Genomic DNA, 72,089 nt, shown 5'->3' with positions numbered 1-72,089 from the left:
AGGTTCGGCATGGTGCATCAAACAACATAAAGTATTTAGGGTTTTTCTTACACGGGAAATCCAAACCGAATCCCGCTAGAACTTTGGAAAAGGTCAAGGTTTAGCGAGGGAAAAAAGAAAAAGAAAAGGTAACGCCCGAATTTTGGCGAGTAAAGAAAAGAAAAAAATTCAACTGCAAAATTCGGGGCGTTACAAACCTATCCCCCTTAAAAGAATCTCGCCCTCGAGATTCAGGGCTGGCTAGCAAAGAGCTCTGGGTACTTAGCCACTAGATCATCTTCACGCTCCCAGGTTGCTTCTTCCTCAGAGTGGTGATTCCATCTGACTTTGCACATTCTGATGGTCTTCCTTCGGGTGACTCTGTCTGCAATCTCAAGGATTTGCACTGGCTTCTCAACATAGGTCAAGTCCTCCTGGACCTCAAGACCTTCCACTGGCAACTGCTCTTCTGGCACACGCAAGCACTTCTTCAACTGAGACACATGAAAAACATCATGCACAGCAGACAAATTCTCTGGCAGGCTGAGCTGATAAGCCACTTCTCCACGCTTGAGAGGATCTGGTACGGACCAATGTAGCGGGGTGCTAGCTTGCCTTTCACTCCGAATCTTCTGACTCCTCTGATCGGTGACACTTTCAGATAGACAAAGTCTCCGACTTCAAAACTCAGCTCTCTTCTTCTTGTGTCTGCATAGCTTCACTGCCTCGATTGCGCTATCTTCAGATTCTCTCGGACCATCTTGATGTTCTCTTCGGCTTCAAGCAGAATGTCTGGCCCAAACACTTGCTTCTCTCCAGGCTGATCCCATTGCAACGGAGTTCTACAACTCCTTCCATAAAGCGCCTGAAACGGTGACATCTTCAAACTGGCCTGGTAACTGTTGTTATAGGAAAACTCTGCATAAGGCAATCGCTTGTCCCATCCGGACTGATCTTGCAACGCACAGGCTCTCAACATATCTTCGAGAATTTGATTGGTCCTTTCAGTCTGGCCATCTGTCTGCGGGTGATAAGCTGAACTGAAATTCAGATGTGTGCCCAAGGCTTCATGCAACTGCTGCCAGAAATGAGAGGTGAACTGCGTTCCTCTGTCTGACACTATCTTCTTTGGCACACCATGAAGACAAACGATCCGAGACATATACAACTCTGCCAATACTGCACTGTTGTAGCTGGTCTTGACAGGTATGAAGTGGGCTGACTTGGTCAAACGGTCCACCACTACCCAAATAGAATCGTAGCCGGCTCGAGTGCGAGGCAATCCGACTATGAAATCCATACCAATTTCATCCCATTTCCACTGAGGGATCTGCAACGGTTGCAACAATCCAGCTGGTCTCTGGTGCTCTGCCTTAACTCTTCGACAACTATCGCACTTAGCCACATGCTCTGCGATTTTCCTCTTCATTCCGTACCACCAGAATTTCTTCTTCAGATCCTGATACATCTTCTCACTACCAGGGTGAATCGAATAGGCTGTCTCATGAGCTTCCTTGAGGATCAACTCTCGAATAGACTGGACATTGGGAACACACAAGCGGTCTTTGAACCATATCACGCCTTCAGCATCTTCTCGAAAATCTTTGCCTCTGCCATCTAGAATCAATCGCCGAATCTCACTGATCTTTTCATCATTCTTCTGTGCTTCTTTGATTTCTCGCTCCAAGGTAGGTTCCAATTCAACTGTGACTCCTCGCGAATTGTTCAGAAACCCGAGACTCAACCTGTCGAACTCCTTGGCCAACTCATAAGGCATCGGGCGAGCGACCATCAGATTGACTTGACTCTTTCTGCTCAAAGCATCTGCCACTACGTTTGCTTTGCCTGGATGGTAATGAATCTCCAACTCATAGTCTTTGATCAGCTCTAACCATCTTCGTTGCCTCATGTTCAGCTCTGTCTGAGTGAATATGTACTTCAGACTCTTGTGATCTGTGTAAACATCGCATTTCTGTCCATACAGATAGTGCCTCCATGTCTTCAGTGCGTGAACCACTGCTGCCAACTCTAGATCATGGATTGGGTAGTTCTTCTCATGAACCTTCAGCTGTCGGGACGAGTAAGCCACAACTCTTCCCTCTTGCATCAACACGCATCCCAAACCTGTGTAACAAGCATCACAATACACCGAGAAGGGCTTGTGCACATCAGGCAAGATTAGGACAGGCGATGTAGTCAACTTCTCTTTCAGCGCTTCAAAGGCCTCTTGACATTTCTGGGTCCATTTGAACTCAACCTTGTTGCCTAGCAACGCTGTCATTGGCTTCGCAATCTTCGAAAACCCTTCAATGAATCGCCGATAGTATCCGGCCATTCCAATGAAGCTCTTGATTCCTCTAGCATCTGTTGGCGCTTCCCAGTTCAGAATGTCTGCCACTTTCTTCGGATCCACAGCCAATCCTTCCTTGTTGATTATGTGACCCAAGAACAGGACTTCGCTGATCCAGAACTCACACTTGCTCAACTTTGCGTACAACTGGTGCTCTCGCAATCTCTGCAATACCATCCTCAAATGATCTGCGTGCTCTTCTTCGCTTTGGGAATAAATCAGAATGTCATCAATGAATACCACCACAAACTTATCAAGGTAATCCATGAATACACTGTTCATCAGATTCATGAAGAACGCTGGTGCATTGGTCAAACCAAAAGACATCACTGTGAACTCATACAAACCATACTTGGTAATGAATGCCGTCTTCGGAATGTCCGAAGGTCGGATCCTGAGCTGATGATAACCTGATCTCAGATCAATCTTGGAGAACACACTGGCTCCTCTCAACTGGTCGAACAGATCTTCTATTCTGGGCAAGGGATACTTGTTCTTGATCGTGACTTCATTCAAAGCTCGGTAATCGATACACATCCTTTTGGTGCCATCTTTCTTTTCTACGAACAAGACAGGAGCGGCCCAAGGCGAGGTGCTTGGCCGGGTGTAACCTTTCTCTGACAGCTCATCAATCTGCTTCTTAAGCTCAACCAACTCTGGTCCGGATATTCTGTAAGCTCTCTTAAAGATGGGGGCGGTTCCAGGAAGAAGCTCTATGGCAAACTCAACTTTCCGCTCTGGTGGCATACCCGGTAAATCCTTTGGAAACACATCTGGGAATTCAGACACAACCTTGATACTCTCAATTGGATCTGCTTCACTGCTATCGACAGCCATCTGATAACAACTTCCTTTCTTCGGCTCAGGTGGGACTAACTCGGTCACCACTTCCTTTCCTAGTGGGGACACCAACTTGATTGTCCTTTTATCACAACTGATAACTGCCTGATACTTATCTAACCAATTCATCCCTAGGATGACATCTATTCCCTGAGTACCCATTACTATAAGGTTGGCGGGAAACGCTATCCCCCTTATTTTCACACTTATATTCAAACAAATGCTATCGGCTCGAATTCTACCACCGGCTGAGTCAATTTGAATGGGGGTTGACATGGTAGTTATTGGAAGATTATGTGCTTCTACCCATGATGCAGTAATGAAAGAATGCGTTGCTCCAGTATCAAATAACACTTCTGCAATATGGGAGTCGACTGGGAACATACCTACTATCATGCCGAGGGTCTCCTGAACTGCTTCAGCCTCCAAGTGGTTCAGTCTCCCATGATTATAGCGCTGCTGAGAGCGATTGCCTACTCCGGGCAGAGGCACATTCTGCTTTGCTGGGGCATTGGGGCCTGACTGCTGTTGGGCTGCCTTCTTCGGACATTGCATCACCCAATGGCCCTGCTCTCCACAGTGGAAACATGCCCTGTTTCCAACCTGAGCTGGTGCTGCCTGACTATTCTGCTGGTTTGCTGGGGCAGGAAGACGGGGTGCTTGCTGATTCTGCCTTTGAAACTGACCTCCTGACTGATTGCTCTGATGGTTCTGGTACTGATGCTGAGGATACTGCCTTTGGAACTGCTGATGCTGCTGACGCTGCTGAGGTGGACGCTGGTTCTGCCTGAACTGCTGAGGTTGATTGCCTGAAAAACGAGGGCGGCTGCTGCTTCTAGGCTGGGGTCCACTGATCTTGCGCTTACGATCTTCCATCTCCTTACGCTTCCTTTCTGTCATGATCGCTCTATCAATCAGGCGCTGGAATGTCGGGAAGGTGTGATTCATCAGTTGATACTGCAGGGGGTCGACCAAGCCTCTCAGAAAACGGTATTGTCGCTTGGCGTCAGTGTTGACATCCTCAGGAGCATAGCGAGACAATTGCAGAAACCTGTCTCGATACTCACTGACAGATGATGACCCTTGCTTAAGGGCCAGGAACTCCTCCTTCTTCACTGTCATCAGACCTGCAGGCACGTGGTACTGACGAAAGCTACCTCTGAATTCTTCCCAGGGGATGGTGTCGGGGTTGGCATGGGTGGCGAGGTAAGACTCCCACCATGATTGGGCTGCTCCTCTCAACAGACGGGGACCATACAAGACTTTCTCCCTGTCATCACACTGAGCGGTATGCAACTCCCGCTCCACAGTGCGCAGCCAATCTTCAGCATCCATGGGGTCAGAAGAGTGAGCGAACGTTGGGGGATGACCTCTCATGAATTCAGCACGCTTGTCTCTGGGCATCTGAGGCATCTGAGGCCGGGGTGGTGCTTGCTGCTGTTGCTGCTGCTGCTGCTGAATGGCGGCCAGAGTCTGACCGATGGCCTGAACTGCCTGAGTCTGCATCAGAAACATCTGCTCGATCGACATCGGGGGCGGGGGTGGCAGCTGCTGCTGCTGGGGCGCCTCATCTTGTTGACCAGCTTGCTCCTGCTGAGCACGCCTTCCTCCTCTGCGCCTGTTCTCTGACATCTGCAGAATGCAACCACACATCAGAACTGATCTGGCAAATCTTGCAGCATAAGGAAAGAGAATAGAATTCTTCAACAGCACTGAACAGATGAGCATCTTCACTGATCTCCAACACAGACCACACAGCTTCTCAGATAAAGAGGAAAGGAGAATAATGGGTTTCCCAACTATATAACTAACTTTATTACCATAATATGTAAACCAAAATGCAGGGGATACCCACACTCTGGTAACAGTCATTACAAAGATCCAAACCAAACATAGTTCATCATGACAAACATAAATGCACAGGATATAACAAACTACCCTGTCTAACTAAGACTAACTAAGACCGAGATTAACGCTAAGACTGAAGCTTCTATGCATATATTTCGTATTAATTACAAGATCCAACTCTAGCGATCTATGGTTCTAGATTTATCTTGGTCTTGCAGTCGGGATTGCCATAAGACTGGTGTCCACGCTGAGGTGAGCGGTACGGGTGCTGAATCCCGACGGGAGCGGGGGAACCACCATCCAAGTGACGACGTTCCGCGCGCTCAGCCCGCAACAGGGCGATCTCAGCACGAGCCCTACTCAGCTCGTCTAATGCATGGTCCAGCTCCGTGTTTAGCACGGCGGCTAGGTTGACTGTGCTGCTCAACCTAGGATTGCCCTCACCGACAGGTGAGACAATCACGCCTCCTGTGCTGCCAGATGGACGGCGGGGGTAATACTTCAGGTCAAGACCGTCAGCTGCCCCACCGAAAACCGAGCAGTAGTGCGAAAGCGCACGCCGTGCAGCATCTTGCATGGCTGCCTCAGCTGAGTCCCGTTCAGAGATAGAATAGTGCTCTGAGCAGGCCTCTGCACCCTGGAGACTGTCCTCCGGGCAGCGCACCAAGCAAGTCGCCTCCCAGCGGTCCGGGTAGACCCCGCGACTATGCTGGTAGACCACACAGCGATACTCGACGGACCAAGTATGCCAGTCAAATGCCCGACGTAGCAGGGTGTCGAGCGCATCGTGGAAGTGACACCCGCGAGCAGCGTCGCGAGTGATGGGTCGAGCAACCCATCCTTCCAGCTCAGGGTTAGCAGAGAAGTCGGTGTCGTGGCTCGAGCTGTCGTCGCCATCTCCGTCGTCTGGGTCTCCTCCAGCAGCTACTCCAGAAGCTGGGGCGCCCAGTGGTGGTGCAGGGGGCGCCTCCAGAGGAAGCACAGGAGAGCAGCTCCTCACAGACTCTATCTCCTGGTGGAGCGAGAAGGAAGAGCCCTGCTGCTCCTGTCGTCGACGCTCCTGCTCCTCGCGCAGGCGGTGGTGTAGTCTCTCCAAGTGGCTGGACTGTCCGGCCACGGGACGGCGAAGCGGACGCTCAGCAAGGCGGGAGGGTAAGAAGGGGATGACTGACTTTCGTGCAGTGTGTCTAAGTCGAGCCATCTACAAAAGACATCGCAAGCAAAAGGGTAAGAACAGAATTAATATGACCAGCAAATAATGAATCATAAGTAAATGAAGGATTAGAATAAAACATGATTTTCAGCAAGGTATAATATATAGTAGAACATAGGTTTGGTCGGTATGACCAACTTTTGAAGGGATATCAAAGTCAAGGCAGAGACAGAGGTCTATAGTCCTTAGAACGACCATTCTACTCTAGGTTAGCGGTCCTACAGTCAGCACGGCTTTGATACCACTTATGTCACACCCGGTTTTAGAAGGCAAACCAAATGCGAACCATGTACGTGCCAGGATCAGTTATTCACGTACACAGCAGTTACATAATATGGACATCATCACACAGTGCTCAAAATAGTATTAATAAGGGAAATAGTCGATTACATCATACGTCTGAGACGTCCATATAGTTCTTACAATAAATCAAAGTGCGGAAAAGAAACGTAGATAACCGCGGCCTTCACAGGCAGCCGACTGGGGGTTGCCGCTAACCCACACCTAGAACTCGTCGTAATCTTGGAACTCCTGGAAGTCTCCTTCCACAGCTTCATCTTCGCCTGAGCAGTGGTTGCAATGCTGACAACCTGGGGGGGGGGGTTTGGTGTGTAGAGCAAGGGTGAGTACACATCAACATACTCAGCAAGTATCCTGTTTGGCTGTAGTGGACTAGCTTTATGTGAGGATAAGTCAAGCAGTTGCTTTTAGTTGGTCAGGTTATTACTTACTAGTAGAAAGCCAGGTTTTAACATTAACCCAAGTTATTAGCCCAATGTATCCTTTCCAAACGGAAAGAATACCACTTACCAATACCATAATCGTAATCAGAGCCATCAATCTCATTGTCACCTGTACCAAAGTATCTCTGATCAAGTATCACTAATCTCTGGAGCTCCCTTGGCCGCTCATAACCGCGAGCACGGCTGATATATCAGTTTCATAACACTCTGCAAAGGTTGTGCACTTTACCCACAAGCCGTGATTCCCTCTCTGGCCCGGGCTTGCAAGACCCTTATTCACTCCCGAGGTGAATGGCCAAGGATTCACTACGAAGCCTTTACAAAGATTCCCCGGGGCTGTAGCCACCCGTTAGGTTTCCTAAATGTACCGCACTCCTCCCCAAGGGACAAATCAACCTTGGCAGAGCGAGCCGCATACACCGAGCCCCATTGACGGCACGACGGCGAAGCGAACTACACCCCGGATCCTCTAATTATTCAGCTAAGGGCACCCCATTCCACCCTCATGGTTGCACTGTTTTCCCGGGCGGTCATCCATTGAACAGGTCCTTACGGAGAGGCACTCGAGAAACCGCTCGAGTCCCCTTAAATGCCACAAGTATAATCATAAATAAGAACGGGAAAACAGCGTATCATAGATAACCACATCATGTTCATTGATTAAAGTTGAGCAATAGCATCAAACTAAGCAGTAATAATCCGACCCAAATAGGTAAACAAGGACATGGATAACAAAAAGCTAGTCAATCCTTAGGTATAAATGTGTGATGCGGGAGGTGAATTAAAGAATGATTAGGACAGAGATAGGTCAAAGGACACTTGCCTCCACCAACCGACTGCTGCTCAGGGGCTTCTCCTGCGAATTCCTCGGGCTCTTCGACCGGATCGTTCTCTATGCGATTGCAAACATACATACATCCATCTACATATTTAATACAAAAGAACAGTACACCATACAAGGGAACAAATAAAGCGAATATGCATCAAGTATGACATTTGACATTGCATTTGTTATGGTTAGAAAGAAACGGGAAAGGGTCTCGCAGGGGGTTAAATCTTATGCACTAACGATCAATTACAATTGGTTCTTAACAAAAGAATTCTGTTACATATACACTAATGGAAACCTAATCATTTTAAGTTGATCAACATTGCACGAGATAAACAATTAACTACATGAATCAACTAGCATAACGGAATTTTAAATTAAACTTCCTATTTCAATAACATGAACAATGATTAACCTATCTAAAATAAAGTAACTAGGATCACAGAAAGTAAATAAAATAAAATAAAAATAAAAAAATAAATAATAAAAAAAAACAGAGGGGGGGGGGGGCGGTTGAACCGGCCCTAGGGCGGTTGAACCGGCCCTAGGCTGGGGCGGCCGAGCTGGGGGCCGGGGCGGCCGAGTCGGCCAGGCGCGCGGCCAGGCGCGCGGCCGGGGCGCGGGCCGGGGGGCGGCCGGGGTTGGCCAAGGGGCGGGCTGGGGTCGGCTGGGGCTGGCCGGGGGCCAGGGCGGCGCGGCAGCGGCCGGCTGGGGGCGCGGCCAGGGCGGCCAGCGGCCACGGCGCGGCCGGGCGCGGGCTGCCGAGGAGAGAGGAGGGGAGAGGGGAGAGGGAGGGAGGAGGGAGAGAGGGAGGAGGGGGGGCTCACCGGCGGGGGCGGCCGACGGCGGGGAGCGGCGGCCGAGCGCTAGGGCAGGGCGGCGGTTGGGCAGGGGGTAGGGGCGGCGCTAGGGAGAGAGAGAGGGAAAATGAGAGGGAGAGGGAGAGGGTTTGGGGAAAAAAGGGGGGATGGGGGGGCGGCTGGGCCTGCCAAGGCCCAAGAGGGGGCGCCAGGGGCGGCTGGGCCGGCCGGGGTCGGCCCACGGCGCGGGAGAGAGAGAAAAAGAGGAGAGAGAAAGAGAGAGAAAAATAAAGAAAAGATCTTCTCCTCATTTTCGAAATCCGATCTTTCTACATGAATGCATTTGCACTTTCAAAACAATCAAAAGAAATGCAAGGTTCGGCATGGTGCATCAAACAACATAAAGTATTTAGGGTTTTTCTTACACGGGAAATCCAAACCGAATCCCGCTAGAACTTTGGAAAAGGTCAAGGTTTAGCGAGGGAAAAAAGAAAAAGAAAAGGTAATGCCCGAATTTTGGCGAGTAAAGAAAAGAAAAAAATTCAACTGCAAAATTCGGGGCGTTACAAAGCAGTGCTCGTCGACTTTCTCCGTGCAAACGCTAAAGTTTTCGCGTGGAGTCCCTCGAACATGCCTGGCATACCGAGGGATGTCGCCAAGCACTCGCTGGATATCCGAGCTAGAGCCCGACCCGTGAAGCAACCTCTGTGCCGATTCGACGAAGAAAAGCGCAGAGCCATAGGCGAGGAGATCCACAAGCTGATGGCCGCAGGGTTCATCAAAGAGGTATTCCATCCCGAATGGCTTGCCAACCCTGTGCTTGTGAGAAAGAAAGGAGGGAAATGGCGGATGTGTGTAGACTACACTGGTCTAAACAAAGCATGTCCAAAAGTTCCCTATCCTTTGCCTCGCATCGATCAAATCGTGGATTCCACTGCTGGGTGCGAAACCCTGTCTTTCCTCGATGCCTACTCAGGGTATCACCAAATCAGGATGAAAGAGTCCGACCAGCTCGCGACTTCTTTCATCACACCTTTTGGCATGTACTGTTATGTTACTATGCCATTTGGTTTGAGGAATGCGGGTGCGACGTACCAAAGGTGCATGAACCACGTGTTCGGCGAACACATTGGTCGAACAGTTGAGGCTTACGTCGATGACATCGTAGTCAAGACGAGGAAAGCCTCCGACCTCCTTTCCGACCTTGAAACGACATTCCGGTGTCTCAAGGCGAAAGGCGTAAAACTCAATCCCGAGAAGTGTGTCTTCGGAGTCCCCCGAGGCATGCTCTTGGGGTTCATCGTCTCTGAGCGGGGCATCGAGGTCAACCCGGAGAAAATCGCGGCCATCACCAACATGGGGCCCATCAAGGACTTGAAAGGCGTACAGAGGGTCATGGGATGCCTTGCGGCTCTGAGCCGTTTCATCTCGCGCCTCGGCGAAAGAGGCCTACCTCTGTACCGCCTCTTAAGAAAGACTGAGTGCTTCACTTGGACCTCCGAGGCCGAGGAAGCCCTCGGGAACCTGAAGGCGCTCCTTACGAACGCGCCCATCTTGGTGCCCCCCGCCGCCGGAGAAGCCCTCTTGATCTACGTCGCCGCTACCACTCAGGTGGTCAGCGCCGCGATCGTGGTTGAGAGACAAGAAGAAGGGCATGCATTGCCCGTCCAAAGGTCGGTTTACTTCATCAGTGAGGTACTGTCCGAGACCAAGATCCGCTACCCGCAAATTCAAAAGCTGCTGTACGCGGTGATCCTGACGCGGCGGAAGTTGTGACACTACTTCGAGTCTCATCCGGTGACTATGGTGTCATCCTTCCCCCTGGGGGAGATCATCCAGTGCCGAGAGGCCTCGGGTAGGATTGCAAAGTGGGCGGTGGAAATCATGGGCGAGACAATCTCGTTCGCCCCTCGGAAGGCCATCAAGTCCCAAGTCTTGGTGGACTTTGTGGCTGAATGGGTCGACACCCAACTCCCAACGGCTCCGATCCAACCGGAACTCTAGACCATGTTTTTCGATGGGTCGCTGATGAAAACAGGGGCAGGCGCAGGCCTGCTCTTCATCTCGCCCCTCGGGAAGCACCTCCGCTATGTGTTGCGCCTCCATTTCCCGGCGTCCAACAATGTGGCCGAGTACGAGGCTCTGGTCAACGGGTTGCGCATCGCCATAGAGCTAGGGGTCCGGCGCCTCGACGCTCGCGGCGACTCGCAGCTCGTCATCGACCAAGTCATGAAGAACTCCCACTGCCGCGACCCGAAGATGGAAGCCTACTGCGACGAGGTTCGGCGCCTGGAAGACAAGTTCTACGGGCTCGAGCTCAACCACGTCGCCCGATGATACAACGAGACTGCGGACGAGCTGGCTAAGATAGCCTCGGGGCGAACAACGGTTCCCCCGGACGTCTTCTCCTGAGACCTACATCAACCCTCAGTCAAGACCGACGACACGCCCGAGCCCGGAAAGGCCTCGACCTTGCCCGAGGCGCCCTCGGCTCGGCCCGAGGCGCCCTCGGTTCGGCCCGAGGCATCCTCGGCCCCCGAGGGCGAGGCACTGCGCGGCGAGGAGGAGCGGAACGGGGTCCCACCTAATCGAGACTGGCAAGCCCCGTACCTGCAATATCTCCACCGAGGAGAGCTGCCCCTCGACTAAGCCGAGGCTCGGTGACTAGCGCGGTGCGCCAAGTCGTTCGTCTTACTGGGTGACGGGAAGGAGCTCTACCACTGCAGCCCCTCTGGCATCCTCCAGCGATGCATATCCATCGCCGAAGGCCAGGAGCTCTTACAAGAAATACACTCGGGGCTTGCGGTCATCATGCAGCGCCCTAAGCCCTTGTTGGAAACGCCTTCCGACAAGGTTTCTACTGGCCGACCGCGGTGGCCGACGCCACTAGAATTGTCCGCACCTGCCAAGGGTGTCAATTCTACGCAAGGCAGACCCACCTACCCGCTCAGGCTCTACAGACAATACCAATCACCTGGTCGTTTGCTGTGTGGGGTCTGGACCTCGTCAGTCCCTTATAGAAGGCACTCGGGGGCTACACGCACCTGCTGGTCGCCATCGACAAATTCTCCAAGTGGATTGAGGTCCGACCCCTGAACATCATCAGGTCCGAACAGGCGGTGGCATTCTTCACCAACATCATCCATCGCTTTGGGGTCCCAAACTCCATCATCACCGACAACGGCACCCAGTTCACCGGTAGAAAGTTCCTGGACTTCTGCGAGGATCACCACATCCGGGTGGACTGGGCCGCCGTGGCTCACTCCATGACGAATGGGCAGGTAGAACGTGCCAACGGCATGATTCTGCAAGGACTCAAGCCGAGGATCTACAACGACCTCCACAAGTTTAGCAAGCGATGGATGAAGGAAGTCCCCTCGGTGGTCTGGAGTCTGAGGACAACGCCGAGCCGAGCCACGGGCTTCACACCGTTCTTTCTAGTCTACGGGGCCGAGGCCATCTTGCCTACGGACTTAGAATACGGTTCCCCGAGGACGAGGGCGTACGACGACCGAAGCAACCAGACCGACCGAGAAGACTCACTGGACCAGCTGGAAGAGTCTCAGGACTTGGCCTTACTACACTCGGCGCGGTATCAGCAGTCCCTGCGACGCTACCACGCCCGAGGGGTTCGGTCCCGAGACCTCCAGGTGGGCGACTTGGTGCTTCGGCTGTGACAAGACGCCCGAGGGTGGCATAAGCTCACGCCTCTCAGGGAAGGGCCGTTCGTCATCGCCAAGGTTCTGAAGCCCGGGACATACAAGCTGGCCAACAGTCTAGGCGAGGTCTACAACAACGCTTGGAACATCGGACAGCTACGTCGCTTCTACCCTTTAGATGTTTTCAAGTTGTTCGTACATCTCGTCCACATACAAAGTCTAACCATCAAGGAAGGGTCAGCCTTGCCTCGGCAAAGCCCGACCCTCCCTCGGGGGCTAGAAGGGGGGAACCCCCTCTGCGTTAAAATTTTCCTCGGAAAAAGTCTTTCTGCCAAAACGTCTTTCGTGCTTTTTGACTACTTCAAAAGTGGGATCCTGAAAACGACGGAGTACACGTAAGCAGCCAAGGCCGATCGAGCCGAGGGACTCCTACGCCTCCGGGATACGGATACCTCACTCATCACCTTCTGCGATAAGTAACTCACGCTCGGATAAGCGATTCCGCTGACCGAACAAGTCTTAATGCTCGGAAACCTTTCTACCGAAACGATTTTTCGGGCCTTCTCGACTACATCGTTAGCAGAATCCTACGGACGAGTAAGAGTACACGTAAGTGGCAAGGCCGATCGAGCCGAGGGACTCCTATGCCTCCGGGATACGGATACCTCACTCGTCACCTTTCGTGAAAAGTAGCTCTCGCTCGGACAAACAATTCTGTTACCGACAAATAAGTCCTGATACTCGAAACAAGGGGAAAAAGAAACATAGCTTTACAACACAACGATAGTATGTTTGGGCCTCGGCGGCCGCAGAAAACATACGCACACTACAAGATAAACCGACCCTGTAGGCTCAGACCTCGATGGAGGGGGAGCAACAGCACCCTCGGCGTCAACTACACCTTCGGCGAAGTCCGACTGAGCCTCGAACGGCAACGCGGTCGGAGGATCTCCGCTCCGAAGGACGACATCAGCACCGCGCCCGGGCCATCGCCGCCAGGGTCTCCTCCAGGAATCCGGCCCGAGCAGACGGCTCGGCCGGCCGCCCCGAAGCCTCAGCCAGTTGTCCCCCGAGGACATCAGCCCGGCTCATGGCCTCAGCAACTCGACTCTGGTGCTGGTCCCGCCAGTGGACGACCCGGTCAGGTTCCGGCCGACGAAGTCTTCTTTTCGAGCCAACTCTGCCTCTGTCCACGCTGATACCGCTGCCTCCGGCTCTGGCTCATCGAAGAGCGGCCGAGGGTTCCTTTAACTAATCAAGAGAAGCCTCGGGCGGCAAGGCCGACCGAGCCAAGGGACTCCTACGCCTCCGGGATACGGATACCTCACTCGTCACCTTTGCACGAGGCAACTCACGCTTGGTGAAGCAGTTCAGTTAGTCGACAGGCGAGTCCTAGTGCTCGAAATGAGGAAAAACACGGCTCCGTGCCAAAAATACATACATGTTCAGGCCCCGACAACCACAATGAACAAACACCAGCACTCAAGGTGCCATTACAAACAGAACTCCTGTTCCGCCCCCGCGGGTACAAACAACCCCCCACATTGGAGGGCCCGCGGGGCGGCAAGGCTCTAGGTGGCTCACCGCCGCCCGCTCCGGCAGCAGCAACAATGACCTCCGCTCTAGGTGGCCAAACTGCAGCGGCGATGGCCTCAGGGCGGACGCCGCTACAACAATGCCCTCGCCCACGTCCCCCACTCGAGGGGCGAGGACAAGCTATCAAAGCCAAAGAGCCGGAGGCCCGGAGCGCGGATGGTGGCGGTAACCCCGTCGGCGACGAGGACTTCTTCAGCCGCCGCCACCTCAGTGCCGACGACGGGAGCCATCTGCCCACCGGCAGATCCCCACTCGGATCCTCTCGGACGAGCGAAGCACCGACCTCCGCGCAGAGGCGCCGTACCGGGGCAAAGGCAGGACAACCCCAGAACACGAACGCCGCCCTAGCAGCGCACGACGTCTTGGGTGGTCCCCCGGTGCACGCGGCGCAACAACCGCTCTCGCGGCGGGAGGGGGCACCGGGAGCCAAGCCAAGCCAGCTGAGCCAGCGAGCCCAACACGCTGAAGCTGACGACACTCGCCGCCGACCAGCCCCGCGTTGTCGAAGTCCGACCCTCCCGCTAGGCTGGTGAGCGCCCTCTCCCTTGAATGCTGATGGAGAAGGTGACCCACGAACCTGCGCGGGAGGTAGAGCTCCAGCTCAGCCCGGCCTCCGCCCCAGCCAGGATGATGAAGATCCTTAAAGCTGAGGGCGGGACCAAGATCGCAGCCCGGCTCGCTTCTCCCCATCTCGAGTGACCACCGGCGAGGGGATGCAGCCGGGCTGCCTGATGAAAATCCTTGAAGCCGAGCGATGGCTGAAAGGTACCAACTTCCGCGAAGTTGCGTTCCTCCAACGACAGCAAGACAAAAGTGATGCGAGTGTTCCCCATCCGGGGGCTCGGAAGGTGGAAGGACGCGATGCATGAGGGGAGTGCGAAGACATGGTTGCCTTCCAAGGGGGTCACCCTCCTTTTAAAGGCAACTCTCCCCACTTGCGTCCTCAGCCGGCGCAAACCAAGCCTTCTCCAACACGCTCCAAGGTCCTCCCCCTACGACACAGGGGCTGGGTCCCACGCGTCATGCAAGCTGGCCCAGGGCAGAAGAAGCCAAACTGCCGCGCGCGGTGCACGTAACTGCCCAGTGGTTACAAGCGCTCCTCCGCTTTCGCCCAGACCAGCGGGCGAAAAGGCGAACCGCCATGCAGGCGGCATGCAACCGCACCTAGGGGGGCGCACCCTTTTGACTTCGACGCGTCCAGCATGGAGGCCCAGGCCCACACGTCATGTAACCGGTGCGCCGGTTACTACGTGCAAGCAACTGCACCGCCACTCGCGCCAGTACCACACCTTCTCGACTGCGAAACCAGTGCTGCGACTCGAGGCGACCCTGCGCATGACCCGACAGTGCCAACCGAGCACATCGGTCATGGGTCAGTCAGCCGCGGGAGAGGGCGCGACGGTCGATGCGGCCAGAAATGGGTCGGCAGTAATGGCGGTGGCAGGCGGGCGGAAGCGGCAGTCAAGTCGTCAGCAAGCTCACGTCCCCTCCTGGGACAGCAAGAGGACCCTCTCCCTCGGCGTGAAGACGACGCGTCCGTGTTTCGTTCCTCGAACGGCTCGCGCACGCACAACGGCTGCCCCGCAAACCACTCGTCCCGTCGCATTAACTCTGCGGCTGGACAGGCGACACCTTTGGCAGGCGAAGCAGGCGACGCTTCACCTCTGCCATAATGACCGTGTCAGAAAAAGGTGCGCCACGTCATTCGATTTCGTATCCTTTTCCACTTTCTCTTTCTCTCTCTTGCCACATGGACCGGGAAAGGGGATACTCCGAAAGGGATCCTTCTCTACGAAGGAAGCGGGCCCCGAGCCCCCCTACTGATCAGAGGTTCGAAGGCTGGCCCCTCGGAAGGGTTCAACAACCTCCTCAGAGCACTCGGGCTCCACGCCCCCTACTGATCAGAGGTTCAAAGGTCAGCCCCTCGGAAGGGTTCAACGGCCGCCTCAGGCCACTTGGGCTTCGCGCCCACTACTGATCAGACGTTCGTAGGCTGGCCCCCGAAGGGTTCGACAGCCGCCTCAGACACAGAGCAAGGGATGACCCTGGGTACGTTTGATACATAACCGAGGCTCGGGCTACGCTCCCGAGGTACCCTAGGACATTTCTGAGACCAACGGGAACAATTTTGTAACGGAATCCCACCAGAGGGAGGCATCGAGCCCTCGGACCCCGTCAAAAGGGGACCGGGTCCGGCAAATCACCCGCAGGTACTTTTGGAGCGCGCCTCCGGGCCACTAGCCGACCCCTAACAAATTGGGCACGGGCGTCCACTCGGATTACCCATTAGCAACTCACTGGAGACGCCATGTTCGGCGCCCTCCGAGGGCAACATGGCGCTTTCCCCCCCTCCTCCTTGCGGAAAGGCGACGCTGGGGCGTATGCGAAAAGCCGAGTCTGTCCTTGACCGTCCTCTCACTCTGTGTGGAGGCTCGGGGGCTGCTCTCGCAAACCCGGCTCCGGCCAAACCGTTGACAGCGTCAACATACCAGCCGGAGAACTTGGGACTCGACTGTGCACCCAGGCTACGACCAGTTCGCATGAGGGAACAACCAGACCGGCCGAAGCATCACAAAACACACTAAGACCTCAAAGGAGTCAAACCACTCATCCGAGGCCTCGGGGGCTACACCCGGCGGGTGCGCTCGCGCGCACCCACCGGAACAAAACGCAACCGAGAAAGGTCGGCCCCCTTGCAAAAAAGTGCGACAAAAGCCTCCAAGCGAGTATCAACACTCCCTTCGAGGCTCGGGGGCTACTGTCAGGGACCATAATTAGGGGTACCCCCAAGACTCCTAATCTCAGCTGGTAACCCCCATCAGCACAAAGCTGAAAAGGCCCGATGGGTGCGATTAAGTCAAGGCTCGGTCCACTCAAGGGACACGATCTCGCCTCGCCCGAGCCCAGCCTCGGGCAAGGGCAGTCGACCCCGGAGGATTCACGTCTCGCCCGAGGGCCCCCTCAAGCAACGGACACACCTTCGGCTCGCCCAAGGCCCAGTCTTCGCCGAGAAGCAACCTTGGCCAGATCACCACACCGACCGACCGTATCGCAGGAGCATTTAATGCGAGGATCGCCTAACACCTTATCCTGACACGCGCCCTTCTGTCGACAGAGCCGAAGTGACCGCAGTCACTTCGTCGCTCCACTGACCGGCCTAACAAGATGACAACGCCGCCTGCGTCGCTCCGACTGCTGTGCCACTCGGCAGAGTGAGGCTGACAGCAGCCAAGTCCGGCCTCAGGCGCCATAGGAAACTCCGCCTCGCCCGACCCCAGGGCTCGGACTCGGGCTCGGCCCCGAAAGACGACGAACTCCGCCTCGCCCGACCCCAGGGCTCGGACTCGGGCTCGGCCCCGGAAGACGACGAACTCCGCCTCGCCCGACCCTAGGGCTCGGACTCGGGCTCAGCCCCGGAAGACGACGAACTCCACCTCGCCCGACCCCAGGGCTCGGACTCGGGCTCAGCCCCGGAAGACGACGAACTCCGCCTCGCCTGACCCCAGGGCTTGGACTCGGCCTCGGCCCTGGAAGACGACGAACTTCGCCTCGCCCGACCCCAGAGCTCGGACCCAGCCTTGGCCTCGGACGACGGTCTCTGCCTCGCCCGACCCAGGGCTCGGACTCGACCTCGACCTCGGAAGACAGACTCGACCTCGACCTCGAAGGAGCCTCCACCTCGCCCGACCTAGGGCTCGGACCGACCAAGTCACAAGAGGGGCCATCATTACCCTACCCCTAGCTAGCTCAGGCTACGGGGAACCAGACCAGCGTCCCATCTGGCTCGCCCCGGTAAACAAATAATGATGGCGCCCCGCGTGCTCCGTGACGACGGCGACTCTCAGCCCCTTACGGAAGCAAGGAGATGTCAGCAAGGACTCGACAGCCCTGACAACTGTCCTTCCTCAAGGCTCCAGCGCTCCTCCGACGGCCACGACATCACATGAACAGGGTGCCAAGACCTCTCCGGCTGCCACGACGGCATGTACTTAGGGCGCTAGCTCCTCTCTGCTAGACACGTTAGCACACTGCTACACCCCCATTGTACACCTGGACCCTCTCCTTACGCCTATAAAAGGAAGGTCCAGGGCTCTCTTAGGGGGGGGGGGTTGGCCGTGCGGGAGGACGGGACGACGCGCAAAGTCCCTCGCTCTCTCCCACGCGGACGCTTGTAACCCCCTACTGCAAGCGCACCCGACCTGGGCGCAGGACAACACGAAGGCCGCGGGTTTCCCCTTTTGCCTGTCTCCCTCCTTTTTCTCCCCTTCGTGCTCCATCTCGCGCTGACCCATCTGGGCTGGGACACGCGGCGATAATTTACTCGTCGGTCCAGAGACCCCCCGGGGTCGAAACGCCAATAGGCTCCAACTTTCCTCGGCCGCGGCGAAGTCACGCGTAGTTCTCCTGGTAGTTGCGGCGTCAGCGGCGGCAAGAAGTGGGTGGTGACCCGGCCATGGCACGATTCAAAATCTGGGCGCGAGGCGGCCAAATTTGGTTAGGTTTTGTAGGGCGCAGAGGCTGCAGAATGAGACCGTTATGGGTATGGCCCGGGTGGCGCGATTGTTACGCCCAATTAGAGGAATCGCAGGTGGTCATCCGAGCAATTCGCGGCGCCCTCTGTTGAGTCCTGGCAGAGATGACGGTGCTGACAACTCTGGCCCACATGGCAGCGTCCGCGGTCGAGGGCGCGCGCGGCATAAAGAACCGGTCCACTAGTGAGACTGCCAGTCGGGGCCCACGACGTCAGCAAGAGGAATATTACCTAGGTGCGGGAGAGGGTGGATGACGTTCGCGGCCCACGTGTAAGTGAAAATAGTGGGGGCGCGCGGGAGGGATGAAGTGGGCTGGCGTGGACAAAGGCGAGTTGGGTCGGATTGGGAAATCGGCCCATCAACGCTGGTGGGTCTCTTTTTTATTTCCTTTATGAATTTTTCTGATTTGTTTTCAATTTCAAGTACCCAAAACAAATTCAAATTCTCATTTTGAATTTTAGATTTGCGAGTGCCAAAATTAGTAATAATGTGATTATAATACCCATTGTTTACCATATTATTATTTATTTTCCTTGTCATTTATTTATAGAAGAAATAAATGGTTGCATTGGAATCCCTTTTCTCAAACCCTAGAATTTCCTTTTCTATTTCAAAATTCTCACTCCAATTTTAATTCAGATTCAAACACATGTTTTGAACTTTAACTTTTCAGGTGTCAAAATAATTTCCTAATATAAAGTCTACTGTTTAGAATGTTGTTTTTTTTCTATACTCTTGTTTTTAGGAAAACTAGTATTTTGAATATGGGATGAAAATTAAAAGTTACTTCCAAATTGAACATTCCTGTAAATAAATGCTTATGGTGCATCATTTAATGAAATGCATAACCATTTAGTGGGACAAGAAACTTTTCTATTATTTCTTTTGGTTTAAAAATTCAGTCTTCAAAATCGCAAGCTCCGGTGTAATTTTGAGATATCTGAATTTACTATTTTAGTTCTTCATATATTTATTTTATTATTTCTATTTTTTTCTTATACGCATTTTGGGCCTTACATAATTTCATCTTATTTTTTACATAAAGCGCAATATAAGGCTTCCCAAAAGGAGGTCTTGCACACTTGTATCATTTGCCCTTTTAGCAAGAGATAATAAATGTCACACCTGGTTTCAGAAGGCAAACCGAATGCGAACTATGTACGTGTCAGGATCAGAACTCACGTACACAGCGATTACATAAATGAATATCATCGTACAGTGCTCGAATAATAACATAAGAGTATTAACTTATTACATCACAGAGTCAGAGACATCCATATAGTCATCAACTTAACTGATAAATCAAAGTGCTAAGCGAAACGCAGTAAAGATAAGGCCTTAACAGGCAGCTGACTGGGGGTTGCCGCCAACCCACACCTAAAACTCGTCGTAGTCTTGGAACTCCTGGAAGTCTCCTTCCACGGCTTCATCTTCTCCTGAGCAGTGGTTACAATGTGGACAACCTGGTGTTTTGTGGTAAAGCAAGGATGAGTACACATCAACGTACTCAGCAAATGCCCCGTTTGGCTGAAGTGGACTAGCTTTTATGTGGGGTTAGGCTCAAGCAGTTGCTTTTAGTTGGTCAGGTATTTATTGTTAGTGGAAGCCAGATTTTATCCTAAAATCCAAGTTATAATCCCAAAAAGTACCTCCTCAGAGAGGAAATACTAGAATACATAATTAAAGTCACCATCATCATTAAAGTCATCATCTGAAGTGTATCCGGAGTATCTCTAATCAAAGAGGATCCCAAGGCTGCTCTTAACCGTGAGCACGGCTGATATATCAGTTTCACTACCCTCTGCAGAGGTCACACACTTTACCCATGAGCCGTGATTCCCGTTTTGCCCGAGGATCATGACTCCCCATTGACCACTACCTAGGTGGTCCGGCAGGGTATCACTACGTAGCTTTTACAAAGATTCCCTAGAGGTCATAGCCGCCCGTTAGGTTTCTCCAGTTTGATAAACACAGTACCCCTCCCCGCAGGAGAGTGACTAACAAAAAGCAAAACAAAAGAACCTCGGCACTCAGCCTCGGCAGAGCAAGCACTGTGCCTGAACCCTATTGACGGCACGACGGCGAAGCAACTACACCTCTAGTTCCTCTAATTAATTAGCTAAGGGCATCCCATTTCACCCTCATGGTTGCACTGTTATCCCGGGTGGTCTCTCAATGAACAGGTCCTTACGGAGAGGTACTCGGGAAACAGCCCGAGTCCCCTAAATGCCACAAGTATCTCATCATATCCAGAATAAAATCATAGTATCATCATTGTATCTCATCATGTTCATTGATTAAAGTAAAGCGCTAGCATGTAGCTAACCATAGTAACCCAAAAGGTAAATCAAGGACAAGGTGAATAGAAAGCTAGTAAATCCTTAGGTTGTTCATAGTATGCGGGACAATGTGTTATAAAGTAAATGGGACATAATGGGTCAGAGGACACTTGTCTTCACCAAGCTGCTGCTGCTCAGGGTCTTCTCCTGCAATTCCCTCAGACTCCACGAACGGACCGATATCTACGCGAGTGCAAACATACATCCAACATTCTTGAAATGGTAGAAAACAGTACACCATACAACAATATAGATCAAATGAATATGCACGCGACATAGAATTCGCACCTATGACTACGCGAGAACGGAACTGAGACGACTGACGCCACGGTCGAGGGATATCACGTTTACACTAAGCGAATATGAATTATAATATTTAATTCGGCTTAATCATATTGACAGACATTAATCGTATGCTAAGTAAAATCACTACTTAGTCCCGATTTAATTTGCTACTCGAGTAACCGTTGTTTTAAATATCTATTTAATTAGCGCGAGCTATTCTAGGTGAGGCGAATTATTAATGTGCGAAGAACGCACGACGACACGTGCGAACAGCACGCGCAACGCGCGCGAACAGCACGCGACGATATAATGCGCGATGCGCGGGCGGTGGCGAACGACACGAACGCACACGGGATTAGACAAGGGGTAAATAGGGGGGTAGACGGGAGTCGTCTAGGGGTAGACGGGGTCCCGTCGACGCACTGCGCACAAGCGAATGCAAGCGCGCGCACCAGTTGCGCGATGACGGCTGCGAGAGCACGGCGAGGCACTGCGCACGTGTGACTTAACGTGCGCGACACGGCCGACGGTGAGTCCGAGGCACGGCGATGGTAGACGAACGGCCGGGGCGGGCTGCAGGGACGTCGGCGGGGTCGGACTCGGCGATTCGGTCACCCTAGCTAGCCACGGCGGGGGTGCTGGGCGTGCAGCGAGCGCGGCGAGCGCAGCGACTCGGCTGCGACGCGCAGGGGCGAGGTTCGCCGGCGAAGCGGGACGCGGGTGCTACGTCGGCGCTAGGCGAAGGCGGCTGGGCGTGCGGCGACTCGCTGTTTTGGACTGGGTTCGGCCGTACTCGCAGCGCACCGGCGACCGGAGGCACGAGGGCGAGCTGGGCATGCAGCGAGCGCGCAGCAACTCGGCCGCTGCGCGCAGGGACAAGGCGAGGACGCGCGGGGCTTGCACGCCGGGCACCGGGCTCGTTGCGCGCTGCGAGCCGCGATGGCAGGGAAGCAGCCGCGCGTAGGGCCTGCTGGCCGCGAAGCTGGGCAGCGGCAGGGCGAGGTCTCGTCGGGGAAGAAGAACGGCGCGACGAGGGACTGCAGGGACGCAGCGAACGCATACGGTGGGAGAGGGAGAATGGGGAAAGGGAGAGAGGACGGGGCGAGCTCACCTCGTCGATGGCGCTGAGGGCAGGGTGCAGCGAGGTCGGCGAGCGGAGGTTGACGACGGCGGTTGCACGGCGAGTGGGGATCGACCACGGTGCTGCTCGGCGCGAGGAGGTGCTGCGCAATGGCGTCGATGGCCGGGAGCACGACGAGGTCGTGGGCGAGAAAACTGGGCACTCGGGCGAAAAATCTATGCGTCTGGCGAGGAAAATCTGCGCAGCGGGCGGTTCTGGGAAGACGAACAGCGGCATCCTGCGTCCTGGCGCGTGGGCCCCATTGGGTAGTGGCGGCGGCAGGCGCTCCACGCGCTGCGTGCGCGCAACGCACGCCTGGACGTGCGGCTGGCCACGGTCGTGCGGCCTGGGCTGGGGCGTGGCGCTGGCTGAGCTGCCTCGCGCGGCTGGGCTGGCGCGCGTGGGCTTGGCCATGGCGCGGAGCTGGGCCGCACGGCGCGTGCGGGCCCACGAGGGAGGAGCTGGCGCGGTGGGCCGAGCGGGGGGGGGGGGGGGGGGAGGGATGCTGGGCCAAGCGGGGGGGGGGGGGGGGGAAGGGAGAGAGGGGGGAAGGGGGCGGCTGGGCCGGCCGAGATGGGCCAGGGAGGAGAGGTGGGCTGAATTCTATTTTTTCCTTTTCTTTCTCTTTTCTATTTATTTTAGTTTGACATTATGTGCAAATAAATGATTAGATGAAAGATCAAGCAAACCATTCATCAAACAAAAAAAAGAAATGCTTTCTAACATGATGCAACAACCATTGTTCCCTTAGGGTTTAACCTACTAGATTATAATTACATTTACAATTAAAAATAACCACTCTTCTTCTATAGAAAAGAGAAGGAGGAGATTGGGGAAGATGTGAAGAGAGGAGTAACACCTGAATTTGTGAATATGAGCAAAGAAATTTTTATACCCCAAATTCAGGGTGTTACAAACCTATCCCCCTTAAAAGAATCTCGCCCCGAGATTCAAGGTTGGTCAGCAAAGAGTTCAGGGTATTTGGCTTTCAGATCATCTTCTCGTTCCCAGGTTGCTTCTTCCTCAGAGTGGTGGCCCCATCTGACTTTGCACATTCTGATGGTGTTCCTCCGGGTGACTCTGTCTGCAAACTCCAGAATCTGTGTTGGCTTCTCTATGTATGTCAGATCCTCTTGGACTTCCAAGTCCTCCACTGGCAACTGTTCTTCTGGTACTCGCAGACACTTCTTCAATTGCGACACGTGGAACACATTGTGCACTGCCGACAAACTTTCTGGTAGGTTGAGCTGGTAGGCCACTTCTCCACGCTTTGCTTGAATCTAATATGGTCCAACGTACCGGGGTGCTAGCTTGCCCTTGACTCCGAACCTTCTGACTCCTCTGATAGGCGACACCTTCAGATAGACGTAATCTCCCACTTCAAAACTCAGTTCTCTTCTCCTTCTGTCAGCATAGCTTCGCTGCCTTGATTGTGCTATCTTCAGATTCTCCCGAACCATTTTGATATTCTCTTCGGCTTCAAGCAAAATGTCGGGGCCAAACACCTATCTCTCTCCAGGCTGGTCCCAATGCAGCGGAGTCCTACAACTCCGTCCATAGAGCGCCTAAAACGGTGACATCTTCAAGTTGGCCTGGTAACTATTGTTGTAGGAGAATTCTGCATAAGGTAACCTTTTGTCCCATCCTGACTTGTCTTGCAACGCACAGACTCTCAACATATCTTCTAGGATCTGATTGGTTCTTTCAGTCTGACCGTCTGTCTGCGGGTGATAAGCCGAGCTGAAGTTCAAATGCGTGCCCAAAGCTTCTTGTAGCTGCTGCCAAAAATGAGAGGTGAACTGTGTTCCTCGATCTGACACTATCTTCTTTGGCACACCATGTAGGCAGACTATCCAGGACATGTATAATTCAGCTAATGTTGCTCCGATGTACGTTGTCTTCACGGGTATGAAATGGGCCACCTTTGTTAAGCGGTCCACAACCACCCAGATGGAATCATAGTCGGCCCGGGTACGAGGTAGGCCAACTATAAAATCCATCCCGATCTCATCCCACTTCCACTGAGGAATTTGCAATGGCTGCAACAGTCCGACGAGCTTCTGATGCTCTGCTTTGGTTCTTTGACAGCTATCACAGATGGCGACATATTCTGCGATTTCTCTTTTCATGCCATACCACCAAAACCTCCTTTTTAAATCCTGATACATCTTTTCACTTCCAGGGTGTATGGAGTAGGCTGTCTCATGAGCTTCCTTTAGGATCAGCTCCCGAATAGGTTTGATGTCGGGAACGCACAATCGGTCCTTGAACCATATTACTCCCTCTTCATCCTCTCGAAAGTCTTTGCCTCTTCCTTCTAAGATCTGCTGCCAGATCTTGTTGATGTTTTCATCATCCTTCTGCCCTTCTTTGATCTCCCGCTCTAGGGTGGGCTCTAATTCCACTGTTACTCCTTGCGTACTGTTCAGAAAACCGAGACTCAGTCTGTCGAACTCCTTGGCTAACTCATATGGCATTATGTACGTGGCCATCATATTGACTTGACTCTTCCTGCTTAGAGCATCTGCAACAACATTGGCTTTGCCTGGATGGTAATGTATCTCCAACTCGTAGTCTTTGATCAATTCCAACCATCTTCGCTGCCTCATGTTTAACTCTGACTGGGTGAATATGTATTTCAGACTCTTGTGATCTTTGTAGATGTCGCACTTCTGCCCATACAGGTAATGTCTCCATGTCTTTAAAGCATGAACCACTGCTGCCAACTCCAGGTCGTGTGTGGGATAATTTTTCTCATGGATCTTCAGCTGTCGAGATGAGTATGCTACAACTCTTCCTTCTTGCATTAGCACACATCCCAAACCGGTGTAGGAAGCATCGCAGTATACCGAGAATGGTTTGTGAACATCAGGCAGAACCAACACAGGTGCTGTAGTCAATCTATTCTTCAGTTCTTCAAATGCCTCTTGGCACTTCTGGGTCCACTTAAACTCAACTTTCTTCGCTAGCAACGCTGTCATTGGTCTAGCAATCTTTGAAAAGCCTTCAATGAAACGCCTATAGTATCCGGCCATTCCAATGAAGCTCTTGATTCCACGAACATCCTTTGGTGCTTTCCAGTTCAGGATATCTGCTACTTTCTTTAGATCCACAGCTAACCCATCTTGGTTTATGATGTGACCCAGAAACAAGACTTCATGAATCCAGAACTCACATTTGCTCAGCTTGGCATACAACTGATGCTCTCGTAGCCTTTGCAATACCATCTTCAAATGCTCCACATGTTCTTCCTCACTTTTGGAATATATGAGAATATCATCGATGAACACTACCACAAACTTGTCTAGGTAGTCCATGAACACACTGTTTGTAACACCCCAGGTGTTTATATTCCGCTCGACAGCGAGTATGGGTGTAAGCACGTAATCAGTGGATAAAACGGATGCCAAAATTTTAGACATCTTCGCCTATCGCGATTTTAATATCGCATCTGTTCCGTTTGTCGCGAGTTCAACGTCGTTTTTATTTATTCGGGCTCTTCCAAAATTTTCGTGATATTCGGAACATCGTTGTTCCGAAAATCGGTGCGTTCGATGATTATTTAAAAATTCGTCGCTCGCGCGAATACAAATTCGGAAGCCCGACTCACTCGGACGATTTTATACCGAACAGATTGAGAAGAACTCGACGATTAAAATGTTTGAGGCAAAATAATCTGTGTCACGGGTTTTCTGAGAAAAATCGTGTGCGAGGTTATAATCCAATTTATTCTTCAGCACGCTGTTTCGAAGACAAAATCGCATATACGTTCGCAGATATTGTTTTGGCTAATTTCGGTCGAATTACGTCGAACAAATTATCAGTGTCGAAATCAGTTTATTTCGGTCTGTCGTTTCTTGCCCGATCCAAAATTTTGGATATAAATGACGGGTGTAAATTCATCTGATTCCAAGTAATCGCTAAATCAAAACCGTGATTGCGCGTCCGAGAATCATAATTGAGCTTCGATTCTCGGGTAAATTACCGTGACCATGAAATCATGTGTTCAGACCGCAGGTAAATTTATTGGATTTCGAATCGAATCAAACTGTGTCGCAATACGGTCGACCTTTTTGTTATCACTAGAAATCGTGATCAAAATATCTTTGATTGTCGATAAAAAAGAGAGAAAAGAAAATCTAGAAAAAAGAAGAAAATATCCTACGTACCATCTCTATCCTCACCGCCCTCTCTCTGCTTCCTATCGTCAAAGCCAGACACGCATCAATATCTCTCCTCCTCTCCCGTATTGGTGCTCGCTCTGGAGCTTATCTCCCACCGCCGATCGCTGATCTTCCTGGCCGTGCCGCTCAACGTGTGGAGAAAAAAAAATCCCACCGCCCCAGCCAGGTCTTCTTCCCCCTGCGCGCTTATCTTCAGCCGCCGTTCAGTGTTCGTGGGACAGAAAAATCTGGCCGTCGTTCTTCACGCGCAGCTCCATCGTGCTCCATTTTCTCTGGCCGCTACTCTGGCCAGCGTTCTCTGCTTGCTTCAGCTCCAGCGCCCAGCCTCAGCTCGCGCCCAAGCTCCTGCGCGTCTCTCAGCCCTGCGCGCGAGCTCAGCATCTCCCTGCGCACCACGACATCGCCTCTCCATGACCGCGGTCTCCTCCAGCTCACCGGAGCTCTCTGTCGCGCCTGCTGCTTTCCCGGCCATGGTAGTCGCTGCTCCAGCCCATGGCCGAGCTCGCCCTAGCGCCGTCCCTCTGTTTCTTTCTGCCGCGAGCAGCTCCCTGGTGCTCGGACCCAGCTCCGCGCGCTTCCTGCTCCCATGGCCAGCGGTGCTCTAGCCCCTGTGTCGCGCGTCTGAGTCGCCCTCCAGCGCCGCGCCAGACTCCAGCCAACCCTGCTCCTCTTTCTCCCTGCCGTGCGTTTGCCAGCTCGGATTTTGCCAGCCGCCATTCTCTAACCCATGTGTCGGTCGGTGTCGTGGAGTTTTTGTTTGATCAACTCGTCGTCGCGTCGTTTGCCGTCGAGTCGTCAAACACGTCATCCTTTGCTCAAACCCCACCTCACCAGCTCGCTCCCGACGTCAGCTGAAAGCCGTTGTCGTTCCGCGCGTCAGCAAGAAATCTCAAGAATCGGGTGAAGACGGAATTAGCAGCGCGATATTCCCAAGCGCTCGACAAATTGCCTGGATCGGAAAATCGCTACCGATCTCGCGGATTCGTGTCAGCTGTTGAAACGGTAAGCTGATGAAGTGTTTAGAATAGTTCGAACGTTAAATAAATTAATGTGTTAGTGCGATGCTCATTAGGTGCTCGATAAATTGCGTGAGTCACGAAACTCTCGTCGACTTCGCAGTTCTTGCGATTATCGAGCCAGGTTCAGTTATAGCGAATTATTTCGCTATTTCGGTCAATTAGCTGGATTAGTGTACCGAGTAGAATATTAATAGGCCTATGTGATGATGAAATATTTTAATCACTTATAAACATGAAGTATAATTTATAAAGCAAGGGATTAGTTCAGAATTTAATTAATTAACTGATAAGTTGTGATTAGGCTAATTGTATTTTATGTGTATAGTTTGTTGTTAGTGATGTTTGCGTTCGATTCGATTAATCTAGAGAAGCGTAATTATTACGCTCAGTCGTACGTTAATAACTAGTGTTTCCGGATAAAATAGTGCAACACATCGTCGCTAGGTGTTTAATTCGCTATCGCGTAGCACTATTTAGATTTGTGCTATTCCTGCCTATATGCATTCATGTGCATTATGCAAATCATTTAGGTTCGTTGGTTGACTGCGTGATGCGGAAGATGAGCCAAGTCGACCCCAAGCGCGAGCTAATCCGCAGGATGATGCTGATGGACAAACCTGAAGATGGTTAAATCAAGCGAATGTTCGGTCGAGGGATACTCGTCAAGCGGACGTCATCTAACAAACACTAACCTAGTGTTTATTTTAGGCAAGCCCCGGTGCATGCAACCCCTTCCTTGTGTTTTTAAATAATTTTTGCACACTTTAAGTCTAGTGAAATGTGCATTAGGTTTATAGGAGTTGCTTGGAAACCCTTTGATGCATTGCCTTCCTTGATATCCATACCTTTATAGATACTTCTAGTGAAGTATCAAAATATGATTTACAAAAATGCTTAGCCCTGCTCAGATCTTGTGGATAGAGGTTGTCTTTTGCATTAAGGCCTAGCTCAGGGGTTATCCTGAGGAAAGATGGCTTCTACCTGCAAGAATATTTTTCATTGGGAGCGTGGTGGGATCTTACTGCAAAGTTCCCTATAATGCTCTTTTCATCCTAAGGAATACAAACAATCCTAAGGATGGAAGTACTTAAATCGGGACTTGGGTTAGGAACAGGTGATGCTCCACCCAGGTTAATTAAGGATTGGATGCGTATGTAGGCCTGTATGATCAAGGACTATCTTAACTGGCCACATGCCCTGGAAATGGGACAGGGTAAGCTTGAACCCGGCTATTCCATACATGAAAAGACAATCGCGCACTGGGAGTGGAGAGATGGCGAGAGTGGCACGTACCCTCCTGGCAAAGGACCGCCTAAAAAGGGTGGTGTGCTCTCGGGTGGCGCGGACCTGTTCATGCAGTGGAGGATCCGTGGGAATGGTTGACATATGCAAGGGTTAAGTGCTACATATGTCGTGTGGTTAGAGATCCTCAGCTGAGTAAATCGATTCGGATCGCCGTTATATCCCCGGAGAGTGGAGACTTGATCGCTGCCCTGCAACCTAAGTCAGGATGTAAACATTATGAATAAAAATGATGTTGTATTGATGAGATGGTGAAATTAGACTAGATGCTACCAGAGTATATTAATATTTAATCTGGCGTTAAAATATTGAAAGTAAGGACTCACTTTAGTAAGCTATTTCTGCAAAAGTATCTAAGTTGATTCTTGCTAAAGCATTTTCCTTGATTCCTACTTAACCAGCATATCCTTGAGAGTCTTTTCTTTAGTCGGGTAAGTCTTGCTGAGTAATTCCATACTCAGGGTTTTATCCCCTGTTGTTTTTCAGGTCATAGTTTTCTGCTGCTGATGATGGTGTTACGTGCCGGTGGGCTCGACCTTCTTATTAGTCTAAGTAGCCCTTCTATACTTCTTACTGAGGATGGTCACTTGAGCTAGCATATATTTCAAACTTATACTTTTGTAATCACTCCGATAAAATAATGTAAAATTTTTGTAACCTGTAAAATTTGGTAATAAGATTTCCGCTGCAAAAATGTTGTGTGTGTGATTGGTGTTACTTAATCTTGTGATCCTGGTTGTAAGTGGTTTATCCGATGTCCTTGGGGCAATCGGACGGATCCTGTTAAGTTATTTAGTGCACATGCATGGCTGTCTGAGGTCTTTGAGACAAGGACAGGTGCATGTGGGCCCAATAACTTGGGAGGTTCTGCCACAGCTGGTATCGGAGCAGTATTAAGTTTATACGATCACATACGTATTTTCAAAACAAAAGTTTTGGTTTTAGAAAGCCTATTTTCAACTAAACACATTGTTTGGTTTTGAAAAAAAAACAGTTTTGAATAACTATAATGCTAGCGACATCCTCTATTAAGCCCTAAGTTAAGAACTATCAGGTGGCTTAGTTCAAAACCACTAACCCACAACCGGGTGGGTATTGCATACATGTGTATTGTTATTTTTGAGGCCATTCAGTTTTGAATGGATCGACGCTCAAGGTAAGGTGAGATATGAGAGCATGACCGAACAAATGTCGGTCTAGGGAAGTGCTTACTTATGGCGCTTGATTATATACATGTTTTACATATGTATATATGAAGGCTGCGATATGGAGTAATTACTTTTCTGGGAATTCGGTACCCCATGGATGTGTATGGGTATACAAACATGGGAATACTGAGAAGTGTAATGTACTTATAACGATGCACCTACGCTCAGGTAAGAAGGTGAGTTACCATAATGAGTTGCCCTATGGTTAAAGTGTGGCAACGGCGCCTATGCGTGGCTCGGCGCTTAATGATGAGCTGACCTCCATATAGCAATATATGGAGTATAAACTGTCATGTGTGACTTGCATCATTGAGAAAATGGGTTGTGATGGATTTTTTTTGCAGGTACACTAACCTCGAAAACGCATGTGTAGTTGACGACTAGCAAAATACCGTGAGAGTCGTAAGTATGCCACCGATATAGAACGCTATTGCCACATTGTGTTGGCAAAATCAGTGAGGACGAATAGGACGAGCATGCATCCTGATTGTTGCATCATGTTTGTCACCTATACACCCAAAATGCTTCTCTCATCTTTATTCCAGTAACCAGTGATTGTAGAAAATATGGTGTAATGTTGTATTATGAACTTCGATGAAATAGTTGTCCTCCATTCTTTAGGTAACCTGTTAAGGTCTTATATGGTGTTTGCTCTTGTGCTTGAAGTGCAGATAGAATGTTTGTGACCTATTTGTCTAAACCCAAAAATAGGTCGTGTTCTTATTTAGTGAACCATGACCCAAAGTTGAATTGTCCATCACCACTACATGACCAAACACATACAAATAAATGCCTAGATAATTTCTTTGTTGGACCTAAAGTGTACCTGGACGTGAAACAAGAATCTCGAGTCATGTCTCCATCCTAAACCATATCCTTGTTTGGTTGGTGCAAGCTGATGTCCCTTATCTAGTTTGCATGTTCTTAAGAATCGCCATGTTGTTTTATCAACCTAACCTAGGAAAGACATGTCCAATCATTTTCTTGAATTTGATGCCTTTGATTTCCTCATTTCTATCGAAGGCATACCAACTTATTCTCATGATTATTTTTACTCTGCATCTAGTCAGATACTAATCCTTGACCTTGTAATCCCTATGATGGGCATAGAAATATGTTTGGGGCTGAATTAACAGTCTCCCTTCATACTCCTTTCAACAAGTTTAGGTTATGGCCATGCCTTGTTCATTTCATCGGGCCATGATCTATTGGCTCTCTACTTGTAACCATTCTTACAGGTGGAGTATCTCTTTGTATATTGTCACCCTTACTCAGTCTATTTGTGTCGCGTGAGATTTCTTATTGGTTACGTCTGGTAATGGCGTTATAACTAAAACCGATGGTGCTACGACGAAACCGAGGGCCTCATGTGGACGATCGACACATGGATGCGCTGCTTGGCACGCGCTGGTATCACGGATAATAGTTGTAATCCATTATGAGACTATATCAATGCGTTATCTTGGCACAATCTATTTTTGCTACGTAAGATTCGTTATTGGTGCCAGTTTGGTAATGGTGTCACGATTAATGACTTATGGTGCCGCAGCGAAACTGAGAGCTCCTGTGAATGCGCACACAGGACTGTGCTACTCGTCGGATGCTGGTATCAAGGTCTCTGGTCATGATCCATTATGGAACTTGTCGGGGACCATAATTAGGGGTACCCTCAAGACGCCTAATTCTCAGCTGGTAACCCCCATCAGCATAAAGCTGCAAAGGCCTGATGGGTACGATTAAGTCAGGGATCAGTCCACACGAGTGACTCGATCACGCTTCACCCGAGCCTAGCCTCGGCCAAGGGCAGCCGACCTCGAGAGACTTCCGTCTCGCCCGAGGCCCCCCTTTTTACGGTGGACACATCACCGGCTCGCCCGAGGCCTTGGCTTCGCTCAGAAGCAACCCTGACTAAATCGCCACACCGACTGACCGAGTTGCAGGAGCATTTAACGCAAAGGTGGCCTGACACCTTTATCCTGACACGCGCCCCCCCGGCAGAGCCGACGTGACCGCCGTCACTCCACCGCTCCACTGACCAGTCTGACAGAAGGACAGCGCCGCCTGCGCCACTCCGACTGCGGTGCCACTCGACAGAGTGAGTCTGACAGACAGTCAGGCCTTGCCAAAGGCGCCACGGCGAACTCCGCTCCGCCCGACCCCAGGGCTCGGACTCGGGCTAAGACCCGGAAGACGGCGAGCTCCGCTCCGCCCGACCCCAGGGCTCGGACTCGGGCCAAGACCCGGAAGACGGCGAACTCCGCTCCGCCCGACCCCAGGGCTCGGACTCGGGCTAAGACCCGGAAGACGGCGAACTCCGCTCCGCCCGACCCCAGGGCTCGGACTCGGGCTAAGACCCGGAAGACGGCGAACTCCGCTCCGCCCGACCCCAGGGCTCGGACTCGGGCTAAGACCCGGAAGACGGCGAACTCCGCTCCGCCCGACCCCAGGGCTCGGACTCGGGCTAAGACCCGGGAGACGACGAAACTCCGCTCCGCCCGACCCCAGGGCTCGGACTCGGGCTAAGACCCGGAAGACGACGAAACTCCGCCTCGCCCGACCCCAGGGCTCGGACTCCGCCCTGGCCTCGGCCGAACGACCTCCGCCTCGCCCGACCCCAGGGCTCGGACTCGGGTTAAGACCCGGGAGACGATGAAACTCCGCCTCGCCCGACCCCAGGGCTCGGACTCCGCCCTGGCCTCGGCCGAACGACCTCCGCCTCGCCCGACCCCATGGCTCGAACTCGGCCTCGGCAACAGAAGACAGACTCAACCTCGGCTTCGGAGGAGCCCCCACGTCACCCTGCCTAGGGCACAGACCCGCCACGTCAACAGGAAGCGCCATCATCGTCCTACCCCGAATCGACTCGGGTCACGGAGAACAAGACCGGCGTCCCATCCGGCCAGCTCCGCCGGATGGGCAATGATGGCGCTCCACAAGCTCTGTGACGACGGCGGCCCCCAGCTCTCTTACGGAAGCAGGGCGACGTCAGCAAGGACTCGACCGCTCCAACAGCTGTCCCTCCGCCAGGCTCCGACGCACCTCCGACAGCCACGACATCACGCCAGCAAGGTGCCAAGACCTCTCCGGCTGCCACATTGGCATGTACCTAGGGCGCTAGCTCTCTCTCCGCTAGACACGTAGCACTCTGCTACACCCCCCATTGTACACCTGGATCCTCTCCTTACGACTATAAAAGGGAGGACCAGGGCCTTCTTAGAGAAGGTTGGCCGCGCGGGACCGAGGACGGGACAAGCGCTCTCTTGGGGCCGCTCGCTTCCCTCACCCGCGTGGACGCTTGTAACCCCCCTACTGCAAGCGCACCCGACCTGGGCGCGGGACGAACACGAAGGCCGCGGGACTTCCACCTCTCTCATGCTCGGCTCCGGCCACCTCGCCTCTCCCCCCTTCGCGCTCGCCCACGCGCTCGACCCATCTGGGCTGGGGCACGCAGCACACTCACTCGTCGGCTTTGGGACCCCCCTGTCTCGAAACGCCGACAGTTGGCGCGCCAGGTAGGGGCCTGCTGCGTGCTGACGAACAGCTCCCCGTCAAGCTCTAGATGGGCAGTCTCCAGCAACCTCTCCGGCCCGGGACGGTGCTTCGTTTCGGGACTCTTGAGTTCATGTCCTTCGACGGCAGCTACGACATGATGCTTCTTCCACCGCCGCGCGACAACGACAATGGCGGCCAACAACCCGCCCGCCGGCGGCGGAATCGACGACATCTTCCCCGCGTGGTGGAAGAGCAACATTCGAGCTCGCTCCGTTCTCTCCCTCGCCAACGGAGGAGGAGGCGGGGCCATCAAGGCCAAGCGAGAGGCCGCGCTTCGTTGGCCGTCGAGCGAATCGACGCCCCCGACGCCCCGACAGAAGGCACGCCGGACGTCGACCTCGCATTCAAGACGAAGGCAAGCGCCGTCCCCCCGCGACACGCTGACCCCGAGCAAGAAGACGACGCCGGCGCGCTCGCGGAAAGCCTGCAGGACGTCGCCCTCGTACCTGAGATGACGGTGCAACCAGTCCCCGATGTGACTACGTCGCTCCTCGTCGACCAAAAGGTACCGACTAACTCCCATCTTACGTCATTTCGACTCGGCCTCAACCCGCCAAACGACCTCGTTTTGGTGAGCGCTCTCATTGAGGCGAGTGCAACCCCACTGGGGTTTCGTATGCGGTCGCCTTGGGACCGGCTGACAGACGTCTCGACCTACGGGCCCTCTGGGTCCGAGGAAGATGACGATCCCAGCATCTGTTGGGATTTCTCCGGACTTGGCAACCCCAGTGCCATGCGGGACTTCATGACCGCATGTGACTACTGCCTATCCGACTGTTCCGACGGAAGCCGCAGCCTTGGCGACGAGAGCTGCGGCCCAAGCCGCGAATGTTTCCACATCGAGCTAGGGGATCCCTCCGAAGGCAACCATCTCGGCATGCCGGAGGACGGTGATCTTCCTAGGCCGGTGCCTCGTGCCGACATCCCACGGGAGCTAGCTGTGGTCCCCGCTCCGGCGGGGGGTTACGACCCACAACTCGAGCAAGTCCGCGAGGCGCAGGCCAGGCTCAACGAGGGAACAGGAGCGCTTGAGCCGATCCGTCGGGACGTCGGGCAGGTATGGGCGGGCCAACCCCTGGCCGGAGAAATACGTCACCTGCCCCAAGGTCTCCAGCACCGCGTCGCCAACGATGTCAGGCTCAGGCCGCCGCCCGCATCCAGCGGGGTTGGTCAGAACCTGGCAGCCGCAGCGATGCTCCTCCGCGCGATGCCGGAGCCATCAACCACCGAGGGTCGGCGAATCCAGGGAGAGCTCAAGAATCTCCTGGAAGGCGCTGCGGCCCGACGGGCCGAGAGCACTGCCTCCCGAAGGCAAGGATATCCCTCGGAACCTCATGCCGCGACTTCCTGATTCATGCGGGAAGCCTCGGTCTACACCGGGCGCACGCGCAACACCGCGCCTGCGGCCCCGGGCCACCTCGGCAACGAGCACCATCGACGCGACCGTCGGGCCCACCTCGACGAAAGGGTGCGCCGAGGCTACCACCCCAGGCGTGGGGGGCGCTACGACAGCGGGGAGGATCGGAGTCCCTCGCGCGAACCACCCGGTCCGCAGACCTTCAGTCGGGCCATCCGACGGGCGCCATTCCCGACCCGGTTCCGACCCCCGACTACTATCACGAAGTACTCGGGGGAAACGAGACTGGAACTGTGGCTCGCGGACTACCGCCTTGCCTGCCAACTGGGTGGGACGGACGACGACAACCTCATCATCCGTAACCTCCCCCTGTTCCTCTCCGACACTGCTCGCGCCTGGTTGGAGCACCTGCCTCCGGGGCAGATCTCCAACTGGGACGACTTGGTCCAAGCCTTCGCTGGCAATTTCCAGGGCACATACGTGCGCCCCGGGAATTCCTGGGACCTTCGAAGCTGCCGGCAACAGCCGGGGGAGTCGCTCCGGGACTACATCCGGCAATTCTCGAAGCAGCGCACCGAGCTGCCCAACATCACCGACTCGGATGTCATCGGCGCGTTCCTCGCCGGCACCACTTGCCGCGACCTGGTGAGCAAGCTGGGTCGCAAGACCCCCACCAGGGCGAGCGAGCTGATGGACATCGCCACCAAGTTCGCCTCTGGCCAGGAGGCGGTCGAGGCTATCTTCCGAAAGGACAAGCAGCCCCAGGGCCGCCCATCGGAAGAGGCTCCTGAGGCGTCTGCTCCGCGCGGCGCCAAGAAGAAAGGCAAGAAGAAGTCGCAATCAAAACGCGACGCTGCTGACGCGGACCTTGTCGCCGCCGCCGAGCACAAGAACCCTCGGAAGCCCCCCGGAGGTGCAAACCTCTTCGACAAGATGCTCAAGGAGCCGTGCCCCTACCATCAGGGGCCCGTCAAGCACACCCTCGAGGAGTGCGTTATGCTTCGGCGTCACTTCCACAGGGCCGGGCCACCCGCCGAGGGTGGCAGGGCCCGCGACGACGACAAGAACGAAGATCACCAAGCAGGAGAGTTCCCCGAGGTCCGCGACTGCTTCATGATCTATGGAGGGCATGCGGCGAATGCCTCGGCTCGGCATCGCAAGCAAGAGCGCCGGGAGGTCTTGAAAGGGAAATGTGCCCTTGGGCCATTTCTAAGTATTTTGGTGATTGAGTGTCAACACAAGTGCTTAAAGGTGAATCAATACCCATGGATGAACAAAGTGAAAATCTAGAGCAAAGGTATGTTTCTAAGTCTTAGTACATTGGTTTTGTGTACTAATATACTTGTCTAAGTATTAGAAACAGGAAGAAGAAGAAGAGAAGAAAGTTGGCTGTGTATAGCCAAGAGGCTGTCTCGGTCTGGGGCACCGGACTGTCCGGTGGTGCACCGGACAGTGTCCGGTGCGCCAGGCTATCTCGGCCGAAGAGGCCGCTCTCGGGAATTTGCTGACGGCGTACGGCTAAAATTCACCGGACTGTCTGGTGTGCACCGGACTGTCCGGTGAGCCAACGGTCGGCCAGGGCCAACGGTCGGCCGCGCGATCCGCGCGGGACACGTGGCCGAGCCAACGGTCGGGAGGGGGCACCGGACTGTCCGGTGTGCACCGGACTGTCCGGTGTGCACCGGACATGTCCGGTGCGCCAACGGCTCCCGCATCTGCAACGGTCGGCTTCGCCATTTAAGGAAAGGAATCGGGCACCGGACAGTGTCCGGTGTGTACCGGACTGTCCGGTGCGCCCGACGACAGAAGGCAAAGATGGCCTTCCAGATTTGTTCTCAACGGCTCCTAGCTGCCTTGGGGCTATAAAAGGGACCCCTAGGCGCATGGAGGAGAATACCAAGCAACTCTTGAGCATTCTTGATCATCCACACTCAGTCTTTGCGCATCCGTTTGTGATTCTAAGTGATTCGAGCTCTGTTCTTGTGAGAAACTGTGAGATAGTCTTTAAGCTCGAATCTTGGCCGTGTGTGTGCGCGTTTTGCTGTGGATTTGTGTGTGTTGCTTCCCTCCCTTACTCCGTGCTTCTTTGTGAATCTTAAGTGTAAGGGCGAGAGACTCCAATTTGTGGAGATTCCTCGCAAGTGGGATAAAGATAAGCAAGGCAAAATACTGTGGTATTCAAGTGGGTCCTTGGACCGCTTGAGAGGGGTTGATTGCAACCCTCGTCCGTTGGGACGCCACAACGTGGAGTAGGCAAGTTTTGTACTTGGCCGAACCACGGGATAAATCACCGTGTCTCCTCTGTGTTGAATTCTCTGTGATTGTCTTATTGTGCAAGATCTTCTCTTTAGCCACTTGGCAATTATTGTGCTAACCTCTAACAAGTTTTTGTGGCTATAAGTTAAGTTTCTACAGGATCACCTATTCACCCCCCCCTCTAGGTGCTCTCAATTGGTATCAGAGCCGTTCTCTTCACAAAGGGACTTACCGCCCGAAGAGATGGATCCTAAGGGGAAGGGAATCGTGATCAACGACAAAGAGAAGGAATCCTTCGTCAACGAGCCGAAGGACGACAAGCCTACCGACTCCGGCTCGGGGCATAGACGGAAGGAAGGGAAGAAGAAGAAGACAAGGCGTATCAAGGAGATCATCTACTACGACGATAGTGATGAGTCTACTTCTTCCCAAAAGGATGATGACAACGACTACAAAAAGACGGTCAATTCGAACTTTTCATTTGATTATTCTCGTATTCAACATAGTTCGAATTCGCATTTGCTTTCCATTCCTCTTGGCAAACCTCCACACTTCGATGGGGAGGACTACGGATTTTGGAGTCACAAAATGCGTAGTCACTTATTCTCTCTCCATCCAAGCATATGGGAGATTGTGGAGAATGGAATGAAATTTGATAGCTCGGATAGCCCTATGCTTATAAATGAACAAATTCATAGAAATGCACAAGCTACTACTGTTCTCTTAGCGTCTTTGTGCAGGGAAGAGTACAATAAGGTGAGTGGCTTGGACAATGCCAAGCAGATATGGGACACCCTCAAGATCTCTCACGAGGGGAACGACATCACCATGCTCACCAAGATGGAGTTGGTGGAGGGCGAGCTTGGACGATTCGCCATGATAAGGGGAGAGGAGCCAACTCAAACTTACAACCGGCTCAAGACTCTTATCAACAAAATAAGGAGCTACGGAAGCACACGTTGGACGGATCACGACGTCGTCCGCCTAATGCTCAGGTCCTTTACCATTCTTGATCCTCATCTCGTGAACAATATTCGTGAGAATCCCAGGTACACGATGATGACGCCCGAGGAAGTACTTGGAAAATTCGTGAGCGGGCGGATGATGATCAAGGAGGCAAGATACGTCGACGACGCATTGAACGGTCCACTCCATGAGCCTCAACCCATTGCTCTAAAGGCAACGAGGAGCAAGGAGTCGCTTCCTAGCAAGGTGGCGCAAGTTGAGGCGGCCGGGCTCAATGATGAAGAGATGGCTCTCATCATCAAGAGATTCAAGACGACGCTAAAAGGTCGAAAGGGACAGCCAAGCAAGGCCAAGACCAAGGGAAAGCGATCATGCTTCAAATGCGGTAAGCTTGGTCATTTTATTGCTAACTGTCCCGAAAATGATAGTGACCAGGAGCAAGGGAAAAATGGGAAGAGAGAGAACAAGAAGGCTTACAAGAAGGCCAAAGGCGAAGCACACCTTGGAAAGGAGTGGGATTCGGATTGCTCTTCGTCCGACTCCGACGACGAAGGACTCGCCGCCACTGCCTTCAACAAATCGGCTCTCTTCCCCAACGAGCATCACACTTGCCTCATGGCAAGGGAAAAGAAGGTAATCACTCGTAATGCTAATACTTATGATTCTTCTAGTGATGATGAATCTAGTGAGGATGAAATTGATTACTCTAGTTTATTCAAGGGATTGGATAGAACTAAGATAGCTAAGATTAATGAGTTGATCGATGCCTTAAATGAAAAGGATAGAACCTTAGAGAAACAAGAAGACCTCTTATATGAAGAACATGATAAATTTGTTAGTGCACAAAATTCACTTGCTCTAGAAGTTAAAAGAAATGGAATACTTTCTTGTGAACTTTCTACTTGTAATGAAACCATTTCTTCTTTAAAAGGTGAAATTAACGATTTAACTGCTAAACTAGAAGTAGCAAGTAACTCGTATGTTGAAAATATTACAATTTGCACTAGGTGTAAGGATTTTGATGTTAATGCTTGTAGTGAACACTTAGTTTCAATTTCAAAACTAAATGATGAAGTGGCTAGTCTTAATGCTCAACTTAAGACTAGCAAGAGTGAAGTTGATAAAATAAAATTTGCAAGGGATGCCTACACAGTGGGTAGACACCCCTCAATTAAGGATGGTCTTGGCTTCAAGAGAGAAGCCAAGAACTTAACAAGCCATAAGACTCCTATCTCCACCAAGGAGAAAGGGAAGGCTCCTATGGCTAATAGTGTTAAGAAGAATCATGCTTTCATGTACTATGATAGGAGATACTCTAGAAATGCTTTTAGAAGTAATGATGTTTTTGATTCACATGCTTATGACTCTTATGCTATGACTGCTTCTAGTTCTCATGTTATGCATGGTAGAAATGTGTTTAGAAGAAATGTTGTTCACCAAATGCCTAGGAGAAATGTAGTTCATAATGCTCCTAGGAAAGTAGTGAATGAACCTTCCGAAATTTATTGTGCTCTAAATGCTTCCTTTGCTATTTGTAGAAAGGATAAGAAAATTGTTGCTAGGAAGTTAGGGGCAAGATGCAAGGGAGATAAAACTTGCATTTGGGTTCCTAAAAATATTTGTGCTAACCTTGTAGGACCCAACATGAGTTGGGTACCTAAGTCCCAAGCCTAAATTTGCCTTGCAGGTTTATGCATCCGGGGGTTCAAGCTGGATTATTGATAGCGGATGCACAAACCATATGACGGGGGAGAAGAAGATGTTCACCTCCTACGTCAAGAATAAGGATTCCCAAGATTCAATTATATTCGGTGATGGGAATCAAGGCAAGGTAAAAGGGTTAGGTAAAATTGCGATTTCTAATGAGCATTCTATCTCTAATGTATTTTTAGTAGAGAGTCTTGGATATAATTTGCTATCTGTTAGTCAATTATGTCATATGGGGTATAACTGTCTATTTACAAATGTAGATGTGTCTGTCTTTAGAAGAAGTGATGGTTCACTAGCTTTTAAGGGTGTATTAGACGGCAAACTTTATTTAGTTGATTTTGCAAAAGAAGAGGCCGGTCTAGATGCATGCTTAATAGCTAAGACTAGCATGGGCTGGCTGTGGCATCGCCGCTTAGCACATGTGGGGATGAAGAACCTTCACAAGCTTCTAAAGGGAGAACACGTGATAGGTTTGACTAATGTGCATTTCGAAAAAGATAGACCTTGTGCAGCTTGTCAAGCAGGTAAACAAGTGGGAGGAGCGCATCACAGCAAGAACGTGATGACCACTTCAAGACCCCTGGAGCTGCTGCATATGGACCTCTTCGGACCTGTCGCCTATCTGAGCATAGGAGGGAGTAAGTATGGTTTAGTTATTGTTGATGATTTTTCCCGCTTCACTTGGGTGTTCTTTTTGCAGGATAAGTCTGAAACCCAAGGGACCCTCAAGCGCTTCCTCAGGAGAGCTCAAAATGAATTTGAGCTCAAGGTGAAGAAGATAAGGAGCGACAACGGGTCCGAATTCAAGAACCTTCAAGTAGAGGAATTCCTTGAGGAGGAAGGGATCAAGCACGAGTTCTCCGCTCCCTACACACCACAGCAAAATGGTGTGGTAGAGAGGAAGAACAGGACGCTAATCGATATGGCGAGGACAATGCTTGGAGAATTCAAGACCCCCGAGTGTTTCTGGTCGGAAGCCGTGAACACGGCTTGCCACGCCATCAACAGGGTCTACCTTCATCGCCTCCTCAAGAAGACTTCGTATGAGCTTCTAACCGGTAACAAACCCAATGTATCTTACTTTCGTGTATTTGGGAGCAAGTGCTACATTCTAGTGAAGAAAGGTAGAAATTCTAAGTTTGCTCCCAAAGCTGTAGAAGGGTTTTTGTTGGGTTATGACTCAAATACAAAGGCGTATAGAGTCTTCAACAAATCATCGGGTTTGGTTGAAGTCTCTAGCGACGTTGTATTTGATGAGACTAATGGCTCTCCAAGAGAGCAAGTTGTTGATTGTGATGGTGTAGATGAAGAAGATGTTCCGACGGCCGCTATACGGACCATGGCGATTGGAGAAGTACGGCCACAGGAACAAGATGAACGAGATCAACCTTCTTCCTCAACTATGGTGCATCCCCCAACCGAAGATGACGAACAGGTACCTCAAGTGGAGGCGCTTGATCAAGGGGGAGCACAAGATGATCAAGTGATGGAGGAAGAAGCGCAACCGGCACCTCCAACCCAAGTTCGAGCGATGATTCAAAGGGATCATCCCGTCGATCAAATTCTGGGTGACATTAGCAAGGGAGTAACTACTCGATCTCGATTAGTTAATTTTTGTGAGCATTACTCCTTTGTCTCTTCTATTGAGCCTTTCAGGGTAGAGGAGGCCTTGCTAGATCCGGATTGGGTATTGGCCATGCAGGAGGAGCTCAACAACTTCAAGCGCAATGAAGTTTGGACACTGGTGCCTCATCCGAAGCAAAATGTTGTGGGAACCAAGTGGGTGTTCCGCAACAAACAGGACGAGCACGGGGTGGTGACGAGGAACAAGGCTCGACTTGTGGCAAAAGGTTATGCCCAAGTCGCAGGTTTGGACTTTGAGGAGACTTTCGCTCCTGTAGCTAGGCTAGAGTCCATTCGTATCTTGCTAGCATATGCCGCTCACCATTCTTTCAGGTTGTACCAAATGGATGTGAAGAGCGCTTTCCTCAACGGGCCAATCAAGGAGGAAGTGTACGTGGAGCAACCCCCTGGCTTCGAGGATGAACGGTACCCCGACCACGTGTGTAAGCTCTCTAAGGCGCTCTATGGACTTAAGCAAGCCCCAAGAGCATGGTATGAATGCCTTAGAGACTTTTTAATTGCTAATGCTTTCAAGGTTGGGAAAGCCGATCCAACTCTTTTTACAAAGACATGTGATGGTGATTTGTTTGTGTGCCAAATTTATGTCGATGACATAATATTTGGTTCTACTAACCAAAAGTCTTGTGAAGAGTTTAGCAGGGTGATGACACAGAAATTCGAGATGTCGATGATGGGCGAGTTGAACTACTTCCTTGGGTTCCAAGTGAAGCAACTCAAGGACGGCACCTTCATCTCCCAAACGAAGTACACGCAAGATCTGCTAAAGCGGTTTGGGATGAAGGACGCCAAGCCCGCAAAGACTCCGATGGGGACCGACGGACACACCGACCTCAACAAAGGAGGTAAGTCCGTTGATCAAAAAGCATACCGGTCAATGATAGGTTCTTTGCTTTACTTATGTGCTAGTAGACCGGATATTATGCTTAGCGTATGCATGTGTGCTAGATTTCAATCCGATCCTAAGGAGTGTCACTTAGTGGCGGTGAAGCGAATTCTTAGATATTTGGTTGCTACGCCTTGCTTCGGGCTCTGGTATCCAAAGGGGTCTACCTTTGACTTAGTTGGATACTCAGACTCCGACTATGCTGGATGTAAGGTCGATAGGAAGAGTACATCGGGGACGTGCCAATTCTTAGGAAGGTCCCTGGTGTCATGGAACTCTAAGAAACAAACATCCGTTGCCCTATCCACCGCTGAGGCCGAGTACGTTGCCGCAGGTCAGTGTTGCGCGCAACTACTTTGGATGAGGCAAACCCTCCGGGACTTTGGCTACAATCTGAGCAAAGTCCCACTCCTATGTGACAATGAGAGTGCTATCCACATGGCGGAGAATCCTGTTGAGCACAGCCGCACAAAGCACATAGACATCCGGCATCACTTTTTGAGAGACCACCAGCAAAAGGGAGATATCGAAGTGTTTCATGTTAGCACCGAGAACCAGCTAGCCGATATCTTCACTAAGCCTCTAGATGAGAAGACCTTTTGCAGGTTGCGTAGTGAGCTAAATGTCATAGATTCGCGGAACCTGGATTGAATTGTAGCATACATGTACTTATGCTTTTGATCATGTTCCTTTTTGCATTTTGTTGCTTATTATGGTGCTCAAGTTGTACAAACACTCCCTGGACCTCACAAGTCCGTTGCAAAGTGATGCACATGTTTAGGGGGAGATGTGTTACAACTTGACCCTTTGAGACTAACCATGTGCTTGAGTTTGATAATTTAGTCTTGAAGGAGGATTGAAAGGGAAAAGGTGGACTTGGACCATGAAAGACTTCCACTGCACTCCGATGAGAGGGTAACTAATTCCAAGTTCATCTCATGAAATCTTATTGCCATTTGCTCTTAATTGAAGACTTTGGTGAGGCAATGGGGTTAAAAGGCCAAGATTGATCCCGTTTTGGTGCTTCATGCCAAAGGAGGAGAAAATAAAGGCCAAAGTGATAAATGGATCAGCTACCACTTGAGAGATTTTGAAAATAGTAGAATAGAGTTTTTGTTTTGTCAAAAGCTTTTATTGTCTCTTATTGTCTCTATTGTCAAAAGTTGGCTTCTTGTGGGGAGAAGTGTTGATTATGGGAAATAGGGGGAGTTTTTGAACTCTTTGATCAATCTCTTTTGGAATGACTCTCTTTATGCCTCAACATGTGTGTTTGACATAGAAATAGAGATTTGAGTTTGATTTGCAAAAACAAACCAAGTGGTGGCAAAGGATGATCCATATATGCCAAAATTGAATCAAAACCAATTTGAAGTGATTTTGCACTTGTTCTAGTTGCTTTATGTTGTGTTGGCATAAATCACCAAAAAGGGGGAGATTGAAAGGGAAATGTGCCCTTGGGCCATTTCTAAGTATTTTGGTGATTGAGTGTCAACACAAGTGCTTAAAGGTGAATCAATACCCATGGATGAACAAAGTGAAAATCTAGAGCAAAGGTATGTTTCTAAGTCTTAGTACATTGGTTTTGTGTACTAATATACTTGTCTAAGTATTAGAAACAGGAAGAAGAAGAAGAGAAGAAAGTTGGCTGTGTATAGCCAAGAGGCTGTCTCGGTCTGGGGCACCGGACTGTCCGGTGGTGCACCGGACAGTGTCCGGTGCGCCAGGCTATCTCGGCCGAAGAGGCCGCTCTCGGGAATTTGCTGACGGCGTACGGCTAAAATTCACCGGACTGTCCGGTGTGCACCGGACTGTCCGGTGAGCCAACGGTTGGCCAGGGCCAACGGTCGGCCGCGCGATCCGCGCGGGACACGTGGCCGAGCCAACGGTCGGGAGGGGGCACCGGACTGTCCGGTGTGCACCGGACATGTCCGGTGCGCCAACGGCTCCCGCATCTGCAACGGTCGGCTTCGCCATTTAAGGAAAGGAATCGGGCACCGGACAGTGTCCGGTGTGCACCGGACTGTCCGGTGCGCCCGACGATAGAAGGCAAAGATGGCCTTCCAGATTTGTTCTCAACGGCTCCTAGCTGCCTTGGGGCTATAAAAGGGACCCCTAGGCGCATGGAGGAGAATACCAAGCAACTCTTGAGCATTCTTGATCATCCACACTCAGTCTTTGCACATCCGTTTGTGATTCTAAGTGATTCGAGCTCTGTTCTTGTGAGAAACTGTGAGATAGTCTTTAAGCTCGAATCTTGGCCGTGTGTGTGCGCGTTTCGCTGTGGATTTGTGTGTGTTGCTTCCCTCCCTTACTCCGTGCTTCTTTGTGAATCTTAAGTGTAAGGGCGAGAGACTCCAATTTGTGGAGATTCCTCGCAAGTGGGATAAAGATAAGCAAGGCAAAATACTGTGGTATTCAAGTGGGTCCTTGGACCGCTTGAGAGGGGTTGATTGCAACCCTCGTCCGTTGGGACGCCACAACGTGGAGTAGGCAAGTTTTGTACTTGGCCGAACCACGGGATAAATCACCGTGTTTCCTCTGTGTTGAATTCTCTGTGATTGTCTTATTGTGCAAGATCTTCTCTTTAGCCACTTGGCAATTATTGTGCTAACCTCTAACAAGTTTTTGTGGCTATAAGTTAAGTTTCTACAGGATCACCTATTCACCCCCCCCCCCTCTAGGCGCTCTCAGGTCTGCTCGGTGAAGGTGGCGGCGCCAGTCTACCTAGACTGGTCCGACAAGCCCATCACCTTCGACCAGGCCGACCACCCCGACCATGTGCCGAGCCCGGGGAAATACCCGCTCGTCGTCGACCCCGTTGTCGGCAATGTCAGGCTCACCAAGGTCCTGATGGATGGGGGCAGCTGCCTCAACATCATCTACGCCGAGACCCTCAAGCTCCTGCGCATCGATCTGTCCTCCGTCCGAGCAGGCGCTGCGCCCTTCCACGGGATCATCCCTGGGAAGCGCGTCCAGCCCCTCGGGCGACTCGACCTCCCCGTCTGCTTCGGGACGCCCTCCAACTTCCGAAGGGAGACCCTGACGTTCGAGGTGGTCGGGTTCCGAGGAACCTACCACGCCGTACTAGGGAGGCCATGCTACACGAAGTTCATGGCCGTCCCCAACTACACCTACCTGAAGCTCAAGATGCCGGGCCCCAACGGGGTCATCACCGTCGGCCCCACGTACAAACACGCGTTCGAATGCGACGTGGAGTGCGTGGAGTACGCCGAGGCCCTCGCCGAGTCTGAGGCCCTCATCGCCGACCTGGAGAACCTCTCCAAGGAGGTGCCAGACGTGAAGCGCCATGCCGGCAACTTCGAGCCAGCAGAGACGGTTAAGGCCGTCCCTCTTGACCCCAGTGGCGACACCACCAAGCAGGTCCGGATCGGTTCCGGGCTCGACCCCAAATAGGAAGCAGTGCTCGTCGACTTTCTCCGCGCAAACGCCGACGTTTTTTCGTGGAGTCCCTCGGACATGCTCGACATACCGAGGGATGTCGCCGAGCACTCGCTGGATATTCGGGCCGAAGCCCGACCCGTCAGGCAGCCTCTGCGCCGATTCGACGAGGAGAAGCGCAGAGTGATTGGCGAAGAGATCCACAAGCTAATGGCAGCAGGGTTCATCAAAGAGGTATTCCATCCCGAATGGCTTGCCAACCCTATGCTTGTGAGGAAGAAAGGGGGGAAATGGCGGATGTGTGTAGACTACACTGGTCTCAACAAAGCATGTCTGAAGGTTCCCTACCCTCTGCCTCGCATCGATCAAATCGTGGATTCCACCGCTGGGTGCGAAACCCTGTCCTTCCTCGATGCCTACTTAGGGTATCACCAGATCCGGATGAAAGAGTCTGACCAGCTCGCGACTTCTTTCATCACGCCGTTCGACATGTACTGCTATGTCACCATGCCGTTCGGTTTGAGGAATGCGGGCGCGACGTACCAGCGGTGCATGAACCATGTGTTCGGCGAACACATCGGTCGCACAGTCGAGGCCTACGTCGATGACATCGTAGTCAAGACAAGGAAGGCTTCCGACCTCCTCTCCGACCTTGAAGTGACATTCCGATGTCTCAAGGCGAAAGGAGTCAAGCTCAATCCTGAGAAGTGTGTCTTCGGGGTGCCCCGAGGCATGCTCCTAGGGTTCATCGTCTCCGAGCGAGGCATTGAAGCCAACCCAGAGAAGATCGCGGCCATCACCAGCATGGGACCCATCAAGGACTTAAAAGGTGTACAGAGGGTCATGGGATGCCTCGCGGCCCTGAGCCGCTTCATCTCACGCCTTGGCGAAAGAGGTCTGCCTCTGTACCACCTCTTAAGGAAGGCCGAGTGTTTCGCTTGGACCCCTGAGGCCGAGGAAGCCCTCGGTAACCTGAAGGCGCTCCTTACGAAGGCGCCTGTCTTGGTGCCCCCGGCGGATGGAGAAGCCCTCTTGGTCTACGTCGCCGCGACCACTCAGGTGGTTAGCGCCGCGATTGTGGTCGAGAGGCAAGAGGAAGGGCATGCATTGCCCGTTTAGAGGCCGGTCTACTTCGTCAGCGAAGTGCTGTCCGAGACCAAGATCCGCTACCCACAAGTTCAAAAGCTGCTGTATGCTGTGATTCTGACAAGGCGGAAGCTGCGACACTACTTCGAGTCTCATCCGGTAACTGTGGTGTCATCCTTCCCCCTGGGGGAGATCATCCAGTGCCGAGAGGCCTCGGGCAGGATCGCAAAGTGGGCGGTGGAAATCATGGGCGAAACGATCTCGTTCGCCCCTCGGAAGACCATCAAGTCCCAGGTGTTGGCGGACTTCGTGGCCGAATGGGTTGACACCCAGTTGCCAACGGCTCCGATCCAACCGGAGCTCTGGACCATGTTTTTCGACGGGTCGCTGATGAAGACAGGAGCCGGCGCGGGCCTGCTCTTCATCTCGCCCCTTGGAAAGCACCTGCGCTACGTGCTGCGCCTCCATTTCCCGGCGTCCAACAATGTGGCCGAGTACGAAGCTCTGGTCAACGGGTTGCGGATCGCCATCGAGCTAGGGGTCAGACGCCTCGACGCCCGCGGCGATTCGCAGCTCGTCATCGACCAAGTCATGAAGAACTCCCACTGCCGCGACCCGAAGATGGAGGCCTACTGCGACGAGGTTCGGCGCCTGGAAGACAAGTTCTTCGGGCTCGAGCTCAACCACATCGCTCGGCGCTACAACGAAACCGCAGACGAGCTGGCTAAAATAGCCTCGGGGCGAACGACGGTCCCCCCGGACGTCTTCTCCCGGGATCTGCATCGACCCTCCGTCAAGATCGACGACGCGCCCGAGCCCGAGGCACCCTCGGCTCGGCCCGAGGCACCCTCGGCTCAGCCCGAGGTACCCTCGGCCCCCGAGGGCGAGGCACTGGACGTCGAGGAAGAGCAGAGCGGGGCCACGCCTGATCGAGATTGGCAGGCCCCGTACCTGCAATATCTCCGTCGAGGAGAGCTACCCCCCGACCAAGTCGAGGCTCGGCGGGTAGCGCGACGCGCCAAGTCGTTCGTCTTGCTGGGCGATGAAGAGGAGCTCTACCATCGCAGCCCCTCGGGCATCCTCCAGCGATGCATCTCCATCGCCGAAGGTCGGGAACTGCTGCAAGAAATACACTCGGGGGCTTGCGGCCACCACGCAGCGCCCCGAGCCCTTGTCGGGAATGCTTTCCGGCAAGGCTTCTACTGGCCAACGGCGGTGGATGACGCCACTAGAATTGTCCGCACCTGCGAAGGGTGCCAATTCTATGCGAAGCAGACCCACCTGCCCGCTCAGGCTCTGCAGACAATACCCATCACCTGGCCCTTCGCTGTATGGGGTCTGGACCTCGTCGGTCCCTTGCAGAAGGCGCCCGGGGGCTACACGCACCTGCTGGTCGCCATCGACAAATTCTCCAAGTGGATCGAGGTCCGACCTCTGAACAGCATCAGGTCCGAGCAGGCGGTGGCGTTCTTCACCAACATCATCCATCGCTTCGGGGTCCCGAACTCCATCATCACCGACAACGGCACCCAGTTCACCGGCAAAAAATTCTTGGATTTTTGCGAGGATCACCATATCCGGGTGGACTGGGCCGCCGTGGCTCATCCCATGTCGAATGGGCAAGTAGAGCGTGCCAACGGCATGATTCTACAAGGGCTCAAGCCTCGGATCTACAACGACCTCAACAAGTTCGGCAAGCGGTGGATGAAGGAACTTCCCTCGGTGGTCTGGAGCCTAAGGACGACGCCGAGTCGTGCCACGGGTTTCACGCCGTTTTTCCTGGTCTACGGGGCTGAAGCTATCTTGCCCACTGACCTGGAATACGGCTCCCCGAGGACGAGGGCCTACACCGATCAAAGCAATCAAGCTAGCCGAGAAGAATCGCTGGACCAGCTGGAGGAGGCTCGGGACAGGGCCTTACTACACTCGGCGCGGTACCAGCAGTCCCTGCGACGCTACCACGCCCGAGGGGTCCGGTCCCGAGACCTCCAGGTGGGCGATCTGGTGCTTCGGCTGCGGCAAGACGCCCGAGGGAGGCACAAGCTCACGCCCCCCTGGGAAGGGCCATTCGTCATCGCCAAAGTTCTGAAGCCCGGAACATACAAGCTGGCCAACAATCAAGGCGAGATCTACGGCAACGCCTGGAACATCAAACAGCTACGTCGCTTCTACCCTTAAGATGTTTCCAAGTTGTTCATATACCTCGCACCTACGCAAAGTTTAGTCGTCAAGGAAGGGTCGGCCTAGCCTCGGCAAAGCCCGACCCTCCCTCGGGGGCTAAAAGGGGGGAGACCCCCTCTGCGTCGAATTTTTCCTCGAAAAAGGATCTCTTTTTAGCAGGATTACTTTCGTGCTTCTTGACTACTTCGGAAAGCGGATCCTGGAAACGACGGAGTACACGTAAGCAGCCAAGGCTGACCGAGCCGAGGGACTCCTACGCCTCCGGGATACGGATACCTCACTCATCACCTTCTGCGATAAGTAACTCGCGCTCGGATAAAGCGACTCCGTGGACTGAACAAGTCTTCACGTTCGGAAGCTCTCCTGCCGAAGCAGTCCTTCAAGCTTTCTCGACTAAGTCGGGGACAGGGCCTCATGGACGGGTGAAAGTACGCGTAAGCGGCAAGGCCGACCGAGCCGAGGGATTCCCACGCCTCTGGGATACGGATACCTCACTCGCCCCTTCCGCGAGAAGCAACTCTCGCTCACACAAACATCCCTGTTACCGACAGAGTCCAGATGCTCGAAACAAGAGGAAAAAAGACACAGCTTCGCAAGCACGGCGAGGGTGTGTTTTCTGGCCTCGGCGGCCGCAGAAGGCACACGCTACAAGACGATCTGATCCTGCAGGCTCGGGTCTTCACGCTGAAGGGAGCCGTAGCACCCTCGGCATCGACAACGTCTTCAGCAAAGTCTGACCCAGCCTCGGACGGCGACGCGGTCCAGGGACCCCTCCGGGAATCCGGCCCGAGCAGGCGGCTCGGCCGGTTACCCCTGGGGCCTCGGCCAACCGGCTTCCAAGGGCGCCAGCCCGACCCGAGGCCTCGGCGGATCGACTTTGGCGTCGGCTCCGCTGACGGACAACACGGCTAGGCTCCGGCCAACCAGGTTCCCATTCTCGAGCCAACTCCGCCTCTGTTCATACTGATATCGCTACCCCTGGCCTCGGCTCATCGAAGGGCGGCCGAGGGGTCTCTTTAACTAAGCTAGAGGAGCCCCAGACAACAAGGCCGATCGGGCCGAGGGATTCCTACGCCTCCGGGATACGGATACCTCACTCGTCACCATGACACGGGGCGACTCATGCTTGGTAAAGCGGTTCAGATAATCAACAGGCGAGACTTAGTGCTCGAAAATGAGGAAAAAACACGGCTCCGTGCCGAAATTACATACATGTTCAGGCCCCGACAGCCGCAATGAACAAACACACCGGCATTCGAGATGCCATTACAAACGGAACTCCGGTTCCCCCTCCGCAGGTACGAACAACCCCACTTCGAGGGGGAAGGCCTGCGGAGCAACGGAAGGCCGACGAACGGCGCGCCGTCACCTGCTCCAGCAGCGGCGACGACGACGACTTCTGCTCCGGGGGGTCGAACAGCGGCAGCACTGACCCTAGGGCGGATGCTGCTGCCAGGAGGCCCCCGCCCACGACAAAACTCGTGAGGCAAGGACGGACAGAAGGCCGTAGAGTTGGAGGTCAGTCCGTGGCCGGCCCCGGCTATCGCGCCGGCGGAAGAACCTCTTCCAGCTGCCGTGGCGGACGCCGGCGCCGCGAGCGGCTCCGAAGCCACTCGCGTCTGAAGACCGGGCACGCTGCAGCTGCCAGCGCCACGGACAACAACCGCGCCCCCCCCATCACTAAGTGAAGGAGCGGGCCGCCGCCCACGCGGGGGCCGACCTCAACTCGGCGCACTCCCCTCCCCAGCCCTGGTGATGAAAATCCTTGAGGCTGAGGGAGGGGCAGAGGCCGCAGCCCGGCTCGCTTTCCCCCACCATCAAGTCGGAGGTCACCATCTCGGGTGACTGCCGGTGGAGGGGAGCAGCCGGGCTGCATGATGAAAATCCTTGAAGCCGAACGATGGCTGAGAGGTACCAACTCCCATGGAGTTGCGTTCCTCCAACGAGGAGGCGGAAAGACGGCGGATACCCCCCATCCGGGGGCTTGGAAGATGGAAAGACACGATGCATAAGGGAGGAAGAAGACATGGTTGCCTTCCGAAAGGAGTCTCCCTCCTTTTAAAGGCAACTCTCCCTACGTGCGCCCCCAGACGCCACGGGCTGAGTCTTCTCCAACACGCTCCAAGGCCCTCCTCTGCGACTCGGGGGCTGGGTCCCGCATGTCATGCAAACCAGCTCAGGGCAGAAGAGGCCAAACCGCCGCGCGTGGTGCGCACGACCGCCCAGCGGTTACGAGTGACCCCCCACTTTTGCCCAGACCAACGGGCGGAAGGGGCGGGCAGCCATGCAGGTGGCATGCAACCGCGCTAGGTGGACGCGCTTCTCCGACTTCTGACACGCCAGCTTGGAAGCCCAGGCCCACGCGTCAAGCAACCGGCGCGCCAGTTGCTGCATGCAAGCGACCGCACCGCCACTTGTGCCACCGTCGCGCCTCTTCGGTTACGGAGCCTATGCCGCGACTCGAGGCGACCCGGCGCGCGACCCAGCAGTGCCAGCCTGGCGCGTTGGTCAAAGCGATCGAAAGTGGGCCGGCAGTAATGGCGGTGGCAGGCGGGCGGGCGCAGCAGACACGTCGTCAGCCAGGCTCACGTCTCATCCTGGGACAGCAAGAGAGCCTCCTCCCACGGCGTGAAGACGGTGCACCCGTGACCTGTTCCTCGAACGGATCGCGCACGCGCAACGGCCGCCCCGCCAACCACTCGCCCCGTCGCATTAACTCCGCGGCGGGACACGCGGCGCCTCTGGCGGGAGAAGCGCGCGACGCTTCGCCTTCGCCGTAATAACCGCGTCAAAAAGAGGTACGCCACGTCGTTCGATTTCGTTTCCTTTTCCTTTTTCCTCTTTCTCTATCTCTTGCAACAGGGACCGGGAAAGGGGGATACCCCGAAAAGGATCCTTCTCCGCGAAGGAACCGGGCTCCGAGCCCCCCCTACTAATCAGGGGTTCGAAGACTGGCCCTCCGAAGGGTTCAACAGTCGCCTCAGATCGCGTGGGCCCGACACCCACTACTGGTCAGGGGTTCGAAGGCCAGCCCCCCGAAGGGTTCCATGGCCGCCTCAGGCTACTCGGGCTCCGCGCCCATTACTGATCAGGGGTTCGAAGGCTGGCCCCCGAAGGGTTCACAGTCACCTCAGACACCGAGCGAGGGATGACCAGGGGTACGTTCGATACATAACCGAGGCTCGGGCTGCGCTCCCGAGGTACCCTAGGACATTTCCGAGACCAGCGGGAACGATCTTGTAACGGAATCCCATCGGAGGGAGGCATCGAGCCCTCGGACCCCGTCGCCAGGGGACCGGGTCCGGCAAATCACCCGCAGGTACTTTTGGGCGTGCCTCTGGGCCCCTAGCCGACCCCCAACGAACGGGGCACGGACGTCCACTCGGATTACCCGCTTGCAGCTCACCGGAGACACCATGTTCGGTGCCCATCGAGGGTAACATGGCGCACTCCCCCCCTCCTCCTTGCGGAAAGGCGACGTAGGGGCGTATGTAAAAAAGTCGAGTCTGTCCCTGATCGTCCTCTCGCCCTGTGCAGAGGCTCGGGGGCTGCTCTCGCAAAAACCGGCTCCGGCCAAACCGTTGACAGCGTCAACATACCAGCCCGAGAGCTTGGGCCCCGACCGTGCACCCGGGCTACGGCCAGTTCGCATGAGGGAACGACCAGACCAGCCGAAGCATTACGCAAGGTATTAAGACCTCGAAGGAGTGTAACCACTCCTCCGAGGCCTCGGGGGCTACACCCGGCGGGTGCGCTCGCGCGCACCCACCGGAACAAAATGCAACCGAGAAAGGCTGGTCCCCTTGCAAAAAAGTGCGACGAAAGCCTCCAAGCGAGTGCTAACACTCCCTTCGAGGCTCGGGGGCTACTGTCGGGGACCATAATTAGGGGTACCCTCAAGACGCCTAATTCTCAGCTGGTAACCCCCATCAGCATAAAGCTGCAAAGGCCTGATGGGTACGATTAAGTCAGGGATCAGTCCACACGAGTGACTCGATCACGCTTCACCCGAGCCTAGCCTCGGCCAAGGGCAGCCGACCTCGAGAGACTTCCGTCTCGCCCGAGGCCCCCCTTTTTACGGTGGACACATCACCGGCTCGCCCGAGGCCTTGGCTTCGCTCAGAAGCAACCCTGACTAAATCGCCACACCGACTGACCGAGTTGCAGGAGCATTTAACGCAAAGGTGGCCTGACACCTTTATCCTGACACGCGCACCCCCGGCAGAGCCGACGTGACCGCCGTCACTCCACCGCTCCACTGACCAGTCTAACAGGAGGACAGCGCCGCCTGCGCCACTCCGACTGCGGTGCCACTCGACAGAGTGAGTCTGACAGACAGTCAGGCCTTGCCAAAGGCGCCACGGCGAACTCCGCTCCGCCCGACCCCAGGGCTCGGACTCGGGCTAAGACCCGGAAGACGGCGAGCTCCGCTCCGCCCGACCCCAGGGCTCGGACTCGGGCCAAGACCCGGAAGACGGCGAACTCCGCTCCGCCCGACCCCAGGGCTCGGACTCGGGCTAAGACCCGGAAGACGGCGAACTCCGCTCCGCCCGACCCCAGGGCTCGGACTCGGGCTAAGACCCGGAAGACGGCGAACTCCGCTCCGCCCGACCCCAGGGCTCGGACTCGGGCTAAGACCCGGAAGACGGCGAACTCCGCTCCGCCCGACCCCAGGGCTCGGACTCGGGCTAAGACCCGGAAGATGGCGAACTCCGCTCCGCCCGACCCCAGGGCTCGGACTCGGGCTAAGACCCGGGAGACGACGAAACTCCGCTCCGCCCGACCCCAGGGCTCGGACTCGGGCTAAGACCCGGAAGACGACGAAACTCCGCCTCGCCCGACCCCAGGGCTCGGACTCCGCCCTGGCCTCGGCCGAACGACCTCCGCCTCGCCCGACCCCAGGGCTCGGACTCGGGCTAAGACCCGGGAGACGACGAAACTCCGCCTCGCCCGACCCCAGGGCTTGGACTCCGCCCTGGCCTCGGCCGAACGACCTCCGCCTCGCCCGACCCCATGGCTCGGACTCGGCCTCGGCAACAGAAGACAGACTCAACCTCGGCTTCGGAGGAGCCCCCACGTCACCCTGCCTAGGGCACAGACCCGCCATGTCAACAGGAAGCGCCATCATCGTCCTACCCCGAATCGACTCGGGTCACGGAGAACAAGACCGGCGTCCCATCCGGCCAGCTCCGCCGGATGGGCAATGATGGCGCTCCACAAGCTCTGTGACGACGGCGGCCCCCAGCTCTCTTACGGAAGCAGGGCGACGTCAGCAAGGACTCGACCGCTCCAACAGCTGTCCCTCCGCCAGGCTCCGTCGCACCTCCGACAGCCACGACATCACGCCAGCAAGGTGCCAAGACCTCTCCGGCTGCCACATTGGCATGTACCTAGGGCGCTAGCTCTCTCTCCGCTAGACACGTAGCACTCTGCTACACCCCCATTGTACACCTGGATCCTCTCCTTACGACTATAAAAGGGAGGACCAGGGCCTTCTTAGAGAAGGTTGGCCGCGCGGGACCGAGGACGGGACAGGCGCTCTCTTGGGGCTGCTCGCTTCCCTCACCCGCGTGGACGCTTGTAACCCCCCTACTGCAAGCGCACCCGACCTGGGCGCGGGACGAACACGAAGGCCGCGGGACTTCCACCTCTCTCACGCTCGGCTCCGGCCACCTCGCCTCTCCCCCCTTCGCGCTCGCCCACGCGCTCGACCCATCTGGGCTGGGGCACGCAGCACACTCACTCGTCGGCTTTGGGACCCCCCTGTCTCGAAACGCCGACAGAACTACACTGATGTGTGATCTTCCATGGACACCTCATCCTTGAAACAATTTCTATGTTGTTTGTGAAGTGATCAAGCAACATCTATTATCTCTGTTGGATCAAAAAAGGCATACCACTTTCATGTGTGGTCTCTTTTCCCTTGACTTTGGTAGTGACTACACGTATACAAGTTCCCTTTGCATCCTTTGTTGTAAAGGTGAAGGCTTTGGAGCTTTTTAGTGTTGAAAGACAACTTATTAGCTCTCAAAATGGAGATCTGTTTCCCCTGCTGCTGTGATGCAGGAGTTTGTTCATTCACTCTCTTATTAATCCCTATATTCCTTAACCAAGTGGATAATTCATCTCGCATGAAGAAAGGGACGAACAACATGACCAAATGAATTTTTACCCAAATACATAATCTCTTGTTAATATGAGTGAGCTCTCGACCGTTGGCTTACCGATGGTACTGAGGGGACTTGCTCAATGTCAAAAGTAGTTCAACAAGTTGGTTTTACTAACTTGTAACTGCATTTTGAACAAAGGTTGAGTTTAGAGATTGTTTTATCGAGTTGTCTAAACTCACTTTTGAACAACCCTTCTTAAGGAAGTATTTACAAGAATCGAGATTAAGTCGACCAGAAACCACCTAGTCATTGCTCTAGTCATGCCTCGATCGTCTCACGCGTGCTTTTCCAGTGTGTGTGATCATGTCGAGCCGTGACTAGTGTTGGACACAATGGACTGGTTGTAAAGTCTGTATCTACATATCCCTCCGCTGGTGATTCTCTCGAATCTATACCATCTTTCGTGGACTTGAATTCTCGGGTTAACCACATGTTAACCGCGACAGTATTCGACATCCACACCCGTCCCATGTGCTATGAATTTCCTGTAACCACTTGTTGGTAAACCTCTTTCTGTGTGTTTTACCCAAGAGGTTGCATCTGGTTCTGTTTGGGTAAGATCGCGTATTTGCCGCTCGCTCAACAGACTCAGATAGTACAATGTCATCAGAAAAAAGCAAACTGCACACATGGAACCTTATGTGTTCCCATGGCAGACATCGTCTCTATTGGTGGACATTTCTAAATTAGCCTAAGGCGATACATGTTATGTCCACTAGAGAAACCACATTCTGAGACACTCGCCTTTGCTTGGTACTGCTTTATTATTATCGCTGATATGGACATGAGTTACATGCTTCTCTACTCTTAGTAGTCTTTCGCTCCGAATCTCGGGACGAGATTCTTTTAAGGGGGGAGGGCTGTAACACCCCAGGTGTTTATATTCCGCTCGACAGCGAGTATGGGTGTAAGCACGTAATCAGTGGATAAAACAGATGCCAAAATTTTAGACATCTTCGCCTATCGCGATTTTAATATCGCATCTGTTCCGTTTGTCGCGAGTTCAACATCGTTTTTATTTATTCGGGCTCTTCCAAAATTTTCGTGATATTCGGAACATCGTTGTTCCGAAAATCGGTGCGTTCGATGATTATTTAAAAATTCGTCGCTCGCGCGAATACAAATTCGGAAGCCCGACTCACTCGGACGATTTTATACCAAACAGATTGAGAAGAACTCGACGATTAAAATGTTTGAGGCAAAATAATCTGTGTCACGCCTTTTCTGAGAAAAATCGTGCGCGAGGTTATAATCCAATTTATTCTTCAGCACGCTGTTTCGAAGACAAAATCGCATATACGTTCGCAGATATTGTTTTGGCTAATTTCGGTCGAATTACGTCGAACAAATTATCAGTGTCGAAATCAGTTTATTTCGGTCTGTCGTTTCTTGCCCGATCCAAAATTTTGGATATAAATGACGGGTGTAAATTCATCTGATTCCAAGTAATCGCTAAATCAAAACCGTGATTGCGCGTCCGAGAATCATAATTGAGCTTCGATTCTCGGGTAAATTACCGTGACCATGAAATCATGTGTTCAGACCGCAGGTAAATTTATTGAATTTCGAATCGAATCAAACTATGTCGCAATACGGTCGACTTTTTTGTTATCACTAGAAATCGTGATCAAAATATCTTTGATTGCCGATAAAAAAGAGAGAAAAGAAAATCTGGAAAAAAGAAGAAAATATCCTACGTACCATCTCTATCCTCACCGCCCTCTCTCTGCTTCCTATCGTCAAAGCCAGACACGCATCAATATCTCTCCTCCTCTCCCATATTGGTGCTCGCTCTGGAGCTTATCTCCCACCGCCGATCGCTGATCTTCCTGGCCGTGCCGCTCAACGTGTGGAGAAAAAAAATCCCACCGCCCCAGCCAGGTCTTCTTCCCCCTGCGCGCTTATCTTCAGCCGCCGTTCAGTGTTCGTGGGACAGAGAAAAATCTGGCCGTCGTTCTTCACGCGCAGCTCCGTCGTGCTCCATTTTCTCTGGCCGCTACTCTGGCCGGCGTTCTCTGCTTGCTTCAGCTCCAGCGCCCAGCCTCAGCTCGCGCCCAAGCTCCTGCGCGTCTCTCAGCCCTGCGCGCGAGCTCAGCATCTCCCTGCGCACCGCGGCATCGCCTCTCCATGACCGCGGTCTCCTCCAGCTCACCGGAGCTCTCTGTCGCGCCTGCTGCTTCCCCGGCCATGGTAGTCGCTGCTCCAGCCCATGGCCGAGCTCGCCCTAGCGCCGTCCCTCTGTTTCTTTCTGCCGCGAGCAGCTCCCTGGTGCTCGGACCCAGCTCCGCGCGCTTCCTGCTCCCATGGCCAGCGGTGCTCTAGCCCCTGTGTCGCGCGTCTGAGTCGCCCTCCAGCGCCGCGCCCGACTCCAGCCAGCCCTGCTCCTCTTTCTCCCTGCCGTGCGCTTGCCAACTCGGATTTTGCCGGCCGCCATTCTCTAACCTATGTGTCGGTCGGTGTCGTGGAGTTTTTGTTTGATCAACTCGTCGTCGCGTCGTTTACCGTCGAGTCGTCAAACACGTCATCCTCTGCTCAAACCCCACCTCACCAGCTCGCTCCCGACGTCAGCTGAAAGTCGTTGTCGTTCCGCGCGTCAGCAAGAAATCTCAAGAATCGGGTGAAGACGGAATTAACAGCGCGATATTCCCAAGCGCTCGACAAATTGCCTCGATCAGAAAATCGCTACCGATCTCGCGGATTCGTGTCAGCTGTTGAAACGGTAAGCTGATGAAGTGTTTAGAATAGTTCGAACATTAAATAAATTAATGTGTTAGTGCGATGCTCATTAGGTGCTCGATAAATTGCGTGAGTCACGAAACTCTCGTCGACTTCGCAGTTCTTGCGATTATCGAGCCAGGTTCAGTTATAGCGAATTATTTCGCTATTTCGGTCAATTAGCTGGATTAGTGTACCGAGTAGAATATTAATAGGCCTATGTGATGATGAAATATTTTAATCACTTATAAACATGAAGTATAATTTATAAAGCAAGGGATTAGTTCAGAATTTAATTAATTAACTGATAAGTTGTGATTAGGCTAATTGTATTTTATGTGTATAGTTTGTTGTTAGTGATGTTTGCGTTCGATTCGATTAATCTAGAGAAGCGCAATTATTGCGCTCAGTCGTACGTTAATAACTAGTGTTTCCGGATAAAATAGTGCAACACATCGTCGCTAGGTGTTTAATTCGCTATCGCGTAGCACTATTTAGATTTGTGCTATTCCTGCCTATATGCATTCATGTGCATTATGCAAATCATTTAGGTTCGTTGGTTGACTGCGTGATGCGGAAGATGAGCCAAGTCGACCCCAAGCGCGGGCTAATCCGCAGGATGATGCTGATGGACAAACCTGAAGATGGTTAAATCAAGCGAATGTTCGGTCGAGGGATACTCGTCAAGCGGACGTCATCTAACAAACACTAACCTAGTGTTTATTCCAGGCAAGCCCCGGTGCATGCAACCCCTTCCTTGTGTTTTTAAATAATTTTTGCACACTTTAAGTCTAGTGAAATGTGCATTAGGTTTATAGGAGTTGCTTGGAAACCCTTTGATGCATTGCCTTCCTTGATATCCATACCTTTATAGATACTTCTGGTGAAGTATCAAAATATGATTTACAAAAATGCTTAGCCCTGCTCAGATCTTGTGGATAGAGGTTGTCTTTTGCATTAAGGCCTAGCTCAGGGGTTATCTTGAGGAAAGATGGCTTCTACCTGCAAGAATATTTTTCATTGGGAGCGTGGTGGGATCTTACTGCAAAGTTCCCTATAATGCTCTTTTCATCCTAAGGAATACAAACAATCCTAAGGATGGAAGTACTTAAATCGGGACTTGGGTTAGGAACAGGTGATGCTCCACCTAGGTTAATTAAGGATTGGATGCGTATGTAGGCCTGTATGATCAAGGACTATCTTAACTGGCCACATGCCCTGGAAATGGGACAGGGTAAGCTTGAACCCGGCTATTCCATACATGAAAAGACAATCGCGCACTGGGAGTGGAGAGATGGCGAGAGTGACACGTACCCTCCTGGCAAAGGACCGCCTAAAAAGGGTGGTGTGCTCTCGGGTGGCGCGGACCTGTTCATGCAGTGGAGGATCCGTGGGAATGGTTGACATATGCAAGGGTTAAGTGCTACATATGTCGTGTGGTTAGAGATCCTCAGCTGAGTAAATCGATTTGGATCGCCGTTATATCCCCGGAGAGTGGAACTTGATCGCTGCCCTGCAACCTAAGTCAGGATGTAAACATTATGAATAAAAATGATGTTGTATTGATGAGATGGTGAAATTAGACTAGATGCTACCAGAGTATATTAATATTTAATCTGGCGTTAAAATATTGAAAGTAAGGACTCACTTTAGTAAGCTATTTCTGCAAAAGTATCTAAGTTGATTCTTGCTAAAGCCTTTTCCTTGATTCCTACTTAACCAGCATATCCTTGAGAGTTTTTTCTTTAGTCGGGTAAGTCTTGCTGAGTAATTCCATACTCAGGGTTTTATCCCCTATTGTTTTTCAGGTCATAGTTTTGTGCTGCTGATGATGGTGTTACGTGCCGGTGGGCTCGACCTTCTTATTAGTCTAAGTAGCCCTTCTATACTTCTTACTGAGGATGGTCACTTGAGCTAGCATATATTTCAAACTTATACTTTTGTAATCACTCCGATAAAATAATGTAAATTTTTTGTAACCTGTAAAATTTGGTAATAAGATTTCCGCTGCAAAAATGTTGTGTGTGTGATTGGTGTTACTTAATCTTGTGATCCTGGTTGTAAGTGGTTTATCCGATGTCCTTGGGGCAATCGGACGGATCCTGTTAAGTTATTTAGTGCACATGCATGGCTGTCTGAGGTCTTTGAGACAAGGACATGTGCATGTGGGCCCAATAACTTGGGAGGTTCTGCCACACTGTTCATCAGATACATAAAGAAGGCTGGCGCATTTGTCAAGCCAAAGGACATAACTGTATACTCATATAACCCATACTTGGTGATGAATGCTGTCTTCGGTATGTCTGAGGGTCGGATTCTGAGTTGATGGTACCCTGATCTCAGATCTATCTTCGAGAATACGCTGGCACCTCTGAGTTGGTCAAACAGATCTTCTATTCTTGGCAGGGGGTACTTGTTCTTAATGGTGACTTCATTCAGGGCTCTGTAATCTATGCACATCCTTTTGGTACCATCTTTCTTCTCTACAAACAATACTGGAGCGGCCCAAGGCGAGGTACTTGGTCTGATGTAACCCTTGTCTAACAGCTCATCTATCTGCTTCTTGAGTTCCACCAATTCAGGTCCAGACACTCGATAGGCTCTTTTAGAAATGGGGGCGGTACCAGGGATAAGCTCTATGGCAAATTCGACCTTTCTCTCGGGTGGCATGCCCGTTAATTCTTCAGGAAACACATCTGAAAAGTCCGACACAACCCTGATAGCCTCAAGCGGGTTGGCCTCCTTACTATCAACCGAAATTTGGTGACAATCTCCCTTCGCTGTTTTAGGCATCCTTAGCTCAGCCACTACCTCCTCTCCGGACGGGGACTTCAATGTTATGGTCCTCTTGTCACAGCTAACATTCGCTTCATACTTCATTAACCAATTCATTCCTAGGATGACATCTACCCCAGGGGTGTCTATTACTATTAGGTCGCTGGGGAACCCTATCCCCCTTATTTCCACCCTTATATTTGAGCATATCTTATCTGCTTGCACTTTACCACCGACCGAATTAATCCTCATGGGCGGCATCATTGCCTCTACTGAGATGTTATGCATTTCTACCCATGTTGCAGTGACAAATGAATGAGTTGCACCCGTATCAAATAGCACTTTTGCGGGATGAGATTCGACTGAGAACATACCTACCGCCACATCTGGTGCATCCTAGATCGCTTTGGCCTCCAAGTGGTTCACCTTTCCACGGTTGTACGCTTGGCCACGATTACCTGCTGCCTGTTGAGGTACACCTTGCCTTGTTGGAGCATTGGGGTTGGTCTGCTGCTGCGCCATCTTCTTTGGACAATGCATTGTCCAGTGGCCTTGTTCTCCACAGTGGAAGCATCCTCTGCCTCCTCCTTGTGCTGGGGCTGCTTGGTTGTTCTGATTCGATGTTGGGGCAGGAAGGCGAGGTGCCTGGTTGTTCTGCCTCTAATACTGGTTACTTCCCTGCTGGCTGTTCTGACGATACTGCTGCTGCTGTGGGTACTGCCTCTGAGACTGCTGCTGATACGGGCACTGACTCTGATGCTGATATCCTTGTGGGTGACCATGCTTGCCTTGCTGAGATGAACTTCCTGAGAAGCGAGGGCGGCTGTTGCTCCCGGACTGTGGCCCACTCATCTTGCGCTTCCGATCTTCCATTTCCTTGCGCTTCCTCTCGGTCATGATTGCCCTATCGATCAGGTGCTGGAAGGTGGGGAAGGTGTGGTTCATCAGCTGGTAATGCAGGGGATCCACCAAACCCCTCATGAACCTGTACTGCCTTTTAGCATTAGTGTTGACGTCTTCAGGTGCATAACGGGATAGCTGCAGAAACCTGTCCCTGTATTCACTAACAGACAGGGGTCCCTGCTTTAGAGCCAGAAATTCCTCCTTCTCCACGATCATCAGTCCCTCTGGAACATGGTACCGACGGAAACTCTCGCTGAATTCCTCCCAAGTGATGGCTTCGGGGTCAGCATGGGTGGCGAGGTAGGACTCCCACCAGGACTGGGCTGCTCCCCTTAGCTGGCGGGGACTATACAGAACCTTCTCCCTGTCGTCACATTGGGCGGTGCGCAGTTCCCTTTCCACTGCACGCAGCTAGTCTTCTGCATCCATGGGGTTAGCAGAATGGGTGAAGGTAGGAGGGTGTCCTCTCATGAACTCGCCACGTTTGTCCCGTGGCATCTGAGGCATCTGCACTTGCAACTGGGGTTGGGGTTGCTGTTGAGCCTGCTGCATGGCTGCCAGAGTCTGCCCAATAGCCTGCACTGCCTGAGTTTGCATCAAGAACATCTGCTCCACTGTCATCGGGGGTGGCGGGGGAGGCTGTCTCTGATGTTCCTCCTGCTGGGCACGCTGCTCTTGCTGAACACGCCTGTTACATCGGCGCCTGTTGTCAGACATCTGTGGAAGACATTCACACATCAGCATTGATCTTACAATCCTTCAGCATAAGAAAAGGGAATGCTGGGCCAAGCGGGGGGGGGGGGGGGAGGGAGAGAGGGGGGAAGGGGGCGGCTGGGCCGGCCGAGATGGGCCAGGGAGGAGAGGTGGGCTGAATTCTATTTTTTTCCTTTTCTTTCTCTTTTCTATTTATTTCAGTTTGACATTATGTGCAAATAAATGATTAGATGAAAGATCAAGCAAACCATTCATCAAACAAAAAAACAAATGCTTTCTAACATGATGCAACAACCATTGTTCCCTTAGGGTTTAACCTACTAGATTATAATTACATTTACAATTAAAAATAACCACTCTTCTTCTATAGAAAAGAGAAGGAGGAGATTGGGGAAGATGTGAAGAGAGGAGTAACACCTGAATTTGTGAATATGAGCAAAGAAATTTTTATACCCCAAATTCAGGGTGTTACAATAAAATTGGATGGTTTCAATGATATTTTTGTTGTCTCTCTGAAGGATATTATGAATAATCACCTCAAATAATTGTTGGGGCTTTGGTTGGTTACAATACATTTCTATCAAATAAAATAAATCTTTCCAAACTGATCTGAGCATGCCAAGGCAAATGAAGTAGCACTACGGGCCCCATGCACCCTTGAAGTGGAGCACCAAGTTCACTGAATGTTTTTAGCGTGGTAATCACGTGGTGCTGTGAGATCTCATAACCATTGCCTAGAAGCACAAGAAGTTTCTTGTTAATTCCTGATTCAATCATAGTCTCAACATAGTCTCAACAGCCTTCAACTTTCCAACCTTTATCAAATATGCAAGTCTTGCAAACACATTTTCATGCATTGCTCGTTTTCTACATACAAGAGATCTGCAATTTGATCCATGAGAATTCTTGCCAAGTTTTATCAGCGATTGCGCCATCGACATGCTCAAATATCTTGGCCAGAACAGAAGAGAAGTTGGCTAGAGTTGAAGTATCTTCACAGGCACCAATAAGATCAATTAATCTATATATGGAACCTACTATTTCAAGAGAGCAAGTAAGATTAATGTAGTATGTTGGAACAAATATAACTGCAATTGCGGTAGCGATTGTAAAAATAAGATCTGGTGACCATATGGAAATTATCTCTGTTATTTGAGGGACGAGTATTTTACTGAACTCAATTCTGCTTGCCTCAAATTCAGATAGGGATATGCATGCCATGAGAGCTTGAGTTGTGTTTGCCAATTAAATGTCAATGTCCATGAATTCTAGCAGAGAAAAGAATGATCTCATCTTTCGTTCAGCTGGTCTTTTCATATGCTATTTGCAAAAAAACAAAAGACCAAGGAGCTAAAAATGCCACATAATATGAAACTAAATTAGATAAAAGAGCACGAGTAACACCATTTGTTTTGTTCTCATGGTACATCTACATCTTTCTCATTGACGTATGAAACTAGACTAGATGCACAAGTTGCATATGTTGGGAGGTTGGATATGGTTTTCTCCCATTTTTTCCACTGTGGTTTCCTTCGTGAGAGCTTGCCCATGACAACAATTGTAAGAGTATGGAGACCACGACGATCCAGCAAGACTTCTGCGACGGGTTGTGAAATACAGAGAAGATACACGCCCAAAGCCATGGTGTTTGGATTTTTTTGTTATTCTATTTTTCATAATGTGTCTTCCTCTAACATGCCTTAATTTGCAATTTTGGCATAACTAATGATTGAAAAAACATATGCATGTAAAAAAATACTAAACATATTTGTGAAGTTAAACATGATGTTACTTAAGAAAAGATGTTGTTAACAGAATAAGATTAATATTGAAATGGAAACATATGTAAATTAGAATCATCCAACAAAGCTAAGAGATGTCCATGCTTTGAGAACCTTCTTCGGATCACGACCGCATAAGTAGTTCTTCAAGACTCAACGAAGGCTGCCACAACTCCACAAATACATGATATGCATCCTCATGCCCGTCGTCGACGCCATAAACACGGACACCTCAGTTCCCCGCTCCATCAATTTAGAAACGAGCAAGCAAGCAGCCAATCGCTCACCCCATACGCACCAATCTGACTCACAAGTTCCGTTCGCATCAGTATCGCCAGCACTCCACCTGCAGCTACCAATTGAGACCTCCTCGGCCTAAGAAAATCGATTGATCGTCAGAGTCAGAGAGTTGGTGGTACGAGTACCTTAACTACGTACCATGGGATGATGGGTGCGATGTAGAGCGAATAGCGCCTCCCTACGTGGAACGGCACCCGTGCCACGTCGCTCGACTATAACCTCCTCGTCGCTGGTGCCACAACGAGGGGGGTCGTGGCCGCAACCACCGACCAGCATGTCTCCGCGTCCTCATCCGACCTCGACATGTCATGGAAAGAAATCGGACGCAAGCACCAGACTGACGGTTGTTGCTGTTGGTAGTATCCATTTTTGATGCGATGACGCGTAGAGCCAGAGGCCAGAAACTTATAGCGACGACGGTCGTAGCAGGCACGCTATCAGAGGTTGTGGCATGGCGGGTCACTCCACGCCGAGTTCATGGGACCTAACCTTGCATCGCTCGACACGGAGTTTGCAGGGACTTATTCTCACGACCCGCTCCAAGGTTGCGAGAACGAGAGGAGGAAAGCATGTAGCATGTGGAGGCGGTTTCTGCGTGTGGCGTGTGGGAGTTTGTTTCAGAGATGTGGGGAAGCACGATGGCGTACGACGATCACTGGAGGGGACAACGCACGAAAACCAAGACGCACGAAACTCTCTTGTTATAGTAGTAGAGAAGATATTATAGGAGTGTGGGTTGATTCTAAACAAATGTAGGGTTTTTTAAATATTGACATGGGACAACCGTTGAAACTGGTGGCTTTAATATAGTAGCGATAATGTTAGAGGATTATTTGGTTCGTTGTTTAACTTGCCATATATTATCTAACTTTTTGTGCCTAACGTTAGGGGTTGTTTGGTTTGCTGACTAAGACGTCACAACGTGTCTAACTTTTTTACCTAAAGTTAGTTTTTTAATTTGATCGACTAAGTTTAAGCAGATTGTGACGTCTCAAACAGACCCTGGTTCTTTAATTCGAACAACTAGCCTTACGCAAAGTGCGACATAGCCGAGAACCAAACATGTTCTAAGCACTTAAATTCTACACCACATCTTAGCATGCCTAAATCAATCTTGGCACACTTTTAAGTCATTGGTGAGTGGGACTTACGCAGCAAAGAAAAAAAATCTTACCACAATTATGGCTACTGAAAGTCGCCAAGAGGCGCCTAGAGGGGGGTGAATAGGCGGAATCTGAAAATTATAAACTTAAGCACACACTACAAGCCGAGGTTAGCATTAGAAATGAATTCGAGTCCGAAAGAGAGGGGAAAACAAATCAACCAAGAAAAAAAAACGGATGAACATGGTGATTTGTTTTACCGAGGTTTGGTTCTAAAGAACCTAGTCCCCGTTGAGGTGGTCACAAAGACCGGGTCTCTTTCAACCCTTTCCCTCTCTCAAACGGTCACCTAGACCGAGTGAGCTTTCTCTTTAATCAAACGGGTCACTTAGACCCCGCAAGGACCACCACACACTTGGTGTCTCTTGCCTTGATTACAAGTCACTTGAGAACAAGAATGAGGAAGAAGAAAGCGATCCAAGAAACAAGAGCGCAAAGAACAAGAACAAAACACTCCCTTTAGTCACTAGGTGTTTGGAGTGAATTTGGGACTTGGAGAGGCTTTGATTCTTTTGAATTGTGTCTAAGAGTGAATGCACTAGTTCTTGTATTGAATGTGAAGTGCCGGAAACTTGGATGCTTGGAGTGGTGGTGGTTGGGGGGTATTTATAGCCCTCAACCACCACATAGCCGTTGGGGATGGCTGCTGTCGATGGGCGCACCGGACAGTCCGGTGCGCCACCGGACATTGTCCGGTGCGCCAGCCACGTCACCCAACCGTTAGGGTTTGGGAGCTTCTGACCGTTGGAGGCTTTGTCATCTAGTGGCACTGGACAGTCCGGTGTCGTACCGGACAAGCATTGTTCACTGTCCGGTGCGCCTCTCACGAGCGGCTCTGCTTTGTCGCGCACTATTGCGCATTGTTCATCTGAATCTTCAGCTTTTGCAGGCGACCGTTGCGCGAAGTAGCCGTTGCTCCACTGGTGCACCGGACAATCCAATGGCACACCGGACAGTCCGGTGCGCTAGACTAGGGCATACTCGGTTTCTTTGCTCCTTTGAATTTGATGCCTAACTTCAATCTTTTATTGGTTTGTGTTGAACCTTTATGCACCTGTATAATATATAATATAGAGCAAACTAGTTAGTCCAACTATTTGTGTTGGGCATTCAACCACCAAAATTATTTATAGGAAATGGTTAAACCCTATTTCCCTTTCAGCAACAAAACAAACATATGCCTAACTCGGTCAAACATGTATACCCTTAGGTGTGGTAAATTACAACAAGTGAGTTAGCGAACCCAACAATAGTTTTTTGTTTGTGTGAGGATTTATTGGGCTTTCTCGGATGCTATACCTTTCATGTACATCTTAGACCATATGATATCTGTATTTTACGGTGAATAAATCAAATTATTTAATGCAGCAACAAATTTATATAAACAAAATAGCATGATCATAAACCAATTTTTGTTACAGAAAAAATGATGATCTCATGCTGGGACTAGAGTTCGTCGTTGAGAGGCTATGCGGTGTGCCAGAATTCAATTATGAAATGTAATAGGTCATTAAAAGATGTTGGTTACACAAATACCAAAATAGCACAAATATTGAAATAACACAGTTTGCAACTGTATAGCTTAAAGACAAATTATCTAAACAGTAGCATATACAAAAAGATTGAGTTTTGTTGTTAGTGTCTGCATGGATGCCCAATGGCTATTGGCATGTACAGAACAAGTTGCTCCTTCAATGGCATCCAAGTTTTCTGAAGTTCCTATTCAATACAAGAGCAATAACATTCACTCCAAGACACATTCAAAAGATCAAATCTTCTCCAAGTCTCCAAATCAACTCAACCACATAGTGACTTGAGAGTGAGAGTTTTTGTGTTCATTTGTTGCTCTTGTTGCTTGGATTGCTTTCTCCTTCCCATTCTTATTCTCATAAGTAAAGCTAGCAAGAGACACCTAAGTGTGTGGTGGTCCTTGCGGGGTCTTAGTGACCCAAGTGATTAAGGAGAAAGCTCATCCGGTCTAAGTGACCGTTTGAGAGAGGGAAATGGTTGAAATAGACCCGGCCTTTGTGGCCTCCTCAACGGAGACTAGGTTCTTTGGAACCGAACCTCGGTAAAACAAATCACCGTGTTCTCTTGCATTGATCTTCACTTGATTTGTTTGCTCTCTTTCCTCTATCTAAAATTTCCTTGCTAACATTGATTTGTGTTTGCTCCCAAACGTCTTCCGCATTAATTGAGCAACTCTTAACAAGAGAAACAATCTTCCACACTCGAATTTAATTCTAACGCTAACCTCGACCTTAGTGCATGTTTAAGTTTATAAGTTTCAGGTTTCGCCTATTCATCCCCCTCTAGGCGACTTTCAGCCAGGCCGCCAAAGCCCTTCTATAGGGCTCTCTGGTAAAGAGGTCCGATGCGCCACTAGACTGGTCCGGTGTGTCCTAGATAACTGTACTTTGTCTTTCTTCTAAGTTTTCTTCTCCAAATGAATTTCACTCTATCCAAGAGCATTCCCATGGCTTAGACAAATATTCTTATTGACAATCCAACTAGTCTAAGTCATGTAACCTTATTTATTTGAATCCTCCAACTTAATTTCTGCGCTTCTCTAAAGTTGACTCTTGCATGCATATACTTAGCAAACATGTTAGTTCACATTGTTGTGTTGGACAATATTAACTACCAAAACATTTATACAATGGCTCAAGACACATTTCCCTTTCTGTTGAATACATGAAACAGAAGAAAGAATTTTAATAAGGAAGTCTGCTTATCGACTGATACCATGTGTCCCAAAAAATAGATTTAGGACCTCCCCATTGTCTTTGTAGGGGGAATCTCCTTGATGAGGTGACCTCTTGTTGGTCTCGCTCGAACCACCCTCATTCATGACCACTTCCTTTCACTTTTGGTATGATTCTCGGTTAGGGGCACCCTGCTCCTATCGAGGATGTTAACTTTAGAAGATGCATACCTCGCCTTTAGAGACGACCCTAGGCCCTTGGTGTGTCCCTGTCCTCCACGACCTCCGTAGATACCAAAAAGTAGTCTGTTTATTAAGACCGCCAACCTTCTCGTACTGCTACCTGGCATTGTGTCTATAGCTCGTTATTTGATGCTTTGAAAGAGGGTGTTGACACCCACCGAGGGCATGATTACGATGTCGCTGTAAGCACCCACACATCAGACTCACATTCTATCGAGAAGGCTATATTAGAAAACGCTGATCAGAATATTGTCCTTATAAAATTTGCCTCAAGAAATGTCCGACGAAGTTATTTATTTTAAGAGACATGCGAGCTATATATAATTTATAATTGTAATTTATAATACTTTAAATTCTATTCCCACTTGAGGTATTTGTATTGATTTACTGTTGTTTTACTGTTCTTATTTTTACCCTATTTTGTTACAATTATTGACGATACAAAAGGAAAATAAGTTAAGGAACTTAAGGTTGATCTAAGGTCCTCCACAACCCAGAACCGGCAGTAGTGCAGTGTCGGGTACCGTAATTAGGGGTACCCCCAATACTCCTTAACATGGCTGGAAAACATCTTCAGAACAAACCGTAAAGACTGATAAGCGCGGTTCAAGTCAAGGACTCGTCATCCAAGGGACGTGAACTCGTCTCACCAGAGCCTAGCCTCGGGCAAGAATAGTAGTCCCGGACGGATTCACGCCTCGCCCGAGGACCTCCTCAGGTAGTAGGCGCACCCCCGGCTCGCCCGAGGCTAAGCTCGGGCAAACTTTATCGTACAGCAACCTCGGCCAAATCGCCTTACCAACCGACCATATCGCATGCGCATTTAATGCGGGGATCGCCTGACACCTTATCCTGACACACGCGCCCCAGTCGGCAAGGTCGAAATGACCGCAGTCACTTCGCCCCTTTACTGATCGTTCTGACAGGAAAACAACACTATTCACCCCGTTCTGACTACTGTGCCAACCACCAGGGTAAGACTAACAACATTAAGTCACGGCCTCTCCCGAGTTCAGCCTCGGGCGCAGCAGGGAACTCCGCCTTGCTCGACCCTAGGGCTCGGCCTCAGCCTCGGCCTCGGAGGAGGTCTCCGCCTCGCCCGACCCCAGGGCTCGGCCTCAGCCTCGGCCTTGGAGGAGGTCTCCGCCTCGCCCGACCTCAGGCCTCGGCCTCGGGAGGAGTCACAACCTCGCCCGACCTCAGCCTCGGCCTCAAGAGAAGTCTTCGCCTCGCCCGACCTCGGCCTCGGACCGACCACGCCACAGGGGATACATCATTACCCTACACCTAGCTAGCTGCCTCAGGCTACGAAGGAACAAGACCGGTGTCCCATCTAGATTACTCTGGTAACAGGTAATGATGGTTCCCTGCGTGCGTCCATGACGTCGGTAGTTCTCAACTCTCTACGAAAGCAAAGAAACGTCAGCAGGACCCCTGCCGCATCGCCAGCTGCGCTTCTACAGGGCTCAAGTACTTCTCCGCCAACCACGTTAGCACATAGCTACAACCCCATTGTACAGCTGGACCATCTCCTTGTATCTATAAAAGGGGATGTCCAGGGCCTTCCTAAAGGAGGCAGGCAGAGTGGGAGAGACGCGGAGGAGGCTAACTCAGACACCTCACCTCAAGGCCGAACCCTCTCTCTCTCTCTCGACGCTTGTAACCCCTACTACGAGCACCCCGGTGCAAGATAATATAAGCCTCATTCTCCCTCTTGTGTTCCATCTTGCATCAACCCATCTGGGCAGGGACACGCAGCGACAAATTCACTAGTCGATTGAGGGTCCTCGCGGGTCCGAAACGCCGACAGTTGGCGCGCCAAGTAGGGGTCCTGCTGCGTGTTGACAAATACTTTTCCATTGAGTTCCAGATGGACAATCTTCAGCAGCCTCTTCAGCCCGAGACGGTGCTCCGCTTTGGGAGTCTCGAGTTCATGTCCCACGACGGCAGCTACGACATGGTACTCCTCCCCTCGCAGCACGACAACAACGACGGTCATCGGCTCGCCCGGCGGAGGCAAACTCGACGACGACATCTCCCAGCCCCAGAAGAGGAACATCCGGGTTTGCCCCGCCACCCTCCTCGCCAGAGGAGGAGAAGACAGAGCAACCGTGGCCAGGTAAGAGGCGGCACCTCATTGGCTGTCGGACCAGAGCGAGCCGACGACGCCGGCACCCCTACGGGGGACATGTTGGGTGTTGTCCTCGCACATGAGACAACAACGGGTGTCGCTTCCCAGCAACATGCCAACCCCGAGCGGACTGATGACGCCGACACCCTTGCGAGGGACTTGTCGGACATTAGTCTCGCACCTGAGATAACGACACATTCCATCCCCGATGCGACTTCACCACCGTCCATCGACCAGGAGGTACCATCAGTTTTTCATCCTGTTCCCTTTAGATTCAGCTTCGATCCACCAAGCGACCCCGCTTTGGTGAGCGCTTTCGCAAGGGCATATCCTGACCTTCCAGGGTACCATATGTGGTCAACCTAGGACCGACTGACGGCCGTCTCAACCTACGGACCCGCGGGTTCCGAGGAAGAGGACGACCCCGACTTCGGTTGGGATTTCTCCGGACTACGTGATCCCAGTGCCATGCGAGACTTCATGTCTGCATGTGACTACTGCCTCTCCGGCTACTCTGACGATGACCACAGCCTTGGCGACGAGGGTCACTATGGCGGAACCGCCCGAATTATTCCAACTTAAGTGCCTAAGTCCCGCCTTAGAGGCTAGACCACACTTAAACCGGAATAAAACGCCAGTCCCTCGGATCTAGTCCGATAAAGCCACTTAACCAGGATCGAATACCACTAGCTCACTCGAAGGTGAGGCACAGAGAAATACAATAAAACATAATACCACAAATTTAATAAGTATCATTAGTGATTACATTATCGGAGTTTCAGAAATAATAACCATAAATTTTAATGCAGCGGAAATAACTAACGGAGAAGAACCGAGTAACATGGCAAAGCCTGGCCACGCTACTCCTCCTGGTCCTCTCCTGCGGAAGCAGTAACCCACTCGACCATCTATCCCGGTGGCAGGGATGGAGGCCAAGTCACACCAGCAACAAATCATCCTAAAGAGTACCTGCAAAAAATTGTGCCACAAGCAAGGCTGAGTATACTAATACTCAGCTAGACTTACCCGGTGTGAGGAGTCTACTCCTCTACCTCTAGACATGCAGCTGTTTGGCTGAGGGGTTTGGTTGCCAAAAGCACTAGCTGAGTTTCTAAATCAAGTTTTTAACTTTGTCAAATTAAGTGTGACTCTCTTAAGGCTAAAGATGTACTATCTACTCATACATGGTGGCAAACATTTTAGCAATCAACATCTTGTATCATCTCATCACAATTCCACTTATTACTCAATGTAGCAGCATGGATCAAGCAGTCTCATTAGCTGCGAGAAGCAGACGATTCGAATCGAGTTTTTAAACCTTGCAAGGTAAACCTAAACACACGACATGTAGGGGCACTCTGTCCCCACACACATCAACCGTCCCCATCGATTCCCCGTCAGCAGATCAGGGCTCACCGCCTTGGCGTACAATGCCTCACTGACCCCGACTGCCGTCGTGCAGTGACCGCACTTGTACCCACCATAACCGGAATGGGAGACCACGTCTCAGGTCACGTGAGGGGCAAAGTCTACTGCCAGGTTCAATCAGGTACTAGGCTTACCGATTTACCATATTTCTCGGTATGTGTTTAGTACGTTCAAACACTTGA

The 72,089-nt window shown here is 51.9% G+C and overlaps 1 pseudogene; it reads right to left on the bottom strand.

Annotated features, from left to right (window-relative positions):
• Window positions 1–26,918: 26,918 nt before the first annotated feature.
• LOC103655737 (uncharacterized) lies at window positions 26,919–63,586 on the bottom strand (annotated as a pseudogene).
• Between the last annotated feature and the right edge of the window lie 8,503 nt (window positions 63,587–72,089).

Source organism: Zea mays, chromosome 4 (genome assembly GCF_902167145.1).
Source record: "Zea mays cultivar B73 chromosome 4, Zm-B73-REFERENCE-NAM-5.0, whole genome shotgun sequence".
Classification (NCBI taxonomy): Eukaryota; Viridiplantae; Streptophyta; class Magnoliopsida; order Poales; family Poaceae; genus Zea; species Zea mays.
The sequence above is the reverse complement of the archived record's forward strand: the minus strand, read 5'-3'. Positions and strand labels throughout refer to the sequence as shown.